General features: G+C 49.2%; 2 protein-coding genes across 2 annotated transcripts in view; both read right to left on the bottom strand.

Moving 5' to 3' along the window:
- LOC125445316 (hydroperoxide isomerase ALOXE3-like) overlaps window positions 1-16,597 on the bottom strand; it is a 19,367-nt gene extending 2,770 nt beyond the window's left edge. Inside the window, exons 1-13 of the mRNA XM_048518328.1 lie at window positions 16,332-16,597; window positions 14,436-14,640; window positions 13,969-14,053; window positions 12,746-12,868; window positions 12,076-12,179; window positions 10,018-10,190; window positions 9,138-9,281; window positions 8,787-8,990; window positions 8,268-8,354; window positions 6,038-6,207; window positions 4,182-4,303; window positions 2,419-2,519; window positions 383-553 (exon numbers count right to left, since the gene is read on the bottom strand). Of these exons, the coding sequence (XP_048374285.1) occupies window positions 383-553; window positions 2,419-2,519; window positions 4,182-4,303; window positions 6,038-6,207; window positions 8,268-8,354; window positions 8,787-8,990; window positions 9,138-9,281; window positions 10,018-10,190; window positions 12,076-12,179; window positions 12,746-12,868; window positions 13,969-14,053; window positions 14,436-14,640; window positions 16,332-16,478 (1,836 nt within the window). The 5' untranslated portion in view covers window positions 16,479-16,597. The remainder of the gene's footprint in view (window positions 1-382; window positions 554-2,418; window positions 2,520-4,181; window positions 4,304-6,037; window positions 6,208-8,267; window positions 8,355-8,786; window positions 8,991-9,137; window positions 9,282-10,017; window positions 10,191-12,075; window positions 12,180-12,745; window positions 12,869-13,968; window positions 14,054-14,435; window positions 14,641-16,331) is intronic.
- A 3,721-nt stretch (window positions 16,598-20,318) lies between these two features.
- On the bottom strand, window positions 20,319-42,154 carry LOC125444768 (polyunsaturated fatty acid lipoxygenase ALOX15B-like). Its single transcript, XM_048517418.1, has 13 exons — window positions 42,008-42,154; window positions 40,965-41,169; window positions 40,228-40,312; window positions 38,163-38,285; window positions 37,446-37,549; window positions 30,604-30,776; window positions 29,688-29,831; window positions 26,594-26,797; window positions 25,454-25,540; window positions 24,566-24,735; window positions 22,998-23,220; window positions 22,725-22,895; window positions 20,319-21,918 (listed from the first exon to the last, which is right to left on the bottom strand). The coding sequence occupies exons 1-13, from the start codon at window positions 42,152-42,154 to the stop codon at window positions 21,739-21,741; spliced, it is 2,016 nt and encodes a 671-aa protein (XP_048373375.1). The 3' UTR covers window positions 20,319-21,738.
- Window positions 42,155-54,920: the final 12,766 nt, after the last annotated feature.

Raw genomic sequence — 54,920 nt, 5'->3', positions numbered from 1 at the left:
GCACGCACAAAAGACCGCAGCGATGCTTGGCACTCTCAGTGCAGATGGATAATATCTCCACGGAAAGAAATAATCTTTGCAACTCCTTCCTAAAACCGGCTTGACCAAATAACAACAAACAAACTAGGCTTTGAGGTTAGTACAGAGAGCAGTTTCCACAAAGCCGGTATTGGAAGGAGTCATGCCCATAATTTCCACGGATAAAGATCTGTAGGAAACGGCTGCTCTCCTTTGGACACTCCACTCCACGGTCCAGACGCAATCACCCTCCCTCGCAACAGGTGGCTGCTTTTTCGCTATCAACTTGATCAATAGCTTTCCATTGTGAAGGCAATTGATCCCGGGGTTTAATCTGGACTGTGTTCCATTTTTCATGACTCACCAGGTCTCCTGGCTCGTAGCTCACGACTGAAAGCAGCGAGAGAAGCGCGCAGGTGGAGTTCACTTCCGGCAAGGTGTCTAAGACGCTCTTCAAGGTGGCCAGCCCCTTGCTTTTGGGGGGAGGCTGCCTCAAGGTGGCGGGTGTGTTGGGCATCCAGGCGGCGAAATCAAACTGTCCCACACAAAAAAGGCCAAAGGAGGAAGGGGTTAGAGCTAAGCGGAGTCTAACTCAGACGGCTTGGAAAGCCCAGGGGAAAGATGATAGACTCCAATAATATACGTCTTGTAGAAGAGGCCCTGGATTGTTCACTTAATTTCATAAAATCTCTGCAGTTTAGGTTTGTCAGCTGTGGGCTGGGGAGTTCCTGGGCATCTGGGGTGCAGAAGCGTAGCTACAAGGGGACCAGGGGGTGCGGGTCGCACAGGGCTCCCGCTTGGGGGGGGGGGAGCAAAAATTTCAGGTTTGTTTTTTGTATTTTTAAAGTATTTTTCAGTTTTTGGCCTGCAGGGGGCGCAGTTTTTAGGCTAGCAGCACCAAAATTTCTGGGAGTTTTCAGGGGACTCTCCTGATGATACCACCCAAGTTAGGTGAGGTTTGGTTCAGGGAGTCCAAAGTTATGGACTCCCAAAGGGGGTGCCCCCATCCCCCATTGTTTCCAATGGGAGCTAATAGGAGATGGGGGCTACACTTTTGAGAGTCCATAACATTGTACCCCCTGAACCAAGCCTCATAAAACCTGGCTGGTATCATCAGGAGAGTGTCCTAAAGATACCCTGAAATTTTAATGCTGCTAGCCTAAAAACTGTGCATTCTGCAGGCTGAAAACTGAAAAAACACTAAAAAATACAAAAAACACAAACCAACATGGCGGGGGGGGGGGGGAGCAAAACTCAGATTTTGCACCGGGCTCCATTTTCCCTAGCTACGCCTCTGCTGGGGTGAAACCTAGGGAAGGTGGGGTTTGGAAAGAGGTGGGAGAGGAGAATTAATTTGGCAGTCGACCATTCTAGATCCAGAATCACCAAGCCAGACCAGGTAGTTTTGGGTTTTTGGAAATATCTTTCTTTCCCCCCACCTCTATGAGGAAGGCACAGCAACAGATAAAGGCTATCTGGTGACCTCTGACTGACTCGTAGCCTTTGACAGTTCTCTCTAGGTGCAAAACACAGCGGAGTTGGAGTACTTTTATTTTCATTCCCGGAGGATTCCAGGAAAATGTAATATTTTGGTTATAAATATGTATCTGGAACCAAAGCTAGAAGTGTCTAGTAGTCATGTGAAGCAGCTAAAGGGCTGAAATCAGATTCCTGAGTCAAAATAGTGATTTCAGCTGAGGGGGAGAAGAACCAACTACCAACTACCAACATCAAGGGTGGTTTCAGGGGCATGTGCTAGGACTGCGGTGGCGAACCTATGGCACGGGTGCCAGAGGTGGCACTTAGAGCCCTCTCTGTGGGCACATGTGCACAGAGTTCATCATGTGGGGCGGGGGGTGGAAAATCACCCCTACCACATAATAATACACATCTGGGCTAGCCTAAGCACGCATCCTCTTTACCAGAGTAAGTTTGGTTGCTGGTAAATAACGGTTTCTGAGCAAACCCCTCCTAGGGTCGCGGATTCACCCATCCGAAGCTGCTGCAACGGTTGTTTCATCTCGCTTTACTCCCGAAGTAACGTATTTCCAACCGTCTTTTCTAAACAAAAACCTCAGCATTCAGGTTAAATGGCCGTGTTGGCACTTTGCAATAAATAAGTGGGTTTTGGGTGGCAATTTGGGCACTCGGTCTCGAAAAGGTTCGCCATCACTGTGCTAGGAGATAGAGGGGGCATGTGCTAGGACAGGGGTCTTCAAACTATGGCCCTCCAGATGTTCATAGACTACAATTCCCATGAGCCCTACCACTTGGCCATGCTGGCAGGGGCTGATGGGAACTGTAGTCCATGAACATCTGGAGGGCCATAGTTTGAAGACCCCTGCGCTAGGAGATAGATGGGAGGTAGAGGTCTTGCCCCCTTCCGGTGAAGATCCATACCTGCCCACTGTTGACTGCAGCATGTCTTGCAGAGCAACAGAAGATGATCATGGTGAGGAATTTGATAAGCTGATCCTTGGTTTCCAGTGTAGAAGGAACACCTGTTGGGAGTGGACAGGACGTTTAGCAACTATAACCTGAGAAATGTCGCGTGGAGGGGGTGGGGGGTGTGGGGGTGGGTGCTTGTAATTCACACCTTTGGCCACTGGAGGGCAGCAGCAGCAGCATCCCCAGCGGCTCCCCTGGCCAAAGAGGCTCGGACACGCCACAACTTCGACGTGGGGGCCTCGTGCGAAGGTGGCGCCCTAGGGCGGCTCTCGGTTCCATCGTCCAAAGGGGCTGCCAAGCTCAAAGAGGCTTGGGGAGATAGCGGAATCTCCCCCATAACCTCCACGTGCGGTCTCGTGCGAAGGCGGCGGTCAGCGTGGCGTGGTCCAGGGGAGGGACGGGGGGGGGGGGGCTCTCCCGGGCACTGGGGGGCAGATTTTCCTCAGCTGCGGCACCCGATCAGGAGGGGGGGCGGGGGGTCCCGGGGGAGCCAGGCCAAGTGGGGGGGGGCGTTTGAAGCCAATGACGGGAGCCCCTCCCTCCCCATTGCTTCTGGGGTGCCGAGTCCCGAGAGAGCGCCCCGATTGGGCCGCCGCCCTTCCTCCTCCTCCTCCTGCTGCTGCTGCTTGATTGGCCGGCGGGGTGCCGATATGTCATTTTGGTGCAGATGTGTCTAAAAATGCACCCCCTGCGTGCACCAATGACCTGGTGCAAAACAATTTTTGGGTCCTGGTGGGGTGGCCGCCCATGGGGGGCGGGGGGGGGGGCGGAGAGAATCCAACTCAGGTTTTGCCCAGGGCTCCAGTTTGCCTCCTTACGCCCCTGCCCTCATTAAAGTTGTAAACTGTGTTTGTGTTTACATGAACGGAAACTGAATGTCACAAGACCGCATCCTTGGACCTGACAGATAGGTCTTAATTACCCCGCCCTCTTCCTGGACTAGATGCCATAAAAAAAAACCCTGACCAGAGACTTCAGATTGCTTCTAAGATTCATCCACTCTTAAGATTCAACTCATGGCTTCAACTGTATTGTTTTCGTATACTTGGAACTGTTTCCAGCTGAGAGAAGCCTCTCTGTAATTTTTCCTTAATTTATTTTCTTTCCTTTTAATAAACTTTTAAAAACTCAGCTGTTTGAGAGTACCTGGATCAAGGACCCTGTCTCTTGGTATGTTACTGGAAAGAGGGCCCCAGCTGATGGCAACCCCTCCTTTCTTTCACAGTACATATGCAATTGCAACAGATTTATGAGGTCATCAGCAAAGGGCTTTCAGAGAAAGTGAAAGCAGAGGAAATTTCCCGTTGCCTTTGTCTGCAGGGACTTCCTTGATGATGATGATGAAGAAGAAGAGTTTGGATTTATATCCCCCTTTCTCTCCTGCAGGAGTCTCAAAGGGGCTGACAATCTCCTTGCCCTTCCCCCCTCACAACAAACACCCTGTGAGGTGGGTGGGGCTGAGAGAGCTACGAAGAGCTGTGACTAGCCCAAGGTCACCCAGCCGGCGTGTGTGGGAGTGCCCAGGCAAATCTGAATTCCCCAGAGAAGCCTCCACAGCTCAGGCGGCAGAGCGGGGAATCAAACCCGGTTCCTCCAGATTAGGTACCTGAGCTCTTAACCTCCTACGCCACTGCTGCTCCTTGATGACCCCCCATCCAAGGATTTGATGAGATGCCGGCTCCCCGCTCCCTTGCTGACCCTTGGCGAAGCCTTACCAGACGACTTCAGGCCCAGGAACGCTTCTGTGAAAATTTCGCGCACCCAGGCTTGCAATTCGGGGTCCTCCTTGACGGCTTCGTCAGATTTGTAGTAGAGACCGACGATGCCTGAGACCAGCCTGGAAGCAGAGCAGAGGAAGGGAGGCGGAGTCAATCCTGGACGAAACTCCAGAAGAGACTCCGGGACTTTGGAAGGCCGTTGCTTGACCCACCAAAGGTAGAGGCAGCATTTAAATGCATCTCTGGGTCAAGCAGCTGATTGCCTTTTTCATGCGCCGGTTGATGGCAGAGACGGCATGTTGGGGAGGGAAACCATGACTCTTACAAGAAGATTCACCAGAGGGGTACCAGGGGTAAATGGCGCCTGGAGACAAATTGTCTCCAGGATGCCCCCAGACTCTGCCCCCCACCACCACCCCAACTCCATCCCCTGATGCTCCCAGGCTCCACCCCCCACTGCCCTCGACCACGTCCAGGGTGGGGTTGAGGGCGCTTGGAGGCAGCAGGAAGTTCTATGTTGCTGCGGCGCGTATCCGGGATGGGGTCGCAGGCATAAACAATAGACAGCAGGACTTCTCCCGGTCACGCCAGTTGATTTTGTGCCCCCCATGTAACCAGAAGAGTGGCACCCGGGGACAAGGGGTAGCCCTTGTCCCTAGGCAGATACGCCACTGAGATTCACAGCTTTAGGGTGTTGTGGCTTCCGGGCAGCGGTCGTATGTTCCAGTAGTACGTACCTCTGACGTGCTTCACCCTGCATTCCGTGGCTGGCATCTTTAGATCCTCTGAAGCATGCCAGCCACATGATGCAGGCATAAAACGCCAGGAGAACATGCCATCGGAACACGGCCATACAATCTGAAAACTCAAGTAACACCCTTAGTGCATTCCAGTTTAAAAGCCTTTGACAAATACATCTACAGCTTTCTCGGTGAAGTCCTTAAGTTGCCTGGATCCTGATAATGTTATTCAGCCATATCCCCCCCCCAAAAAAAACTGGAACTGGGTTGAGGGATTGTTTGCAATTCTTTTTTTTTTAATAATCTCCCTGTTCTTATTCTAGCCATAAAAAAACCTGGATTTAATTTCCAGTTCTGGCTCAAGGGAGTTGCTCAATCCGAGCTTGTAGGAACACATCTGGAAGGGGGAGTAGTTCCAAGCAAGGGTTGTGTCTTGACAGTTAACTCTTGCCTGCCCGAGCACTCTGAATAATCTCTGGGCTGTATCCTTCCCTAGTTCAGTGCTATTCAGACTACAACGAACCCAGCAGGCCGCTTTGAGGGGTCTGAATCAAATCCAAATGTTGTCTCGCATTAACTCCTGGATCCAGCTAGAAAACTTCTTCATACCCCTCAGGCCTGTTCCAGTTCGGGTTACCAACTTCCAGGTGAGGCCTGGAGTTTCCCTGAATTTACAACTGATGTCCAGACTACTGAATTCAGTCCCCCTGGGGAAAAAAATGGTTGCCTCCCTGCCGAATTCCCTTTATAAGTTCCACCCCCAAATCTAGGAAGGTTTCTTTATAGGTTCCAGCGCTCAATTCTTAAGGTCTGATTGATCCATTTTATGCAACGAACTCAAGGCCGTGGAGCAAAACGACTGGCCAGATGCACCCGGCTTCAGTGGTGGGATTCAAATAATTTAACAACTGGTTGTTTACAAGCGCCATTTTATAACAACCACCGCTCTAATGAAGTGGTGCTAACTCGCTGAATCCCACCGCTGCACAGAAGCTCTGTGCGTAAAGGCAAGGTGAATTGGTCTTCCCAATGCTTTGGATTTCTGTGCTGCTCCTGCGGTGTGTTTGCTCTTAATACTGGCTCCCCCAGAATCCCCCAGTCCCCAAAGCTCACTTCTGTATGGCGTTCCAGATCTTCATTCCGTCATCCCGGAAGTAATAATTGGGCAAAGAGTCCACGCCTCTTTTTTTGAGGTCATCCGGGAGGCAAAGGGCCGTATAAGTGGAGGCCTGGACGCCTTTGGCCAGGAGTTTCAACATGCCGTCGCGGCCTGTCGCGGTCGCCTGTGGAGCAGGGAACATAAATTCCAGCTGTGTTCTGCGGTCTCTAAAGCTCACCCTTTGGTCTGCTGGAATCAGTGGGGGGCAGATCACTTTGCTATAGTCTTTAGCAGTGGTGGGATCCAAAAATGTTAGTAACAGGTTCTCGCCGCGGGTGGTGAGATTCTGTTCCTCGTGGTACAGCGGCCAATGGGGCTGGGCGGGGCATTTATTTAGCCGCATTCCGGGGGCAGCGGCTAAAAGTAAGCAAGGACGTTTGTGCCGCTGCGCCGGTCCTTAAGGAAACGAATGCGCGCATAGCCGCTGCCATTGCACGCCGGTGCACCTCCTGCTAGACTGCTCCAAGTTCTGCGCGCTACTGCTGAGAGGAGGGGCGTAACTAAGGCAAAAATCAGGTGGCAAAATCGCCAATTAGTAACCCCCTCTCGGCACACACGATCATCGATTAGTAAACTCCATTTTCGCGACACCGGTGAGAACCCGCTGGATCCCACCTCTGGTCTTTACCCCTCTTATGTTTCGGTGTCCCCACTGTTTATGCGCCCCTGGGTCTCACCAACCTCAGCAAGCAAGCAGACTTCCAGCACATCTGGCCACAGATCTCCTGCCTCCCTTTTAATTGTATTAATTAATGGAGACAACTGTGGGCGGCAGCTGAGCAAGCGGAACCGGGGGAGTCGTTTACGAACCTTTCCTTCCCACTCTGTTCCCCGATATAAATTACTCCTCCCCGAGGCCGTAAGAAGTTCCCTTCAGGGAAGGGAATGGCCGGAAGATGGGAACAAGCAACCTCCTGTCAGCAGCTGGTATATGCTGTGAAAGATTATGGGATGTCCTGAGGAAAATATGCACGTTTGGGCTCTTCCCAGTCATCCACTGGTCACCAGTTTGGTGGTGGCTGGAAGGGCGTCAAGTCACCGCTGACTTTTGGTGACCCCATTGACATAGGTGTCAAACTCGCGGCCCTCCGGATCAGGGGTCTTCAAACTAGGGCCCTCCAGATGTTCATGGACTACAATTCCCATCAGCCCCTGCCAGCATGGCCAAGTGGTAGGGCTCATGGGAATTGCAGTCTCTGAATATCTGGAGGGCCCTAGTTTGAAGACCCCTGCTCCAGATGTTATGGACTACAATTCCTATCATCCCCTGCCAGCATCTGGAGGGCCGTGAGTATGACACCTATGCCATAGAGTTTTCAAGGCAAGGGATGAACCGAGGTGGTTTGCCGCCGTTGCCTGCCTCTGCACAACAACCCGTGGCGGTCTCCCATCCAAGTACTGACCAGAGATGACCTTGCTTAGCTTCCGAGACCTCATGACACCGGACTCGCCTGGGCCGTCCAATTAAGGGTGGCCATTAGCTTAGTTCAGTGGTGGCAAACCTATGGCACGGGTGCCAGAAGTGGCACTCAGAGCCCTCTCTGTGGGCACACGCAAACACCGTGCCCCCCCCCCCTACACACATCTAGGCTGGCCTGGGCATTAAACCTAAGACCTAGTTTTGGGGAAGCAGTGTAGGTAACCCTGTTAAGTGCTGTTCCACCCCACTGATTTTCATGCAAAGAACTAAAGCACAATCCTTTACCTGGGAGTAAGCTTGATTTTGCTGGCAGTGGGGCTTGCTTCTGAGTAAACCCTCCTAGGGTCATTGATTCACCCATTGGAAGAGTTGCCTGCGGTTGCTTCAAAGCAAAGCCACCGACTACCACCAAGCTTACTCCACAGGTATGCACGCCTTGGAGCCAACTGTTTTTCCTAAACTGAAACCTCAGTATTATTGGGTTAAATTGCCGTGTTGAGGCACAAATAAATAAGTGGGTTTTGGGTTGCAATTTGGGCACTCGGTCTCGAAAAGGTTCGCCATCACTGGCTTAGTTGGCTGTTAAGGACAATTAGACAGGGGCCGGCAGGAGAGAGGAGAGATCACAAGGCCGGACTAGATGGGCCATTGGTCCCAACCAGCGGGGCGGCCATTCTCTGTGGAGTTTTCCTTGCTGCCATAATGCCCCGACGTGTAAAAGATCCGAAATGCCTTCCCCTTTGCGGTTGTTCTGGCCTTCTTACCTTATCGAATACCCCTCCTGGCTGTATAAGACTAGTGCGGGCTAAAGTGTTGATGTGGAGAGTATACCGGGTGTGAGGTAGCAGAAGCTGAAAGGAGAAGAAGAAGAAGAAGAAGAAGAAGAAGAAGAAGAGTTTGGATTGATACCTCACCTTTCTCTCCTGTAAGGAGACTCGAGGTGGCTGACAAGCTCCTTTCCCTTCCTCTCCCCACAACAGACACCTTGTGAGGCAGGTGGGGCTGAGAGAGTCCTGAGAGAACTGTGACTAGCCCAAGCAGGAATGCAGGAGTGCGGAAACACATCTGGTTCACCAGATAAGCCTCTGCCACTCAGGTGGAGGAGTGGGGAATCAAACCCGGTTCTCCAGATTAGAATCCGCCAGCCCTTAATCACTACACCACGCTGAAAGGTGAGAACTTCCAACTGGGAATCCCCCTGGAAACAAAACTGAACCATTAATCCCCCCTTCCCCGCCCCCAAAGAGGCTACATTTGAAGACACGCTTATCTCTGGGTCTTACCTTGTAGACCGGGTGGCACATGGGCAGTTGGCGGAGGGTGGCCATGGTGTAGACCTCGCAGTGGAAGTGTGCTTCCAGAAGGTGGGTGTTCACCTCGTGGACGTGAAAGTTGGCCATCCTGACCCAGATCTTAGCGAGCGTCCAGTCCCATTCGGAGTCGCTGGGCAGGAAAATGGGAGCTTCCGGACCGGGGGTCTGACTGAGCTGAGGAGGAAAAAGACAGAGATTCGAACTCTGTGCTTTTCCATGGAAATGTCTTGTGGTTTTGGTTTCGTGCTGCAGTGGGCGAACAGCTGCCAAGATGGTTTGGCCACAGAGACTCTGGGACAGGAAGCAACCGACGTTTCTTACCTGGATAGCCAGCGGTTTCATCTTCCCTTCGGGGTTGAGATGCAGCATGCAGAGGGGAGCAGCCAGGAATTGCGGTTTATCATTGAGAAGGCACGTCGGGATGTCCTCCAGGATCTTGTAGTCTGTGATGAAGATGTTCCCTTTCTGCAGGGGGGGAGATGGGAAGAGACACGAGTTGGCCACGAAACGTGCAATGCCCCAGGGGGTCACACTGCAGCCGTATCTGATATATTAACATCATTTGCCCAAGGCTTTGGTTTTATGAAGGTTTTCGGCTGGTTTCTCTTGCTTCTGCCTTGCAGATGGGCGGACTGAAGCGAAAAGGCGGAGACGTGCTAAAGACCCTCAGATGAACTCGTGGCAGAATTAAGACTTGAACGCAGGTCACCCACATAGAAGAAGAGAAGAGGAAGAAGAGGAAGAAGAGGAAGAAGAGGAAGAGGAGGAAGAAGAAGAAGAAGAAGAAGAAGAAGAAGAAGAAGAAAAGGAAGAAGAGGAAGAAGAAAGAAGAAGAGGAAGAAGAGGAAGAAGAGGAAGAAGAAGAAGAAAAAAGAAGAAGAGGAAGAAGAAGAAGAAAGAAGAAAAAGAAGAGGAAGAAGAAGAAGAAGAAGAAGAAGAAGAAGAAGAAGAAAAGGAAGAAGAGGAAGAAGAGGAGGAGGAAGAAGAAAGAAGAAGAAGAAAGAAGAAGAAGAGGAAGAAAGAAGAAGAAGAAGAGGAAGAAGAAGAAAGAAGAAGAAGAAGAAGAAGAAGAAGAAGAAGAAGCAGCAGCAGCAGCAGCAGCAGCGTGGGATTTATATCCCCCTTTTCTCTCCTGCAAGGAGACTCAACAGGGCTGACAGTCTCTTTTCCCTTCTGACAATCACATGTGGGTGAGAGTTACCTTCAGCTCTTCCTGAAGGGTGGTGGAATTCCCCAGAAGCTCAGCCACCATCTTTTCGGTGACTGGGAAGTTAGCTGGGATCTCGGTGCATTTCTCGATCACCACGGGGTTGACCCCGTTCAGGTACTGATAGCCGAAGAAATCATCGTCCTTCCAGTGATCTGCGACATACTCTGGAAAGGCAGAGGAATGGGTTTTTTTTTCGGTCACTCCATTGGGAGACGAATGAATTGGAAACAGAGAGGTCAGAGTCACGGAATTTGGAAGTCACGGAATTTGGAAGCAATGCCCATCAGCAGGGGCTGATGGGGATTGTAGTCCATGAACACCTGGAGGGGCAGAGTTGGACACCCCAGCCTTATGTCCTGTCCGCCCTCCCCCTCCATTTCAGGAAACTTTCCTCTTGGGGAGAAATGTTTCCACAGTTAACGTTAGAAGAAGAAGAGTTTGGATTTATATCCCCCCTTTCTCTCCTGTAGGAGACTCAAAGGGGCTGACAATCTCCTTCCCCTCCCCCCCCACAACAAACACCCTGTGAGGTAGGTGGGGCTGAGAGAGCTCCGAGAAGCTGTGACTAGCCCAAGGTCACCCAGCTGGTGTGTGGGGGAGTGTCCAGGCTAATCTGAATTCCCCAGATAAGCCTCCACAGCTCAGGCGGCAGAGCGGAGAATCAAACCCGGTTCCTCCAGATTAGATACACGAGCTCTTAACCTCCTACGCCACTGCTGCTCCTTAAAACAAAACTGATGTCCCAAGCCAGCCTTTTGATTGTGAGCACTGATTACTCTTGATGCTCGCACTAAGAAATGTCCTCAGAATTTATTTCCCTGCAAGCCAGCAGAATTTCCCTCCTCCATGGCTGCATCCCCAAACGGGGGCGTCTTTATGATAAGAAGCCATCACACGAAGAAACGTGATAGGGACTGATTCTTCGTCTTGCCCTGAAATTGCCCGGTTTTTTTTAAGCGTTTGCAAATTCTTCCTGTGAGAGGGGATGGGGAAATTGCACAAAGTGTGTTCCTTATCGGGGAGGGGCTGGGGATCAGGGGTGGGACATCTGTTTTGCACGCTGGTTCAATCCCGGGCATCTCCGTTTACAGGACCAGGCCGTAAATAATCTGAACACCCTTTCTTTGCCAGAGACCCTAGTGATTTGCTGCCAGTCTGAGCAGACTAATGGACCAAGACTTCGATTCGGTCGAAGGGAGCTCCCTGTGTACACCTGACGATAGGGAAGCTCCGGCCTTCAGAAGTGCACAACTTGTTTTGAAAACAAAAAGGAAACAGACTCCTTAGTCAGCACCGCCATTATTAAAATATTATAGATTTTAGCCTGGTTTTAAACTATCAACTCAGAAGGTTCTTTATGATAGTCTGTCTCCACAAAATTGCGACAGAAAACTAAAAGAATTAAAAGAAAAGGCTAAATACTAAGAGATAAAACTACAAAGGGTAGGAGAAATTAAAAACAAGACGGAGCTGTTCCAACGGGCTTTTGGGGAGTCCGGCCGCTGATGCCCCCCCTCCTCCTTTTCATAACATCTGTGGACCCTGCTGTTCCCTCTCTCCCCTTCCCCTCCCCCCTTTTTGTTAGGGGATTTCTAGTAGGACGCCATCAGTATATTTGATTAGGATGCTGCATTTTAATGGGGTTGATTTTAACATATAGAGCCATATTTAATGATTATTTACTGATTTTATCTGTGCTCTATTTGTTTTGTTGACCACCCTGAGCCCTTTGGGGGAGGGCGGTTTATAAATACAATTAATAATAATAATAATAATAATAATAATAATAGTAATAGTAATAGTAATAGTAGTAGTAGTAATAATAATAATAATAATAATAATAATAATAATAATAATAAAAGGTGGAGGAGCTCAACGAAGAGCGACCGCTCGGCACCAACTCCAGGTGGGGGCGGCGTTTAGGGGAGAACGCCTGTGTAGTGCACCTTCGCCGCAAGGAGCTCAGACTCTTCCTGTGGACATATTCTTTTTTGGATGTTTTAAAAATCTATCCACCTCAAGGCACCTTCGTAGCCGAGGGACTCTCACCTGTGACGGGCGTTTTTTTGAACCAGAAGACCTTCCCGATGTCATCAAAAGTTTCCCAAGAGCCCTCCTGGGCGGAAAAGCCTTTCAGTCTCAGCTCAAGTTCTCTGAAGGTAAAAACCACAGCAGGTGAAGAGATGGGGGAGGGGGGGACAGCAGGGAAGAGTAGCCTTGCCAATCTCCAGGTGGGGCCTGGAGACCTCCCTAGCCCTGCCGTGCCTTCTCTGGAACGCTGGACTACCCCCACTTAAAAGTAATGGGTGGACCCAATTCTTCTTAACGTCAGGTAGACCAGCCCCCTAGAGAGGTGGCGACCCTTGGTTGAAAGTAATGGGTAGACTTGGCCTCGCCGAAGGCCAGGTCTACCAATACGTCTTAATGACAGGTAGACCGGCCCTCTAGACAGTTGGTTACCCATGATTGAAAGTAATGGTAGACCTGGCCACTGGAGAGCTGGTTCCATGATGGGGACAGCCTGTTGGATTTTGGGGAGGGGACACAATTTCAGTGCCATTAGGTGCCATTTTATACAGAAATACCCCTACTCAGTGCGGTGACTTGGGAGGATGCCAATTTCAGCCCCTCCGTGCCAGCTCTTTCTGCTTAGCTGTCCTTGTTCTGGGAGAGTCCAGTATTTCATTTACAGCTGAGCCCCAGAGGCAAAGGAACTTACGACTTGGCAGCGCGCAGGCCGAAAACTGTCGTCTTGGTGAGGGGGAACTTAGAACTGGAATCCAAATCGTCCGTACTTTCTGCATCGACACATCTCGGCCAGCCTGGGGCATATTCCTTCCAGCTGCAGTGGCCAAAACAAAGGAAACTCACCCAAAACGAACCCCGGTTAACCTAGCACAGATATAAGCCATACGATGTTGTCTTGGCCGCTAGCATGATTAGTTTTTTTTTAAATCTATGTAGAAGAAGAAAAGTTTGAATTTGGATCCTGTAAGGAGAACTCAAAGGGACTTACAATCTCCTTCCCTGCCCCCAACAACAAACACTCTGTGAGGTGGGTGGGGCTGAGAGAGCTCCGAAGAACTGTGACTAGCCCAAGGTCACCCAGCTGGCCTGTGTTGGAGTGCACAAGCTAATCTGGCTCACCAGATAAGCCTCCACAGCTCAAGAGGCAGAGTGGAGAAAACTTCCCCACGTATAATTTTCCTGGTTCTCTCTCCTATCCCCTGAAACTTGTATTCACTATATGGGGTGGAATCCCAGAAAGGTATCTGATTGCTGCTTGCGTGCCAGGAAACAGTATATAACTTGAACAGGGAAAACAGCAGAGGGTGGAAATAGAAAGAGTTTGGATTTATATCCTCCCTTTCTCTCCTGTAAGGAGACTCAAAGGGGCTTACAATCTCCTTTCCCTTCCCCCCCCCCCCACAACAAACACCCGGTGAGGTGGGTGGGGCTGAGAGAGCTCCAAAGAACTGTGACTAGCCCAAGGTCACCCAGCTGGCAAGTGTTGGAGCACACAAGCTAATCTGGCTCACCAGATAAGCCTCCACAGCTCAAGAGGCAGAGTGGAGAATCCAACCCGGTTCCTCCAGATTAGAGTGCACCTGCTCTTAACCACTACACCATGCTGTCTCTATGTACATCGATGCCCTGACCTGGGAGGTCCAGGCTATACCCACCTCATCATATTGCAAAAGCTAATCAGGATAGGTGCTGGTTAGTACTTGGATGGGAGACCGCCCAGGAACTCCTACGCAAAGTCTGGTAGAGACAACCCACCCCTGTTCCTCTCTGGCTTTCAAAATCCCACCGGGTTGCTATAACCAGCTGTGAAACTGACAGTACTTTGCAACACCTTGTAAACTGATTGAAGACTGTTCTATGGATGCCGCCCTGTTATGATACTGGGAAACTCTACCTTGAGGATGCGAGACTCACCGGTAGCATTCTTGGCGACTTTTCAGCTCTTCCTTACGATGTTCCAAAAGGAGGGAGTTGCTGGAATCATCAGCAACCGTTTTGGCTGGAGAAGAAAGGGTAGAGTAAATGCGCTTGAAGGTAGGACTGTGTCACTACAACGGAGGAGCGCCAGGTCAGACTGCCCCAGAATCTTTAAAATGATATTCCCGCCAGCTGTTTGACAGCTGGCTACCTGAGTTGGACCAGAGGAACCCACACAACGCTCCGGCAAGTGAGAAACGGAGGCTGTTTGCCATCGCCTTCTTCTACAAGGTCTTTCTTGGTGGGGCACACAAATATAGGGAGGTAGACTTCCTCTACAAGGTCTTTCTTGGTGGACTCCCATCCACGTACTGACCCAGTTTAGCTTCAGAGATCTGACAAGATGTCCCCCCCCCCCCCCCCGAACTCTTTGGTGGGATACACAAATATAGAAAGACTTTTACCTGCTCCCTCCCGCAGCTTCAGGGTGCCATAGCCCTCCAGCCACTGGTAGGAGGGGAACTGGTAGGTCGTCCCTTGCTGGGTTGTCACCTTGACGTAGTCACAGAGCCAGCTGTCCTTGGGGAAGAACAGGTAGGCCTCTTTGTGGAGTTCGACCTGCAGGAGCTGTCCCAGGTCCTTCGCACAGAGCATCTCATAGTCATCCACCTGGGGGCACAGAGGAGACTCAGTCTTGGGGAGGGACTCAAAATGGCAGCCCCCCAAGCCAGGCCTGCTTGCAAATGTCCCCACCACCACTGGTCGTCCTTCTCACAGTGGTCCTCTTTCTGTCTGGGCAAAGGTCATGCCGTTATTCGTCAGGGCCTCGCCTGGTCACCTCGGGCGAGTCAGTGCTGCCTGCAGGTGACTAGCCATGGCGGTTTGCTTTTCCAGACCACAGATCATCAGCGAATATGGATGGCCTTCCTTCTATCAGGCACGTAGTCATCCACTATATATTGTCGAAGGCTTTCACGGCCGGAATCACTTGGGTGCTGTGTGGTTTCCGGGCTGTATGGCCGTGTTCTAGCAGCATTCTCTCCTGACGTTTCGCCTGCATCTGTGGCTGGCATCTTCAGAGGATCTCGGGAAAAGCAAACCGCCATGGCTAGATCCTCTGAAGATGCCAGCCACAGATGCAGGCGAAACGTCAGGAGAGAATGCTGCTGGAACACGGCCATACAGCCCGGAAACCACACAGCACCCATCCACTATATATTTGCTTGAAGCTGGTAAGGAGAATGTGTTTTGCTCCAGATTAAAAGGACTCTTAGGATAGAGTTAGGTGGAGGGGTATAAAGTTTCAAGAAGAAGAGGAGGAGGAGGAGTTTGGATTTAAATCTCCCCTTTCTCTCCTGTGAGGAGACTCAAAGAGGCCTACAACCTCCTTCCCCGGAACACAGCAAGGGAGAAAGCGGCAGGGGTGGGAGCAGCCAAGCAAATGGGAAAGGATATTTTGGCAAAAGCCCAGATAAAAAAAAAAAACAAGAGCTCCCATCACCTGACAGATCAACAAGATTTTGGGGGTAGAAGCTTTTGAGAATCAAAGCTGACACCTCCAAGAATATGTTGGTTTCCAAGATGCTGCTGGATAAGAAGAAGAAGAAGAAGAAGAAGAAGAAGAAGAAGAAGAAGAAGAAGAAGAAGAAGAAGAAGAAGAAGAAGAAGAAGAAGAAGAAGAAGAAGAAGAAGAAGAAGAAGAAGAAGAAGAAGAAGAAGAGGAAGAGGAAGAGGAAGAGGAAGAGGAAGAGGAAGAGGAAGAAGAAGAAGAAGAAGAAGAAGAAGAAGGAGAAGGAGAAGGAGAAGGAGAAGGAGAAGGAGGAGAAGGAGAAGGAGAAGGAGAAGGAGAAGGAGGAGGAGGAGGAGGAGGAGAAGAAGAAGAAGAAGAAGAAGAAGAAGACGAGGAAGAGGAGGAGGAGGAGGAGGAGTTTGGAAAGATATCTCCCCTTTCTTTCCTGCAAGGAGACTCAAAGGGGTTTACAAGCTCTTTTCCCTTCCCCTGTCGCACAACAAACACCCTGTGAGGTGGGTGGGGCTGAGAGAGCTCCGAAGAACTGTGACTCGCCCAAGGTCACCCCAGCTGGCGTGTGTTGGAGTGCACAAGCTAATCTAGTTCCCCACATAAGCCTCCACAGCTCAAGTGGCAGAGCTGGGAATCAAACCCGGTTCTCCAGATCAGAGTGCACCTACTCTTAACCACTTGAGTCCTGTTCTTTTGTGCAGACCAGCCTGGCTAACCACGGAGACAGCCGGTCAGGCAAGAAACGTGCCGAGTCCACCGAGAAGACTTCCAGCCTGTCTTCTTCACACCCTCCCAAAGCCCAGCCCCTGTGTCTTTTTCACGCTGGATTCGTACTCACAGCCCCAGGAACGAAGTCCCGGCCTCGGTTGTTCAGCTGCTGCTTGTGGCTCTTCCCCCGGGTCCCGATCAGAGTGATGGAGACGGTGCTGTAGGTGCCGGCCAACATGATGTTGCCGGTGGCTACTTGGATCTTGTAGGTGGCCATTCTGGAAGCGGGAGCGGATCACCGGGACGGACGGAGGGCCTGCGCGATGCTGATTCCCAGACGAGTTTGAGCAGCAGCCTTCCTGCGGGTGTCGGTGTGCAGCCGCCTCCCCAGAGCTGATCTGCCCTTTTCAGACATTCCTCCTGGGCCCGCAGGGACTGGTGCGCTCGGCAGCTGAGCGTGGGAGGGGCTCTGCTTGGCTCGGCCTCAGTTATGCAAGTTCAGCGTTTGCAACAGCTTCTGGCCTGCAGCTTCCTCTACTCAAAGGACTCCTCTCCTTGTAAGCTGCTTTGTAAGAAACTCGCTGAGTGTTTGGGGGCTTTGGGGGCCTCCATACACCTGTGTCAGGTCTTGGCTCAACTATCAATCAGCGGACTCTGGATACGGGATCAGAAGTCTTTGTTGGGTTGGCAGCAAGGACTCAACTTCAGAAAAAAGAAGAGCTTGGATTTATACCCCACCTTTCCCTCCTGTAAGGAGACTCAAGGTGGCTGACAAGCTCCTTTCCCTTCCTCTCCCCACAACAGACACCTGGTGAGGCAGGTGGGGCTGAGAGAGTCCAGAGAGAACTGTGACTAGCCCAAGTCACCCAGCAAGAGTGCAGAAACACATCTGGTTCACCAGATAAGCCTCTGCCACTCAGGTGGAGGAGTGGGGGAATCAAACCCAGTTCTCCAGATTAGAGTGCACCTGCTCTTAACCACGACGCCACCCTGGTGTTCCTGACTTGTATAGTCTTCGGTCGATCCTGGCTTTTTTGGTCATATTTACTCCCCTTTGGCTGTCCTAGATTCCCCCCTCCCCCCTTCCCACAGAATGAGAGGAAACGAGGTGTGAAAGACTTTTGTATTCGAAGACAAGCATTTCAAGGCCAGAACGGCGATAGTCTACTGTCTGTGCCCGCGGCCCCCACGGCCTCCAGCAGAGGCGTAGTGGCTAAGAGCAGTGGCTAAGAGCAGGTGCACTCTGATCTGGAGGAACCGGGTTTGATTCCCAGCTCTGCCGCCTGAGCTGTGGAGGCTTATCCGGGGAATTCAGATTAGCCTGTACACTCCCACACACGCCAGCTGGGTGACCTTGGGTTAGTCACAGCTTCTCGGAGCTCTCTCAGCCCCACCCACCTCACAGGGTGTTTGTTGTGAGGGGGGAAGGGCAAGGAGATTGTAAGCCCCTTTGAGTCTCTAAAGGAGAGAAAGGGGGGATATAAATCCAAACTCCTCCTCCTCCTCCTCCTCCTCCTCCTCCTCCTCCTCCTCCTTCTTCTTCTTCTTCCCTGCTCCCATCCAGAGTACCCTGCAGGGCCAGCCGAGTTCCCCACATTGCTAAGCACATAGAAACAGAACAAAGGGCCATTAACCTATGACAGGTGTGGATACATAAGAGGTCAGCGTTCGCACCCCAACGTCAACAGAGCTGATTTTTTTAGCCCAGATGTGCACCTTGGCGCCTCTCTGTCTGTGGGCAGGAGGGGGCAGGTGCCATTCCTGACATTATGGCTCTCATCAGGAGGCTTCCGGAAATAACAACGCAGCTTGGAACACAGTCTTCTTTTCTGCCTCGCCCGCCCTCCTGCCTCACCCAATTTTTCCCTTACTGTCTCCACGCTGACCACTTGGACAGTCTTCGTACTTGTCGCCTCCTGGTGGAGAGTCAAGGCCTCACAGCTGCCTCCATGCAGGAGGAGAGACGTCGGGGGGGGGGGGCACATCTGTGACCCTGGTCGAGTATCTATGACCCTGGTCGGGGGGGGGCACATCTGTGACCCTGGTCGGTTTTATGTGATTGCTGTTTGAATAACAGCCATGTTGTGAGCCGCCCCGAGCCCTTCGGGGATGGGGCGGCCTATAAATCGAATAATAAATAAATAAAATAAATAAATCCCGGAGCAAATTTGACAAATTTGCCATTGTTTTTCACAGGATGTTTGCCTTGTGTTGCGGTGGTGTGAACAGGGGTGGGCACATAGGTTTGCCAACCTCCAGGTGGTACCCAAAGCTCTCCTGGAACTACACCTGGTCTTCAGACTTATAGAAATCAGTTTCCCTGGACGAAATGACAACTTCAGTGAGTGGACCATAAAGTTCTGGACAAACAGAAGTCCTAGAGTGACATCACACAATCTCTCTTTGTTCATGGCCCTCTCTAAACTCCACTTTCCCAGGTACCCCCTCCAAATCCCCAGATGATTCCCCACGTCAGAGAAGACAACCATAGGGGCACAGATAGAATCCATTTGGATTTATTTCTCCATACCCTGTGGTGGTCGCACCCCCGCTTCTCTGTGGTGATGTCTGCCTTTAAGAGTTTGAGTTAGTGGGATGAAACCCGGGAAAAGCAGTCAGAACTGAGACCTGGTAGAGTTCAGATTGAGAGCCTCTGCTAGCTGTTAGCTGTTCTAATAGTTCATTTTGTTAACTGTAAATACACCTGTTTGAAGAAGAAGAAGAAGAAGAAGAACAAGAAGAAGAAGAAGAAGAAGAAGAAGAAGAAGAAGAGGAGGAGGAGGAGGAGGAGTTTGGATTTATATCCCCCCTTTCTCTCCTGTAGGAAACTCAAAGGGGCTTACAAACTCCTTGCCCTTCCCCCCTCACAACAAGTACCCTGTGAGGTGGGTGGGGCTGAGAGAGCTCCGAAGAACTGTGACTAGCCCAAGGTCACCCAGCTGGCGTGTGTGGGAGTGCCCAGGCTAATTTGAATTCCCCAGATAAGCCTCCACAACTCAAGCGGCAGAGCTGGGAATCAAACCCGGTTCCTCCAGATCAGAATGCACCTGCTCTTAGCCACTGCTCTTAGCCACTACGCCACTGCTGCTCCATCAAACGATGGGAAGTTTCTGCAAACTGTTCCAGCCAAGTTGACGGAGGTTGCCAGTCCACATTCCTCCCTGTTTATGTGCAATGTCAGGGGAAGCTTTTTCGTTTCACCTATTTTTCCTGCTGCCGTTCTGGACGCGTTTCATTTCTTGCATGCCCTTTAGACACCATTTCTGAACAGCCGATGGCCAAAAAGTCCATTCAGTCATTGCACGAATTTAATAGGGAAAATTTCCCGGGTCAGGAAACAAAAGGCACAGAAATACAGATCTGTACATTCAATTCATGCAGGGAGAAACCTAATTGAAATGAGACGTGCTGTGTTGGTGGGATGGCCAAATTCCATAGCCCCCGCCCCTCCCCAGCTCGACAGCCAGTCATAGCCCAAACAATGCACTCGGAAGCATTAAAGGGGCAACATCATACATGCATGCATTCATTTTATATTCTGTCTTCTCACTGAGGCCCCTTCCGCACACGCAAAATAATGCGTTTTCAAACCACTTTCACAACTGCTTGCAAGCGGATTTTGCTATTCCGCACAGCTTCAAAGAGCACTGAAAGCAGTTTGAAAGTGCATTATTCTGCATGTGCGGAATGAGCCTGAGACTCAAGACAGATTACGAACATAAGAACATAAGAACGAGCCTGCTGGATCAGACCAGAGTCCATCTAGTCCAGCACTCTGCTACTCGCAGTGGCCCACCAGATGCCTTTGGGAGCTCATGTGCAGGAGGTGAAAGCAAGGGCCTTCTGCTGCTGCTGCTCCCGAGCACCTGGTCTGCTAAGGCATTTGCAATCTGAGATCAAGGAGGATCAAGATTGGTAGCCATAGATCGACTTCTCTTCCATTACATAGGCTCATTCCGCACACGCAGAATAATGCACTTTCAAGCTGCTTTCACAACTGTTTTTGCCATTCCGCACAGCTTCAAAGAGCCCTGAAAGCAGCTTGAAAGTGCATTATTCTGCGTGTGCGGAATGAGCCATAGAGTGTGAGTCAATGCAATCAGTAGGTAGAGATATTTAATAGGCAACATAGGCCTAGGATTACAAAAGTTGGAAAACATTAGACCTGACACATTAAGCCATACTAAAAAAATGGTATTATGTAAGTAGAAAACAATTCATCAAATACAGAATGATACAAACAGGCAAACAATACCTACTACGCACAATTCACAATCCCATTCCTTTTCTAACCACCTCCCAAAACCATTTTGTTATACTACAACTCCATTTCTTTCATAAACATTTCTTCCTGAACAATTCTGAAAAATAAACAGCTTGTCTCTGTGAAAACCCACTAAAGAAAGAGTAAAAAAACTCGAGGCGGGCATGGTGTACTCGTTCAGGTTTGGATTCCCAGCAAACTGGAGAAAAAAGGTTGCTGTTTGCCCGGATCGGGAAGATCCGTGCTTTCGCCCATCAAAAACGCAGCAGAGCTGGAGTTTATGAAAACCACACCTGGGTAATAATGTAGCGAATATATTGCGCAACTGAAAATCTGCTCTGATGAGAAGGTAGGTTTGCTGCGTGGAGAAGCCCTGCCTAAGATGAGATTTGGAGATTTGGAGAAAAATTAAATTTGGCCAAAGGACTATAATGAAAGGGACTTGAGGAAGATTAAAAGAAAATTACTTGTATTAAATTTAGATGGGAATTAGGACTCTCAGTATTAAAATGTAGGTCCTGCAAACTTCAAAGAGAATCCCTTGGAAAAACCCAGGAGGAAAGCAATGGCACCACCTAGAGGCCACTCGGAGTAATGCAACGGACGTGCTATGTTTGTTTCTCAGTGAATGAACTTTGCAGGAAAATTGCATGCACCTACTCAAAAGGAGACCTTTGGTCCATCAAAGCCATTATTGTTGACTCCAGGAGTATCCAACAAGTTGCCCATGGGCTCCGTAGCACCCACTGACACCTCTGCTGGAAAAGTTGCTGCCCTTTCTGAATCTTTAGAGCAGCTTTAGAGATTTCTAAATCTAGGGTTGCGATATTACTTTATTTCCTAAGCCCGCCCTTCGTAGCTGTTCTCCTTTCTTGCTATTTGGTTTCCTAATGCCCACATTCTACCGAGGACAGAAAAACTTGAAAATGTTGGTGCTCTAAGTCGCTGCGGCCTCAAAAACTACCATGCTGTGTAGGACTTCAGTGAGAACGTAGTGAGTTGATGTTGTTATTTCCCACGTACCTGTTGTTGCCTGTAATCGTTTGATTTGAAACATCTTTCTGATTTTCTCAGATGCTCTGCCTCGCTTTTTAAGTCTTGTGAGTTTATTGGCCAAACTCAGTTACGTTGGTTACGTTACTGATTTTATTGAGTTTATTGGCCAAACTCAGTTACGCTTGGTTACGTTACTGATAGCGATTGGCTGGGCTGTTGCAGGGGGGCTGTTCTGTCAGCAAGTTTAAGTTTCCACAGTCAAGATTTCACACCCAATCTAGATGGAGATGCTGTTCTCGACCTCAGGAGGGTTCAAGTAGTTGTATGGGAGGGGCAGAGATTTGTTCCTTTCGTTGATCTCCTCGGAAATCTCAGCCAGGCGGTCCTGAAACTCCTTGATGAACCATTTGGGCTCTTCCTCACAGAAATGCTGGTCTGGATAGTATCCCAGAGGTCTCTGAAAGGATTCGGGGTTAGGGTTACCAGCAGTGTAATGTCACCGATGAAGCGCTGGCGTCACTTCCTATGCACCGAGAAGGGTCATCAGCCCATAATCAGCTGCTGCTGGGGACGCTCTGGCATTTGGGCAAAACTCTATGGTTTAATCAGTTACCAGAGCGTCCTTGGCTTCTCTAGGCAACACGACATCCGCTCCAGGTGCACAGGAAGTGATGTCAGCGTTTCAGGATGCCACTGACATCCCTCTGGTTTCCCACTATTCCCCCCTCCCACCCACTGTAGTGTCAGATAAGATAAGAGGGTCTTGGTCTAAGTCAGGGGTGTGCAACCTGTGGCTCTCCAGATGTTCATGGACTACAATTCCCATCAGCCCCTGCCAGCATGGCTAATTGTAGTCCATGAACATCTGGAGAGCCACAGGTTGCAGACCCATGGTCTAAGTCCGTGGTGGCAAACCTTTGGCACTCCAGATGTAATGGACTACAATTCCCATCATCCCCTGCCAGTATGGCCAATTGGCCATGCTGGCAGGGGCTGATGGGAATTGTAGTCCATTACATCTGGAGTGCCAAAGGTTCACCACCACTGGTCTAAGTCCTACACTCCCACCAGCTTCCAAAAAACCCTCAGTGAAATTCCTTTATACAAGACAAAATGAAGATCTCTCAAATGTTGCACGGGCCACATTTGAAAGTTAAGCCCCATTATTTTAATAGCAAATGCAATTCCGGCCCCTTCTGAATTCGTATTTTTGCCGCCAAACCGAAGCCCACCTCGCTCCGCAAGCGTTCCCCAAACACTCACCCGGTCTCCCGCCTCAGTGCTGAGCAGCCACAGCGAACTCAAGGCGATGCAAGTGACGTCGATTGGGGGAATGGTCTCCAGGATGTGCTCCCAGGTCACGGTGCCCTTGACCGTCGGTGGGGGTCTCCTCATGGAAGGCGGGATGTTGGGGATCCAAGCGCCGAAGTCATACTGCACCAAAGCAAGCGTGAGGGTCACCATCCCTTAGGAACGCCTTCTATCTCAATCGTGAGCAGGTGCGGGGAGGAGGGGGTTGTCTTCTTCTGCTCCTACCTGACCACTGTTGACAGCAGCGTGTTGTGCCGAGCAGGTGAAAATCACCATCGTCAGGAACTTAACGAGCTCCTCCGGGGTCTTCAGCGAGGAGGGGGCACCCGAGGACTTCCTGCTCTTGAAGCCTTCTTTATAGATCTCCTGGACCCAGGCCTGCAGCTCTAGGTCACTTTGGACGTGGTCACCGTGCTTGTAATAGAACTGGACGACCTTTGAGACAAAGCTGCAGCGGACAAGACATCATGCGCTGGATCTCATAAGATAAGGAGCACCGTGCAGGACATATGTGTGTTTTTATGGTTTTATAGATTTGTAAATTGTTTTATAGATTTGTAAATTGTTTTAAATTAACTTAGTTATTATTGTGCAAAATGTTGTTTTTGGCCTGCTGTGTTTAATGTTATTATGTTATTGTTGTTGCCGGCCTGCTGTACACCGCCCAGAGCCCTTCGGGGATGGGCGGTTTTAAATCTAATAAACAAACAAACAAACAAACAATTTATCCAATTAATTAATTAATTTTTAATTATTTATTTAATTTGTATTAATCGATCGATCGATCGATTAATAAAAATTAAATCAATCAATCAATCAATAATATATGAGGCCGCCTTATGGGGAGATCGTTGACGAAGGGCGGTTTGGCTTTCAAAAGCTCATACCCTAAAAATCTCGGTCTCTAAAGTTCTCCTGGACTCAAAACTAGCTCTTCCACTGCACACCAACATAGCTACCTTCTTGAAACTATGACCGAGTGTGGGGTGGGGAAGAATTATATCAAGGCGGCAGTGCTGGAGATGACAGAGAAGACTTCCCCACGTATAATTTTCTTCTCCTATCCACTGAAACTTGTATTCACTATATGGGGCGGAATCCCAGACAGGTATCTGATTACTGCTTACGTGCCAGGAAATAGTATATAATTTGAACAGGGAAAACAGCAGAGGGTGGAAATAGAAAGAGTTTGGATTTATATCCTCCCTTTCTCTCCTGCAAGGAGACTCAAAGGGGCTTACAATCTCCTTTCCCTTCCCCCCCCCCAACAAACACCCGGTGAGGTGGGTGGGGCTGAAAGAGCTTCAAAGAACTGTGACTAGCCCAAGGTCACCCAGCTGGCGTGTGCTGGAGTGCACAAGCTAATCTGGTTCACCGGATAAGCCTCCACAGCTCAAGTGGCAGAGCAGGGAATCAAACCCGGTTCTCCAGATTAGAGTGCCCCTGCTGTTAACCACTACACACCACTGCTGCTCTCAATAATTCTTCTTCTTCCTGATGCCATGGCCCTGTTCTGACTAGCAACCACATTTAAATCTGCTCAGCCAATCAAATCTCCAATTCTCAATCAGTAGCCCCACCCACGGAAGGGGCCACGGGTGCCATGGACACCTGCTTGGGAGCATCATGACCCCCTGATGGGAACATTCAACCACCTTCTTCATGTTGGCTCCGCCCCTTCTTCGTGTTGGCTCCGCCCCTTGTTCATGTTGGCTCCGCCCCTTCATGTTGGCTCCCACCTTCTACAACCTGATGCCCACCCCTTCCCACCTCCCTCCCAGAGTTGTTCTGACCTCTCGATGGCAGCCCAGATCTTCAGACCATCGTCCCGGTAGTAGTAATTAGAGACGGAGGTGACCCCCCGGGCCTCGATGTCATCCGGGAGGCAGAGGGAGGCATAGGTCATCTCCTGGGTGCCTTTCCCTACGATGGGCACGATTCCTTTGTAGCCTGCAGAGGTGGCCTGGGAGAAGGGGGAACGGGCAGCTTAGAAGCCGTCTGTGTTGTTATGATTGTGAGCATGTTGGGGGAACGATCCCTGCTCTCAAGACCCTGCCTTGTGAGGAACACCGCAGACCATCAGAAGAATGCACAAGAAAGGAGGAATCTGCGGTTGAACCAGCAAAGATGTCCGAGGGGGCCTCTTGCTCATGCATGCCTGAAATTGAGAGATGATTTACACGAGGAGGAGGAGGAGGAGGAGGAGGAGAAGAAGAAGAAGAAGAAGAAGAAGAAGAAGAAGGGGGAGGGGGAGGGGGAGGAGGAGGAGGAGAAGAAGGAGAAGGAGGAGAAGGAGAAGGAGAAGGAGAAGGAGAAGGAGAAGGAGGAGGAGGAGGAGAAGGAGAAGATGGAGAAGGAGAAGAAGAAGGAGAAGAAGAAGGAGAAGGAGAAGGAGAAGAAGGAGAAGGAGGAGAAGGAGGAGAAGAAGGAGGAGGAGAAGAAGAAGAAGGAGAAGGAGGAGGAGAAGAAGGAGAAGGAGAAGGAGGAGGAGGAGAGGAGAAGAGGAGAAGAAGGAGGAGGAGGGGAGAAGAAGAAGAAGAAGAAGAAGAAGAGGAGGAGGAGGAGGAGGAGGAGGAGTTTGGATCTATAACCCCCCTTTCTCTCCTGTAAGGAGACTCAAAGGGGCTGACAATCTCCTTTCCCAGGAGACAAGCCGAAAGAGGGAAAGGTGTCTCTCTTACCTGATCCATCATGCCTCCTTTTGCGATCAGCCGGACCCTGGCGAACGCGTTGATCTGGAGGGTGTATCGTAAGTGGGGGAGGAGGAGCTGCAGGGGAGAAGGGGAAGTCATCAGACCTTTGGGTCGGGCAAGGGACCCATGGGTCGAGCAGCCTCATCGGCTAGGCGGGTGATCGTTTTCCGGCCTCCTGAACTCAGCCCCCACCAGCCTGGGCAGCCGCATCCCGTCACCGGCTGGGAGCTCCACAAACACGTCACCTGTGGGCAGTCCCAGTCAGGACGCAAAATCTCCAACTCTGGGGCATCATCAACAGGCCCCGGCTGAGGTGGCCAACTTTTACCAACTGATTTGCAAAAGCAAGCTCAATCCAGGTATACACCACCATTTAAAAAAGTGAGTTCCCTTTCTGGTTCTATTGAAGGAGAAGAAGAGTTTGGATTTATATCCCCTCTTTCTCTCCTGCAAGGAGACTCAAAGGGGCTGACAATCTCCTTTTCCTCCCCCCCAAAACAACCACCCTGTGAGGTGGGTGGGGCTGAGAGCAGTGGTGGGATCCAAACATTTTAGTAACAGGTTCCCATGGTGGTGGGATTCAAACTGTGGCGTATGTGAAATGGGGCTAGGCGAGGGGGGGGCACGAGGGGGGGGGGGCCAGGCATTCCAGGGGGGGGGCATTCCTGGGCGGGGCTGTGGCAAGGACGCAGCTGCTGCACTGGTCCTTGGGTGGGAAACGAATGCACGCAGGCGCAGGCTGCCACGCACGCCGGTGCACCTCCTGCTAGACTGCTTCAAGTTATGCACGCTACTGCTGAGAGGAGGGGCGTAACTAAGGCAAAAATCACGTGGCAAAATCACCAATTAGTAAACCCCTCTCGGCACACACAGATAATTAGTAACCTACTCTCGGGAACCTGTGAGAATCTGCTGGATCCCACCTCTGGCTAAAAGAGCTCAGAAGAACTGTGACTAGCCCAGCAGATGTGTGTTGGAGTGCACAGGCTAATCTAGTTCCCCAGACAAGCCTCCACAGCTCAAGCGGCAGAGCGGGGGAATCAAACCCGGTTCTCCAGATTAGAGTGCACCTGCTCTTAACCACGACACCCACGCTGGCTCTCTCTTTCAGCTTCCCTGTTATCTTACCTTGAAGAGCGGGTGGCACATTGGCAGCTGCCTCAGCATGGACAGAGCAAAGACCTCGGCTATCAGGTGAGTCCGCAGGAGGTGAGAGATATTCTGGTGGACGTGGAAGTCGGCATTTCGCACCCACATCTTGGCCAAGGTCCAGTCCAGATCCGGGTCACTGGGAAGGAAAATGGGGCTGTTGGGACCTGGGGTTTGGCTGAGCTGTGGAGAGGAACGAGGGAGGTAAAGTTGCGAAGCTGTCCTTTGGATATTCCTGTTGATTGGGAGAGAGTAGGGTTTGGGGTATAATTCCATAGAGTTCTTTCCCCACAAGAGCCATTTTCCCCCCCAGGGGGAACAGATCTCTGAAGTCTGGAGATCATTTGTAATCCCAGGAGATCTCTAAGCTCCCCCTGAGGTTGGAGAAAGGCCTGTAACCAAGGGAATAACCGCCCCCTCCCCATGGAGTGGGAGAAGAAAAGGATTTTGGATTTATACCCCCCTTTCTCTCCTCTAAGGAGACTCAAGGCAGCCTACAAACTCCTTTCCCCTTTCCCTCCCCACAACAGGCACCCCATGAGTCGTGTGGGGCTGAGAGAGTTCGGAGAGAACTGTGAACGGCCCAAGGTCACCCAGCAGGCTTCATGTGGAGGAACAAATCGATTTCAACAGTCCACCCACTCATGCAGCACCCAGCCTTTATTGGCATATAAGACGATACAGGTAAAATACAGAGGAAAAAAATCAGATTTAAAACAATCCCCAAAGAGAATGATAACAAAGAATCTCTTAATAACAGCGTGACACAACAAAGTTTAAAAAAAAACACAGAGCTATCTTTTCGGGCATAGGAGTCAAACTCGTGCCCCTCCAGATGTTATGGACTACAGTTCCCATCACCCCCTGCCAGCAACATGCCGGCAGGGGATGATGGGAACTGTAGTCCACAACATCTGGAGGGCCGCGAGTTTGACACCTGTGCTTTAGGGTGTATAATTTCTAATAAAAACTTGGCCGCCAATTCATAAACTATAAGATCAGGGTTATTCAGCAAGTATAAGATCTTCTGAGTATCTGAAATCCTGTCGCAGTTCAAGGGAAGAAGAGAATTTGCATATTTTCCCCTAATTCCCTCAGTGGCGTAGGAGGTTAAGAGCTCGTGTATCTAATCTGGAGGAACCGGGTTTGATTCCCCGCTCTGCCGCTAGAGCTGTGGAGGCTTATCTGGGGAATTCAGATTAGCCTGTGCACTCCCACACATGCCAGCTGGGTGACCTTGGGCTAGTCACAGCTTCTTCGAGCTCTCTCAGCCCCACCTACCTCACAGGGTGTTTGTTGTGAGAGGGAAAGGGCAAGGAGATTGTCAACCCCTTTGAGTCTCCTGCTGGAGAGAAAGGGGGGATATAAATCCAAACTCCCCCTCCTCCCCCTTCTTCTTCTTCTTCTTCTTCTTCTTCTTCTTCTTCTTCTTCTTCTTCTTCTTCTTCTTCTTCTTCTTCTTCTTCTTCTTCTTCTTCTTCTTCTTCTTCTTCTTCTTCTTCTTCTTCTTCTTCTTCTTCTTCTTCTTCTTCTTCTTCTTCTTCTTCTTCTTCTTCTTCTTCTTCTTCTTCTTCTTCTTCTTCTTCTTCTTCTTCTTCTTCTTCTTCTTCTTCTTCTTCTTCTTCTTCTTCTTCTTCTTCTTCTTCTTCTTCTTCTTCTTCTTCTTCTTCTTCTTCTTCTTCTTCTTCTTCTTCTTCTTCTTCTTCTAATTCCCTCATATATAGTGCAGTAGAAGAGGGAATGGGTTAAAGTTTCCAGTTGATTATCTATCTATCTGTCCGTCCGTCCGTCCGTCCGTCCGTCCGTCCGTCCGTCCGTCCGTCCTTCCTTCCTTCCTTCCTTCCTTCCTTCCTTCCTTCCTTCCTTCCTTCCTTCCTTCCTTCCTTCCTTCCTTCCTTCCTTCCTTCCTTCCTTCCTTCCTTTCCCTATCTATTCGATTTGATAATCGAATACATCGTAAAACAAATCGAATAATCCCAGTTAAAAATAATACAAAACCCTAAAACTATAGCAGCAGTAGAGTTACAGGAGCAGAATCTCTTCCCGCCCTCTGTTTTTTAAAAATCTACCCTACAGCAGCGCTGTGGAGGAGTGAGGAACCAAACCAAGTTCTTGGATTAGAGTCCCCTGCTCTTAACCACTACAAGACGCTGGCTCTAATTAATTAGCTGAATTGGAACGCTTCTTCTTGTATGAACATTAGAACATAAGAACATAAGAACAAGCCAGCTGGATCAGACCAGAGTCCATCTAGTCCAGCTCTCTGCTACTCGCAGTGGCCCACCAGGTGCCTTTGGGAGCTCACAGGCAGGATGTGAACGCAATGGCCTTCTGCGGCTGTTGCACCCGATCACCTGGTCTGCTAAGGCATTTGCAATCTCAGATCAAAGAGGATCGAGATTGGTAGCCATAGATCGACTTCTCCTCCATAAATCTGTCCAAGCCCTTTTTAAAGCTATCCAGGTTAGTGGCCATCACCTCCTGTGGCAGCATATTCCAAACACCAATCACATGTTGCGTGAAGAAGTGTTTCCTTTTATTATTCCTAATTCTTCCCCCCAGCATTTTCAATGGATGCCCCCTGGTTCTAGTATTGTGAGAAAGAGAGAAAAATTTCTCTCTGTCCACATTTTCTACCCCGTGCATAATTTTATAGACTTCAATCATATCCCCCCTCAAACGTCTCCTCTCCAAACTAAAGAGTTCCAAACGCTGCAGCCTCTCCTCATAAGGAAGGTGCTCCAGTCCCTCAATCATCCTTGTTGCCCTTCTCTGCACTTTTTCTATCTCTTCAATATCCTTTTTGAGATGTGGCGACCAGAACTGGACACAGTCCCTGCAAGTCGCAGCGCACCACGTGACTTTTATATAAAGGGCATGACAACCCTTGCAGTTTTATTATCAACTCCTTTCCTAATGATCCCCAGCATAGAGTTTGCCTTTTTCACAGCTGCCATGCATTGAGTTGACATTCCCATGGAACTATCAACTAAGACGCCCAAATCCCTTTCCTGGTCTGTGACTGACAGCACTGACCCCTGTAGCGTGTATGTGAAGTGTGGCTCCTGGTTACCTGGATTGCGACGGGCATGAGGTCCCCGGAAGGCGTCTGGTACAACAGGCAGAGCGGAACGGCCATATACTGCGGCTGGCCTTGGATGGTGTTGGTAGGGATGCCCCGGAGGATCTTGTAATCCACGAGGAAGAGATTCCCCTTCTGGAGGAGCCAAAGAGAACGTTCAGTGGACACGTGAATCAGACCCACGTCTACTGAGACTGGCAGCAACCAACGTTCAGTGGAATTGGTGGTCACGGTGCTGGGACACCAGGTGGTGAAAAGGCACTGAGATAAGATACTATACTGAGATGCAAGCTCTCCCTTGGACAGGAAAACCTCCTCTGGCTACACATAGAATCATAGAGCTGGAAGAGACCCCCCAAGGGCCATCCAGTCCAACCCCCTGCCATGCAGGAACACACAATTAAAGCACTCCTGACAGATGGCAGTCCAGCCTCTGTTTAAAAAACCTCCAAAGAAGGAGACTCCACCACCCCCCAAGGTAGGGCATTCCACTGTCAAACAGCCCTTAATGTCAGGAGGTTTTTCCTGATGTTTAGGTGGAATCTCTTTTCCTTCCCCTTGAACCCATGACTCCTGGTCCTAGTCTCTGGAGCCGCAAAAAAACAAGCTTGCTCCCTCACCAACATAACATCCCTTCAACTATCTAAACAGGGCTATCATGTCACCTCTTCACCTTCTCTTCACCTAACTAAACATCTCCAGCTCCCTAAGTCTCTCCTCGTAAGGCATGGATTCCAGATCTTTTAACATTTTGGTTGCCCTCCTCTGGACCCGTTCCAGCCTGTTGATATCCTCCTCGAATTGCGGTGCCCAGAACTGTACACAATATTACAGACAGGCAGTGACCCCTCCCCTCTGTTCTGCTGCAATTCTGTCCTGCATTGGAGAGATGCAGAATAAAGCTCACCTGTGCCTCCTGCTGAAGGGATGTACCTGCCGCCAGGGACCTGGCTACCATCTCTTGAGTGACAGGAAAGTTGGCTGGGATCTCAGTGCATTTCCGGATCACCACCGGGTTCACCCCGTTCAGGTACTGGTAGCCAAAGAATGCATCGTCCATCCAGTGATCAGCAACGTATTCTGGAGTCAGAAATGCCACAACTTTTAAAAGACCCCTTAAGCCAAGAGGGAAAGTCCCTCCTTACTGCCCCACCAATGAAAGAATCTTGTCTGGTGGGTATCCGAGAGAGGGCCTTTTTAGATTACGGAACGGGCTTCCCAGAGAGGTGCGCCAAGCCCCCTCACTTTTGATCTTCAGTTGTATTTAGGGTTGCATTAGACTAATTTCGGGTTTGTTTTTTTTAATTTGCAGGCAGTCCTAACTGGAGGTTTTACATTATGGTCTTTTAACATGCGTGTTTATCATTAAGAACATAAGAACAAGCCAGCTGGATCAGACCAAAGTCCATCTAGTCCAGCTCTCTGCTACTCGCAGTGGCCCACCAGGTGCCTTTGGGAGCTCACATGTAGGATGTGAACGCAATGGCCTTCTGCGGCTGTTGCTCCCGATCACCTGGTCTGTTAAGGCATTTGCAATCTCAGATCAAAGAGGATCAAGATTGGTAGCCATAAATCAACTTCTCCTCCATAAATCTGTCCAAGCCCCTTTTAAAGCTATTCAGGGAGTTAGTGGCCATCACCACCTCCTGCTTGGCAGCATATTCCAAAACCACCAAATCACACGTTGCGTGAAGAAGTGTTTCCTTTTATTGAGTCCTAATTTCTTCCCCCCAGCATTTTTTCAATGAATGTCCCTGGTTCTGAGTATTGTGAGAAAGAGATATAAAATGTCTCTCTGTCAACATTTTCTACCCCATGCATAATTTTGTAGACTTCAATCGCCTTATCCCCCCCCTCAGCCGCCTCCTCTCCAAACTAAAGGAGGTCCCAAATGCTGCAGCCTCTCCTCATAGGGAAGGTGCTCCAGTCCCTCAATCAACCTTGTTGCCCTTCTCTGCATCTCTTTTTCTATCTCCTGGCAATATCCCTTTTGAGATGTGGCGTGACCAAGAACTGGACACAGTACTCCAAGTGCTGGGCTCGCTACCACTGCTTTATAAGTAAGGGCATGACAATCTTTGCAGTTTTATTCTCAATTCCTTTTCTAATGATCCCCAGCATAGAGTTTTGCCTTTTTCACAGCTGCCATGCAATTGAGTTGACATTCCCATGGAATCTATCAACTAAGGCGCCTAAATCCCTTTCCTCCTGGTCTGTGACCCTGATAGCACTGACCCCTGTAAGCGATTGTATGTCTTGAAGTTTGGATTTTTTGCCCCTATGTGCAATTTCACTTTACATTTTGCTACATTGAACTGCATTTGCCATTTCTCCTGAGCCCACTCACCTAATTTATCAAGGGGTCCGCTTGGAGCTCTTACATGATCCTTTGTGGTTCTCACCCACCCTACATAATTTGGTATCATATCTGCAAACTTGGCCTGCACGCTACCCAATTCCCTACTTCCAGGTCATTTAAGTGAATAGGTTAAAGAGCACTGGTCCCAAAACGGATCCCTTGGGGGACACCACTCCCGACATCTCTCCATTGTGAGAACTTCCCATTTACACCCACTCTTTGTTTCCTGTTTCTCAACCAGTTTTTTTAATCCATAGGAGGGACTTCCCCTCTTATTCCTTCATTGCTGAGTTTTTCTTCAACAGTCTCTGGTGAGGAACTTTTGTCAAAAGCCTTTTGGAAATCCGGGGCAGTGATTTACAATGTCCACCGGTTCACCCCTGTCCACATGCACTGTTTACACCCTCAAAGAACTCTAGTAAAGTTTTGTAAGACTAAGAGTTTGCCTCTGCAAAAAGCCATGCTGACTCTTTCCTCAGCCAGGTCTTGCTTTTCTACATGTCTTATAATTTTATCTTTTAATGATAAGATCTTCAACTAATTTACCAGGAAACAAGATGTCAAACTGACTGGCCTGTAATTTCCCGGGTCCCCCCTAGATCCCTTTCTTTAAAGATTGGTGCATGACATTGGCCATCTTCCAGTCTTCAGGGATGGGAGCCTTGATTTCAGGGATAAGTTGCATATTAAAGTGTAGGAAGATCAGCAATTTCACAAGCTTGAGCTCTTTAAGAACTCTTAGGTGAATGCAATCTGGGCCAGGGGATTTGGTAACATTTAGTTTATCAATGGCTGCCAGAACTTCTTCCTTGTCTACCACTATCTTCGCTAGTTCCTCGGATTCAGCCTCCTAAGAAGCTTGGTTCAGGTGCAGGAATGTTCCTCCCACCTCCTCTTGGGTGAAGACAGATGCAAAGAATTCATTCAGCTTCTCCTGCAATCTCCTCTGCCATCTTGCTTTTTTAGCACACCCTTTGTTCCCTTTTGTCATCTAATGGGCCTACCGCCCTTGCTGCTGGCTTCCCTGCTTTTTTGATGTAGCTTGAGAGAACTGTTTGTTAGCTGGTCTTGATAGTTCATAGCCATGCGTTCCTCATAATCCTTTTTTGCCTCCCTTACAGCTAACTTGCTTCTCTCTTTGCCACCATTTTCGTGTTCCCTCTCATATTCTTCTCATCAGCCAAACTGGACTTCCATTTTCTAAAAGACATTTTTCTTTTTTTTCTGATAATTTCCCTCAACCTCTCTTGTTAACCATGGTGGCTTTCTTTTGGACTGGGTGCTGCCTTTTTCTAACCTGTGGAGACACATTTCCAGCTGTGAGCTTTTGATTACTGTGTTTTTTAAATAACCTCCAAGCATCCTGGACAGTTTTTGACTCTCTTTGATTTTTCCCTTTCAGCTTCCTGCGCACTATCCCCCTCATCTTTGAGAAATTTCCACTTTCTGAAGGCTTAGATGTAACTACATTAGTAGTTGCCACTTGTTCACATGCTGAGATAATGCTGAATCTGACAGCATTGTGGTCACTGTTCCTCTATCGGCTCAACAACACTGACTTCCGAAGTACCAGGTCCTGGGTCCCACATAGAATTAGATCTAGGATCACTCCTCTCCCCTGGTTGGTTCCACGAACCATCTGCTCCTAAGCCACAGTCATTTAGCATATCCAGGGAATGCTCTCTCCTTACCTATGACCTGAACATACATTTTTCCAGTTTATATGGGGATAGTTAAAATCACCCATTACCACTACATTTTTTTGTTTTTGTTGGCCTCTCTAATTTCTTTTCCAATCTCTCAGAAGTCCTCTTGTGCACTTTGGTCAGGGGGACTGATAATATATTCCTAATATTAAACTGTCCTTCACACACCTGGTATTGATATCCACAGTGATTCTGTAGGGGAACCAACTCCCCTTTGCATTGTCCTATTTTTATGTGATACTATGCTCTCTTTGATGTAAAAGGGCAACTCCACCCCCAATGCGCCCTGTCCTATTCCTTCCTATAGAGCCTGTAGCCTGGTATAACAGCATCCCACTGGTTCTCCTCTATTCCACCATGTCTCTGTAATTGCCCACTATATCAAAGTCCTCCTTCCAAAGAGCTCTGGCCACTCCTAAGTCTTCCCCCATTTTTTGGTCGAATGCTTCTACTATTAGCATAGAGACACCTGTATCTACCCTGGGTCTCTGTCCCCTTAACCTGGGATTTGTAATGTGCTTTTACCCTCAAGTCTTTTGTAGACTACTTATCCCCTTGTCACATGCACATTGCTATGTTCCACTCGCTTGTATGTGTGGTTGATTTAGAAAAACCTCCCTCTCTGTCTGCATCCCCATAGATACTCGTATTCCGAACCGAAGTCACTCTCAGCTCCTGGGTCGGCTTTCCCCAGTGATCCCAGTTTAAAAGCTGTTCTGCCACCTTTTTTAATGTTGAGGCGCCAGCAGCCTGGTTCCTCTTTGGTTAAGATGAAGTCCGTCCCGTTTGTACAGGCCTGCCTTGTCCCAAAAGGTTCCCCCAATTCCCTGACAAATCTGAAACCACTCTGTCCTTACACCACCTTCTCATCCACGCATTTGGGGAGACCCTGTATCTCCGGCTTGCCTAGCTTCGCCCTGCTTGGCGTGGAGCGGGTAGCATTTCTGAGAATGCCACCTTGGAGGTCCTGGACTTCAACCTGTTTCCTAGCAGCCTAAATTTAGCTTCCAGAACCTCCCGGCTACATTTCCCAATCGTGCGTTGGTGCCAATGTGGACCACAACTGCTGGCTGACTCCACCCTAGCACTGTCCTAAAAGCCTATGTGAGCCGGCGTGACATCAGCAACCTTTGCACCAGGCAGGCAAGTCACCAATGCGGTCATTACGCCTCTCACAAACCCAACTCTCTACATTTCCTAATGATCGAGATCACCCACCACAAGGAGCTCCCCCCACCTCCCCGAGGGGTATCACTCAGTCTTTTGAGAGGATAGCTGATCACCAGTTAAGGAAGGAGGATCCCATCTAAGGGGAGCATCTTCCCCCACCTCAGAGACTGGCACCCCTCCATCCCCAAGGCCTTCATTCTCACATGACATCTGAAGAGATGTCACCTTGTAGGAGATGGGACCCGGCTGTTAGGGTCCCCTGAAAGCCTCGTCTGTCACCCTCTCTCCCTCTTTCAGCTTCTCCAGGTTTGCCACCTTGGCTTCAAGAGAACCTGCACATCGTTCCTTTGAGTGCCAGGAGCTCATTACAGCGAGGGAGCACACCCGCGACTTCTTGTCCTAGTGGCAGATAATCATACATGTGACACTCAGAGCAAAACACTGGAAAGCCCCCATCCCCCTGCTGGCTTTCTGCCTTCATATCTGATTTGTTTAGATATTTAGATATTAAGCTTTTAGTCACTGCCCCCCTGGAGCTATCTGCATGTACTATCTGTCAAATATGTCCTTATTAATTTAGAAAAAAAAAGTTAAATTAAAATTGCGCGCGCCTGGTGGCGCGCGCCGCTGGTTCCAGAGACTGAACTAAAGCCCCACCTCTCAGGACAAAAGCCCCACCTCTTAGGACAAAGAGGAACAAGAGATGAACTCTGTTAACCCCTGTTAAGCCCCACCTTCCAGATTCAGCAGCCTTACAAGGAGAAAAAGAGATAACCCCTGTTAAAATAACACTGTTTTAAAAGCTGTGGCTTTGAGAAAAGCCCTCCAAAATGAACACCAGCAGGTCACTCTGCTCTTCCTGGCCAAGTCTCTTCTGCTGCTACTCCTCTCTGCTGGTTCCAGAGACTGAACTAAAGCCCCACTTTAATTGTTGTATTATTGTTGTATTATTTACATTGTAAACCTCCTTGAGTTCTGCAAGGTAGAAAGGCGGCTGGCAAATGTTTGAAATAAATACATAAAATAAACTATGCAGGCCACCAGAGGCGTATCAAGGGAAAATGTAGCCTGGGGCAAAATCTGAGTTTTCTGGGGGGGGGCGCACCCCCCCCCCAGTATGGGCGGCTGCCCTCCCCCACCACGATCAAACAAATTTTTTTGGACCAGGTCTTGAAGACAGCGTATTCATTCATTCATTCATTCATTCATTCATTCATTCATTCATTCATTCATTCATTCATTCATTCATTCATTCATTCATTCATTCATTCATTCATTCATTCATTCATTCATTCATGGCTCAGGGAGGTTCACAACACAGATATACAACACAGTTAAATAGATAAATAAACTCCGTACATTCAGAACTGGTCCTTATTAAAATACAGCGCTCAAATTACAACATTTCATTACAAAAGGCAACAGATGGTGTCAAACAGCTTAAAATTCCCCTAGAAGGGGGGGGGGACAGCAGGGCCCTCGCTGTTAAAGGGGGGGGGGGGCACATCAGCGGCCGGCCTCCCCAAAAGCCCGGTGGAAGAGCTCAGTCTTACAGGCCCTGTGGAACTCGTTAAGGTCCCGCAGGGCCCAGACAGCTGGAGGGAGAGTGTTCCACCAGGTATGGACCTGGCGGGAAGAAGAAGGAGTGTGGGGGCCGTTTTTCCGCCTCCCCCCCCCCCACGTGACTAAATGGCTGCAGCCCGAGGACATTTGACCCCATATGTCCCCCTAAGCAGTGGTGGGAGCCAAAAATTTTAGTAACAGGTTCCCATGGTGGTGGGATTCAAGCAGTGGCGTAGCCCAAATGGGGCTGGGCGGGGCACGAAGGGGGCGTGGCCGGCCATTCCGGGGGCGGGGCATTAATAATTTCTCTGTTACTGTAAAAAACCCTTACTGTAAGAAAAAAGTTCCTAATTTCCAGCTGGTATCTTTCTGTCCATAATTTAAACTCATTATAGCAAGTCCTATCGTCTCCTGCCAACAGAAACAACTACTTCTCCTCTAATTGACTGCCTGTCAAATACTTAATACTTTCAAATACTTAATTTTGTTTCTAGAAATCAAAAGAAGGATACTTTCCTTAAACAAGGAACTTGACCCTATTTCTAAAACATGTTTTTAAAGCAGCCCAACAGGGAGAATTATCCCGTTTTCCACCTTCGCTAACCAGCCACATAGGAAACAACAGGACTTTTTGATTTTTGGACCTAATGGGATTTCTAACGGAAAAGCAGACCCAATTAGTAGCCCCCTCTCGGCACACACAAATAATTAGTAACCAACTCTCGGGAACTGGTGAGAACCTGCAGGATCCCACCTCTGCCCCTAAGTGGCATACCCCCGGAGGCCACAATCTTCATGTCCAGTTGGACAGATTAAAGAAATGTGTCTCTGCAGCATTTTTGCCTACGGTCCCGTTCTGAACGGCTGAAGATGACGGTCCGGGGGACAAGTCTTTCTGGGGCAAATCTTCCAAAAGCAGCTCTTTCGATGCCACAGCAAAGACATACGCACCTGAGACAGGTGTTTTATTGAACCAGAAAACCCGGCGGATGTCCTCCAGCTTTTGCCAAGACTCCTGGCAGCCCAAGAGGCCCTTCAGTTTCATCTCTACTTTCCTGAAAAGAGAACAAAAATTGGTGAGCGGACTGCATGGTGGGTACTTTGGTTCACAACGGAAGGGCATCTGCAGAGTAGCTAGCAGTCAAGGGACTGAATACCACAACAATTTACTAGCTCAGCAATGTGAACAGCGTCTGCAACGGGACCATGCTACATATCATGCCCCTCCGACATTCACGTGAAAACATCAACAACACATCATCATTTACGTCACATACACAAAACTGTCTAAACTAATGTGAGGACCCATAGAGGCTAGATCAGGTCTTAGTCCAGCTTCATAGAATCTTCAATGGCTCGTGGGATTGTGGTATTTTCCATATGCGTCAAAACGGCGCCCTCATAAGACTTTCCTACAGCTCAAACTGGACCACGTTTATCTCTGCACGGCTAACTCTGGCTACAAAATGTGGAATGTCATGTATATAACACAAATGATGTGCTGTTGATGTTTTCACATGAATGTTGGAAGAAGAAGAAGAAGAAGAAAAGAAGAAGAAGAAGAGGAGGAGGAGGAGGAGGAGGAGTTTGGATTTATATCCCCTTTTCTCATCTGTAAGGAGACTCAAAGAGTGGCCAGATTTCCCCAGAGAAGTCTCCTGAACTCACGTGAGCTTTGAGCGCAGGAGAAAGGTGCTCAGCTTGGTGAAGGAGAACTTCATGTTGGTGTCCATCTCTTCGATGCTCTCCACGGCCAGGCACTGCGGCATCCCTGGAGCAAATTCCGCCCAGCTGGGGGAGGAAACAGACTTTCACTTTTACAAAAACAAACACGTTCCCTTTAAATCTTGGGAGGGAGGGAAGGGAACTCGGTAGGGTATAATGCTATGGAATCCACCCTTCAAAGAAGCCCCTTTACTGGAGAGGAACTGATATCTGACAACTGGAGATTGGGAGTAATTCCAGGAGATCTCTAGGCCCCACCTGGATATGCCTTAGGAGGCAAAAACAGAAGAAGAAGAAGAAGAAGAAGAAGAAGAAGAAGAAGAAGAAGAAGAAGAAGAAGAAGGAGGAGGAGGAGGAGGAGGAGGAGGAGGAGGAGGAGGAGGAGGAGGAGGAGGAGGAGGAGGAGTTTGGATTTATATCCCCCCCTTTCTCTCCTGTCAGGAGACTCAAAGGGGCTTACAATCTCCTTGCCCTTCCCCCCTCACAACAAACACCCTGTGAGGTGGGTGGGGCTGAGAGAGCTCCGAGAAGCTGTGACTAGCCCAAGGTCACCCAGCTGGCGTGTGTGGAAGTGTACAGGCTAATCTGAATTCCCCAAATAAGCCTCCACAGCTCAGGGCAGAGCGGGGAATCAAACCCAGTTCCTCCAGATTAGATACATGAGCTCTTAGCCTCCCATGCCACTGCTGCTCCTGGAGAAGAAGAAGAAGAAGTAGTAGAAGAAGGAGAAGAAGGAGGAGGAGGGGGGGAGGAGGGGGAGGAGGAAGAAGAGAAGAAGAGTTTGGATTTATATCCCCCCTTTCTCTCCTGTCAGGAGACTCAAAGGGGCTTACAATCTCCTTGCCCTTCCCCGCTCACAACAAACACCCTGTGAGGTGGGTGGGGCTGAGAGAGCTCCGAGAAGCTGTGACTAGCCCAAGGTCACCCAGCTGGCGTGTGTGGAAGTGTACAGGCTAATCTGAATTCCCCAAATAAGCCTCCACAGCTCAGGGCAGAGCGGGGAATCAAACCCAGTTCCTCCAGATTAGATACATGAGCTCTTAACCTCCTACGCCACTGCTGAAGAAGAGTTTGGATTTATATCCCCCCTTTCTCTCCTGTCAGGAGACTCAAGGGCAAGCTTACAATCTCTCCTCGCCTCTTCCCGCTCACAAAACACCCTGTGAGGTGGGTGGGGCACAGAGAACTCCAGCTGGGAATCAAACCAGTTCCTCCAAGATTAGATACATGACTCTTAACCTCCTACACTGCTGAAGAAAAGTTTGGTTATATCCCCCTTTCTCTCCTGCAGGAACTCAAAGAGACTTACAATCTCGCCCTTCCCACAACTCATAAACACCCTGTGAGGTGGGTGGGGCTGAGAGAGCTCCGAGAAGCTGTGACTAGCCCAAGGTCACCCAGCTGGCGTGTGTGGAAGTGTACAGGCTAATCTGAATTCCCCAAATAAGCCTCCACAGCTCAGGGCAGAGCGGGGAATCCAAACCCAGTTCCTCCAGATTAGATACATGAGCTCTTAACCTCCCCATTACCCCACTGCTCCTGGAGAAAAGAAGAAAGAAGAAGTAGTAGAAGAAGGAGAAGAAGGAGGAGGAGAGAGGGAGGGAGGGAGGGAGGAAGAAGAGAAAGAAAGAGTTTGGATTTATATCCCCCTTTCTCTCCCTGTCCAGGAGACTCAAAGGGAGCTGAAGCAATCTCCTAAGCCCTTCCCGCTCCACAACAAACACCCCTGTGAAAGTGGAGTGGGAGGCTGAGAGAGCTCCGAGAAGCTGTGACTAGCCCAAGGAGGAGGAGGAGGAAGTGGCCAAGGTCACCCAGCTGTCGTGTATGAGAGTGCACAGGCTAATCTAGTTATCCAGATAAGCCTCCACAGCTCACATGGCAGAGCGGGGAATCAAACCCAGTCCCCCAGATTAGAGTGCACCTGCTCTTAACCACGACGCCACTGCTGAAAGGGAGCAGAGGCAGGGAAACTTTGCCAGCTATAAACGAGTCAAGTGGCAGGCCTCACCTATAACAATCTTGCCGCACCTGCAGCCCCTCTGCCCGGCGGCGCAGAAGCAACGGGTTTCCTGCATCATCGCAAGCCAGTTTGCCTGGAAAGGAAGAAGCAGGAGGAGCGGAATGTATTTCCTGACTTTTTTGGTTGTTGTTTCAATTTGAACAGCTGATCATAGTTCCAACCTGTTCCAAGTCTGTTACACACTGTGCGTGTTACACATTGTGTCCTGTGTGTAACAGACTTCTCTCTGTGATGCACCCTTGAAGGTGCCAGCCACAGATGCAGGCGAAACGTTAGGAACGAGATCCACCAGGCCACGGCCACGCAGCCCGGAAAACCCACCACGACCAGTTGAATCTGGCTGCGAAAGCCTTCGACAATAATTGTCTTTGTTTTACTCTGGGGGCCCGTGTGTGTGTGTGTGTGTGTGTGTGTGTGTGTGTTGTGTTTGTGTGTGTGTGTGTGTGTGTGTGTGTGTGTGTGTGGTGTGTGTTTCCCCCAAGCTTTCTGCTTGCAAATATAAAGTTTGACTTCACCAGACCAATCATTTGTCTGCAGATTTTTATTTCCAACATGTCTACAACACATATGGAAGGAGATACTCCTTCAAACAGGTGGGTCCCAGGTTGTCCCAGAATGGAAATAAACCATCTACGGCCTCTTTGAAGCAGGGGAAAGGTCCACAAAGCAGTTGCCCTAAAGGAGAGCACCCAATGGGGAAACAGGACGGACTGTTAGTGACTCACCTGTGCCTTCCCTCAGCTCCAGGGTCCGGTGCCCTTCGATCCACTGGTAGCAGGGGAAGTGGTAGGTCTCTCCTTGCGGGTTTATCAGCTTGACGAAGCTGCAGTACCAGCTGTCCTTTGCAAAGAACATGGAGGGCTCTTTGTGGAGACGGATGAGCAGAAGCGGGCCCAGGTCTTGGTCGCTGGACACCTCGTACTCGTCCACCTGCAGAGAGGATAGACCTTCTTGTTGCACCTCCATGCCCGTGGGATACATCACTCAGTACGTATTTCTCTGGACATGGGGCAGGGCATGGTGCCCCAACTGAGTAGAAATTTTTCCATGCTTCAAATCAATACCCGTTGGAACAGTTCATAAATTGTATTGGAAGGGGCCCCGAGGGCCATCCAGTCCAACCCCCTGCAATGCAGGAACACACAATCAAAGCACTCCTGACATATGTTCATCCAGCCTCTGTTTAAAAACCTCCAAAGAAGGAGACTCCACAAAATCTCCGAGGCAGTGAATTCCACGGTCAAACAGCTCTGATGGTCTGTTAGGGCCAACAAGATTTTTTTGGGTTCAAAATGACTAACAAATGACTAACAAAATGACTAACAAGAAGAAGAGAAGAAGAGTTTGTTTTTATATCCCCCCTTTCTCTCCTGCAGGAGACTCAAAGGAGCTGACAATCTCCTTGCCCTTCCCCCCTCACAACAAACACCCTGTGAGGTAGGTGGGGCTGAGAGAGCTCCGAGAAGCTGTGACTAGCCCAAGGTCACCCAGCTGGCATGTGTGGGCGTGTACAGGCTAATCTGAATTCCCCAGAAAAGCCTCCACAGCTCAGGCGGCAGAGCTGGGAATCAAACCCTGTTCCTCCAGATTAGATACACGAGCTCTTAACCTTCTACGCCACTGCTGACTAACAAGATTTTTTGGGTTCAAGCTTTTAAGACTCAAAGCGGCGTTCATCAGATACTTTGAGAGTTTTGACTCTCGAAAACGTATGTCAGGTTTTAAGACCGTCTCCCCACTTTTAACCCCCAACTGCACGACTCCTTACCGCTCCTGGGATGAAATCCTTCCCCAAATTATTCAGTGGTAGCTTCTGACCCTCGCCTTTGGAGCCCACCAGAGTGATGGAGACAGAACTGAAGGTTCCCGAACCCAAGAAGTCCCCAGTGGCCACCTGGACTTTGTAAGAAGCCATGGGCGTTCCTTCGCTTTTGGATTTGGCCGGCTGAGTTTTCCAAGATCTCACCTCCTGATGCTTGAAAAGTTACAGAGAAAAACAGAAGCTCGATGGAGACACGAAGGAGAGTTTTTTCTCCCCACAACAGAATATGCTGAATTGGATGAGGTGTAAGAACTGCCCAAGACTCAACCTTGCGACTTAATCTCAGAGTAAACGCTAATGGTCAAAAAGCAGCACGGAAGCATAACTAAGTTATGATTCGAAGTTACCACATGGCTAGAAAGCCAGAGATGTTTTGCAGCCTGAGGCCCCCAGATAAACATCTCTCTTCCTTCTGCACAAAGGTCGGCTGCAGAGAAACAAACACCAGATAAAGTTGCCAACCTCCAGGTGGGTTCAAAAACCACCTTGCAAGGGCCCTTCCGCACATGCAGAATAATGCACTTTCAATCCATTTTCAGTGCACTTTGCAACTGTGCGGAATAGCCAAATCCACTTGCAAACCAAGTGAATTGAAAGTGGATTGAAAGTGCATTCTTCTGCATGTGCAGAAGGGGCCGAAGCAGGGGTGGCGTTCAAGTAATTTAACAATCGGTTCCGTTGGTGGGATTCAAATAATTTAACAACTGGTTGTTTACAAGCACCATTTTAGCAACCGGTTCTGCCGAAGTGGTGCGAACCGGCCGAATCCCACCACTGGGCATAAGAAATGATGTACTTTTCCAAATAAACAATAGTCTCAAATAAATCAAACTTTTTCTCGTAATATGATTTTTAAAAAAATCTCAACTATCATGTGTTTATAGAGATCCTTCTAAACATCAACTTTTGGGAGATTTCCTGGAGGTGGGTGTGACGAATGCCCTTATAAGGCATTCAGTTTCCAGGGTGAGAGTCTGCCCTAAAGGGGTTAAGCCTCTAGCCAATCAGGGCTGGCCAGGGCTTAATCCCTTTAGGGCAGACTCTCACCCTGGAAACTGAATGCCTTATAAGGGCATTTGTCACAGTGGGCAACCATAAAATTGGTGGGGAGGGATGGTCTGGCAGCAGCCTAGGTCTGAGTTTTTGCTGCAAACACCACTCTGGAATTGTAAGAAAGTTAGTTACCTTTAGATCTTCCTGGCGGTGGCCAGATTTCCCCAGAGAACTCTCCTGAGCCCCTGAGAAATGGGTCTTGCTCTTGAAGCATTGCCGGATTGTGGCCAGGTGGCCTCCCTCTTTTCCCCGAAGCTCGGCATGCTTTCCTGTGGAAACAGGATCATAACTTTGCAAACTTCCTGAAGTTTCCCGAACTCACGAGATGATTCCAACCTGAGTTTTAGAGTCCTCCCCCCCCCCACGCCCAGCTAAAATGCGTGAAGAAAAACCAACAAACTTTCGACAGGGGCTTCAAACCTACATTTGAATCCCTGCTTTCAACCCTACCCACACGTTTGTGTCATTCTCATGACAGAGCTGCGGTGTTCATTTCAACATCTTGACAGATTGATATCGACAAGCTGGAACGGGTCCAGAGGAGGGCAGACAAAATGGTGAAAGGTCTGGAATCCACGCCCTACGGGGAGAGACTTAGGGAGCTGGGGATGTTTAGTCTGGAGAAGCGAAGGTTAAGGGGTGACATGATAGCCATGTTTAAAAATATTTGAAGGGATGTCGTGTTGGGGAGGGAGCAAGCTTGTTTTCTGCTGCTCTAGAGACTAGGACCAGGAGTCATGGGTTCAAGGGGAAGGAAAAGGGATTCCACCTAAACATCAGGAAGAACTTCCTGACAGTGAGGGCTGTTCGATTGAATTTTCAAAAGCTGGTACAGGTGTTTTTAGCGATATATTTTCTTTTAAAAACTGTCTTAATTCACGGCTGTTTTCATTTCATTTTTCTCCTGATAATTGCTGCAGGTCAAATTGATAATCTGGATAGCTTTTAAAGGGGCTTGGATAGATTTATGGAGGAGAAGTTGATCTTGATCCTCTTTGATCTGAGATTGCAAATGCCTTAACAGACCAGGTGCTCGGGAGCAACAGCCGCAGAAGGCCATTGCTTTCACATCCTGCATGTGAGCTCCCAATGGCACCTGGTGGGCCACTGCGAGTAACAGAGAGCTGGACTAGATGGACTCTGGTCTGATCCAGCTGGCTTGTTCTTATGTTCTTATGTTCTTATATTGAAGGGACAGCTAGAGGGAGCGATTTAAAAGCTGGTAGGCAGAAATCCAAGAAATAATACCCCTGGAGGAAAGAAGGCAGAAAATGACATTTGGCATCTAAAGGTTCCTCCTTTTGGAGGTGATATTGTTGGAAAATTCCAACAGTCTCCCAGTCACACAGAGACACGTAGATTGGTTCAAAGGAGCAGATAAGCTTTCATTGCAGTAGTAGCGGGACGACGTGCCGTAGTTAGCCAAAAAACAATGCCCAAAGGACACATTTGAAAGACACTTTTAAATGCAGGCTTTCAAGCAGGCAACTGAACTTTGCAAATACCTGATTGGTTGCCTTTTTGCCACCACACAGTTGTCTGAAGGTGATTGGTCCGGTGTCAGAATTGACCACCGCCTGGCCTAGCTGCTGGGTGGAACCCCCTATTTCTTATTGAGCCAAGGGTCTGTCTGCGGCTAGTTAAAGTGCAGAGGCGCACCATGGGTAAATGGCGCCCGGAGACAAATTGTCTCCAGGATGCCCCCCCAGGCTCTGCCCCACCGCCCCCCGGCTCCACCCCCCACTGACCTTTACCCCGCTCATGCCACCATGGACATGGGCAAGGTCTAGGGTGCCCACCTCCCCTCCCCCTGCCGGCTGGGCTCCTACCCGGCAGCCTGCAGTCTCTTCTGACTGGGGAGGGAGAGTCTTGGAGGCAGCAGGAAGACCTGCAGCCTCATCGTTTTGCATGCCCCTCGGCCCCAGCCTGGCGGATAGGTTGAGAGGCAGCGATGAGGCAGCAGGACTTCCTGAGTCACATGGGGGGCCAATTTTGCGCCCATGTGACGGAAGAACAGCCGAGGGACAAAGGGGTACCCCTTGTCCCTGGAGGTAAACTCATACTGTTAAAGTGTCAGATGATGACACAGTACCAGGTATGATACATACCTGGTATGACCCAGCAGAACTCGTAGCAGGCAGAAGAGCAGAGTCATGGTAAAGAGCATGCCACATATTCCTTGTTTTCCTCGATAGTACACTTGTTCATTCAAGACACAATTATATCAACAATATGTACGTGACAGCTCTCACTTCAGACTTGTGTTTGTTTCCTCTAGACCAGGGGTCTGCAACCTGCGGCTCTGGAGCCCTGTCATCTTTCAACCTTGCACTTTCGGCTCCCGTGGCCTGGAAGGTGGAGGGTAGCGTCCTCCAGCCCTCAGAGCAGCTGGAAGGAAAAGGTGAGTCGAGGGCGAACCAGAGAGGCTGACTCCGTGCATGAGAGCCGATTTTCACGTCCCCTCACTCCACCTCTCCTTCCAGCGCTGCTCTGGAGGCGGAAGGACTGTCTCGCCCGACCCCGGAGGAAGGTAGCATGGGCGTGTTCCTCCAGAGCAGCTGCCATCCCCCCTCTGCTCCATCAGGCGAAGGAGATTCCCCTGCCTGAAGCCTCTGCGCTGCAGGTAAGCGGCACCAAGGCAGGCCATGGCGCTCATCCCCTCTGTCCCATGGAGCAGAAGCGGGCAGGAGGGTTTCCTCTGCAGCTGCCTCCCAGCGCTGGAAGGAAAGGTGAGTGGAAGGGCTGAACTGGAGGCGGCTCTGTTGATCTTCGGGGCTGTGGAAAACGGGTCCAAATGGCTCTTTGAGTGGTAAAGGTTGCTGACCCCTGCTCTAGACCATAGGTGTCAAACTCAGGCCCTCCGGGTGTTCATGGACTACGATTCCCATCAGCCCATGCCAGTGTAACCCCCATGCTCAGAATGGGTTGACCCAGTAAGGGGTGGAGACTCAGAGCAGCAGGAGGCAGCAGACCTCATGTAGTTGGAGGAGACAAGGCTACCAGACTCGGACCTTGGTTTGTATAAGCCCTTAACACCTTGTTAAGGTAACTGCAATATTGTTGGGAACTACTGGGAAGGTAGTTGTTTGTTTTTGCTATGTTGTAAATGTCGGAGTTTATTGTTTCAGGGTTTCTTTTTGTGGTTGTCATGGGTGAGAGTTCTCCTGGAAACCTTCATCATGTTGCATCCTGTTCATCAAGCCCTTGGAGTCTTCAGGAGCCAACCCACTTGCAAAGAAGAATTGGACTTGGCAGTATCAGTAGACTGTAAAGATAAGGACTTGAAAATGCAACCTGAACAGGACCTTGAAATGTGATGTAAAATGTTGATGTTATATGTTATGTGTAAAGAAAGTAAACCATTTTGTTTGTAAAAATTGTTGTTGCAAACTCATTCCAGGTTCTGCCCCACAGAACCCACAGTTAGATGTTACACCAGCAGGGCCAACTGGCCATGCTAGCAGGGGCTGCTGGGAATGGTAGTCCATGAACAACCGGAGGGCCTGAGTTTGACACCTATGCTCTAGTCCAGTGATAGCAAACCTTTTTGAGTCCGAGTGCCCAAATTGCAACCCCAAACCCACTTATTTATCGCAAAGTGCCAACACAGCAATTTAACCTGAATACTGAGGTTTTAGTTTAGAAAAAACGGTTGGCTCCGAGGCATGCATTACTTGGGAGTAAGCTTGGGTGGTAGTCAGTGGATTTGCTTTGAAGCAACCATGCAACGCTTCCAACGGGTGAATCACGACCCTAGGAGGGTTTACTCAGAAGCAAGCACCATTGTCAGTAACCGAGCTTACTCTCAGGTAAAGGATCGCGCTTTAGTACTTTGCATGAAAATCAGTGGGGTTGAACAGCGCTTAACAGGGTTACCTACACTGCTTCCCCAAAACGAGGGCCCCTTCCGCACACGCAAAATAATGTGTTTTCAAACCACTTTCACAACTGTTTGCAAGCGGATTTTGCCATTCCGCACAGCTTCAAAGAGCTCTGAAAGCAGTTTGAAAGTGCATTATTCTGCATGTGCGGAATGAGCCTAGGTCTTAGGTTTAATGCTAATAATCGAGCCCAGCGGCCCAGGCCAGCCTAGATGTGTGTGGGAGGGTGGGGGCGACTCTGTTTGCGTGTGCCCACGGAGAGGGCTCTGAGTGCCACAGCTGGCACCCGTGCCATAGGTTCGCCACCACTGCTCTAGTCTAGACACTTAGACGCTGGCCATTTCGCCTCACAGTCTAATATTTCCTACATCATGATGAGGGAAATTACCTGCCAGCGAGGCCTTCGTGAGGCAAAACATCCTGCCAATGTCCTCCAGATTCTTCCAGCTCTCTTTCCAGCTCCAGAACGCCTTCAACCGCATGTTTGGGATCCTTTTTTTAGAAGCAGAAGAGTGGGACAGGAAGGATGAACAAAAAAATGAGACAATGGGGAAGGCTTGAATAGGAAACAACCCCCCTCCCCCCATTTAATTGACTCTCAGCAACTCCATGCTTGCATCTCTTGGGACATGCCAATTCCCATCAGTCAATACACACCCCGATTTCCTCTTGGTTGATTTCATGGCTCCCTGCAGCACTTGGGAAGGCCCCAAATGGGAAAGAGTGTTTACCGTCTTCTCTGCCAGCGACCTGGGTTGGCTAGACTGGCATGAATAATGAGGAGTAATAAATTGCTGAGGATGATGCCACCCCAACCCTGGACTTTTGTAGACAAGTAATTTTCCACCTTCAGCTGCCAGGCAACCAGAACGCTCCTGAAATAACGTATTCCTTATTTTATTTACTTTCGTCAACCCCCTCCCCCCCTCCCCCCCCCAGTTGATCACCTTTGGTGAGTTCTTTGAATGCCTTTGTCACATCCTAATGTCATCTATACATGTGTGATTCTAATTTATTTAGAGTAATTAGATTAATATTATTTTTTTAAAAAAAAGATAACACTAAGGCCCCTTCCGCACATGCAGAATAATGCATTTTCAATCCACTTTCACAATTGTCTGCAAGTGGATTTGGCTATTCCACACAGCTGCAAAGTGCATTGGAAGTGGATTGAATGTGCATTATTCTGCATGTGCGGAAGGGGCTGGAGTGATTCTTGTCTGGGAAAGTAAGGTTTTTTACCCTACACCTGGAATGAAACAACTTCTGATCTCCTCAGTCAGGGGACTGGGACCTGTTAATGAGAGATTACGAGAGGAAACAGCTGTTCTCCACACAACGTTGTGGATGAATGGCTAGAGAGTTGCCTTAATAGCTAAAGAGAGGTTTTGGCCCATTGTGCACGGAGCACTTTCCGTGCTACTCCTTGCCCCGCGGTGCCTTTGCAGTGGGATCTCCTTGCGTTTCCTTGTTTACACACGAGGAGGTGTCCCACTGCCTTTGCGTGGCTTCCCTGCACCCACTCCTGGATTGCTCTGTTGCCACTCAACGATGTGCAGTACAGTGACATCACTTCCGTTGGTGTACCTGGAAGTGATGTCATGGCGTTGTGCGGTGCTGTAGGAATTTGCTGAATCTCCTTGGTTTTTACCATAGAGATCTGAGGAAATCCTAGAGCTGTTTCCCACAGTCTCTGCTCTCCCCGGCGCTCCTGGGGTTGGCAGCCCTCGGGTGGTCCGATGAGGAGGGCCACGGCGATGCCAGAAGCTGGCATTGTTGTGGGGTGAGGGTACTAGAGGGATATGCTTCCCCCTCCCAGTTGCTCCCAGGTCACTCACCCCTGTCCAGGTGCCACAGGTCGGATGCAGCTCACAGGCCCCAGAAGCACGGCCGGCCGGGGCCACACAGGGGGCTGCGGGGTTCCACTATCGTTGCAATATTGTTCCAATGTGTCTCAGCATTGAACAAGATAACGCAGCTCAGCCTTCCTCCTGTGTGGCAGCCTTGCTTCCTCTTCAGGCTGGGGCCTGGGAGGAGCCGTTCCCATTCAGGGAGTGGCCCTTTGTGCACCTTTCCTTTCTTGCTTAAAAGCAACAGAAAGCAAGTCACCTTCTTGAGGGAGCCACTGTGCCCAGGAACGGGACTTCTTTTGGCCCAAGGATTTCCCAGAGGAGGCTCGACTCCCAGGCTGCAGACCTGCAGAAGAAGAGTTTGGGTTTATATCCCCCACTTTCTTGCCAGCCTCCAGGTGGTACCAGCAGATCTCTTGACAGCACAGCTGAGATCTCCAGAGCACAATAATACCACAGAGAGCGAACTGTGTGGAATTATACCTACCTGAAACTGGCGAAGTCTGCATCCCCTAACGGTTGTGCCTCAGGCGTGCCATGAGGGGGTCTGCATAGCGTGAGGAGGAATTTGTGGGAACTAGACTCCCAACCCATCTGACCCTGCATGTCCCAATCTTCTGGTGGTCCCCGGCCCTTCAATGATGCGGCTGGCCTCCACTAGGGCCAGGGCCTTTGCAGCGCTGGCCCCTGCCTGGTGGAACGTTCTTCCTCCAACTGTCCGGGCCCTGCGGGACCTTGGAGAGTTCCGCAGGGCCTGTAAGACCGAGCTGTTCCACGGGGCCTTTGGAGAAGCCAGCCGCTGGTGGCGCCCCCTCTTTATCATCTGTGGCCTTTTACATCTTGGGCCTTTCCGTTCCCTCCTCAGAGGGACTTTTAGATTGCCGGACGCGATGTTTTGTGTGCTTTTTTGATTGGTTTTAATGTGAGATGTAGAGCCCTAATTTTATTATGTTGTATGTATTTATTGAATGTGCTCTTGTTATTTTAGATCATATTAGTTGTTCTACACCGCCCAGAGCCTGCCGGGGGTAGGCGGTATAAAAGTCGAATGAACAAATAAATAAATGAATGAATGAATGAATGAATGAATGAATGAATGATAGATAGATAGATAGATAGATAGATAGATAGATAGATAGATAGATAGATAGATAGATAGATAGATAGATAGATAGATAGATAGATAGATAGATAGATAGATAGATAGATAGATAGATAGATAGATAGATAGATAGATAGATAGATAGATAGATAGATGATAGGCTCATTCCGCACATGCAAAATAATGCACTTTCAAACTGCTTTCAGTGCTCTTTGAAGCTGTGCAGAATAGCAAAATTCACTTGCAAACAGTTGTGAAAGTGGTTTGAAAACGCATTATTTTGCGTGTGCGGAAGGGGCCACAGATAAATAACCCCCACCCCTTAGGAAAGCTTACAGAGCCTTAATTTTTCAATTATGAACTTTCCATGCCGCTTTACCACAAGAACAAGCCGTGCTTTCAAAACACCCGACCACACCAGCCGCAGTATCTGCATTTCACTCACCCAGTCTGAGAACTGCAATCACTTCCACAAGATGAGGCGGCGGGGAACGCGCGCTTCCCTCCGTCGTGGAACAAAATAAAAATGCAGGTCCCCAAAACAGCGGAATTAAAATAGATCGTGGCGGGGTTATTTATTTATTTATTTGGGCTCACTTTTCTAAGCAAGCGGCATCAGTTTGGCAACACTTGGAGGCCCCGAGCTGCTCCGAATGAAGGCTGCATTTCACAACTCCGCTTACTGACGTGTACGAGGCCTCTCTTGAGCAAGCCCTTTTACTTTGGAAGGGTTTGGCATCAGGGAACCTGCAAGAGGCCTTGAAGCCCGTTAACCAGCTACCGGCTGTGATGACTCCCTGTTCAGTGGCAGTCAGACTCTGAATCCCAGCACCAAAAGGCAATATGGAGGAAGGCTTCCCTGCCCTTGGTTGGACCTCCGGAGGAACTGGTTGGCCACTCTGTGGGATGGGAGGTTGGACTAGATGGAGTCAATCTGATAGGCACAGGGCAAGGCCCTGTCCACGGAGCAAAAGCTCTGACCGGTTACAAAAATAACCATCCAAAAGCTTCTTCGGTGTTCAGAGATTTATTGTTTTCATTCAATTCTGCGCAGAAGAGGGAACTCTCCTCTGTTAGCAACAGGGAGGAGGTTCAAGGGGGCTGTTGTTTGTGTAACATAATTTATACCCTCTTACAAACATTCCCTCCTTGTCTTCTGACCATTGGTTTGAGTCAAGAAGACGTACAGACCTGGTCATCTCATCCCACCTTTTGCTACACCTTGCCCATTCCCATATTTGGTGAAACTTAAGTCAAAAACACCTTACGTAAAAGGTTTATATAACAACTACTGGTTTCTGTTTTACCTTAATCTGTATTTGTGAGCTTCTGCTAATTCCTTATCTCCTTGGTGGGGCCCTGTTTTCCCAAATCAAAGCTCAGTGTCAGGCTGCTCTATGAGTTTCATTTCTTCCAACGAAAGCAAGTTTTTGAAGTGCTTGGTACCCAGTGAATTACTCTAATATAACTTGTATGATTAAATACAATGGCTTAAAACATCATAAACTATATGTCCATATCAAATCCAGCAGGGGTCTTCTGATGTTGTTACATGTAGATATGCATTAGAACAGCGGTTCTCAACCTGTGGGTCGCCACCCTTTTGGGAGGTTGAGTGACCCTTTCACAGGGGCCGCCTAAGACCATCGGAAAACACATATTTCCGATGGTCTTAAGAACCAAGACACAAATAATTTTATGGTTGGGGGTCACCACAACATGAGGAACTGTATCAAAGGGTCGCAGCATTAGGAAGGTTGAGAACCACTGCATTAGAACATTAAGAAGAAGAAGAAGAGTTTGGATTTATATCCCCCCCCTTTCTCTCCTGCAGGTGACTCAAAGGGGCTGACAATCTCCTTGCCCTTCCCCCCTCACAACAGACACCCTGTGAGGTAGGTGGGGCTGAGAGAGCTCCGAGAAGCTGTGACTAGCCCAAGGTCACCCAGCTGGCGTATGTGGGAGTGTACAGGCTAATCTAAATTCCCCAGATAAGCCTCCACAGCTCAGGCGGCAGAGCTGGGAATCAAACCCGGTTCCTCCAGATTAGATACACAAGCTCTTAACCTCCTACGCCACTGCTGCTAACGGGAAAACATGTCTTGAAAGCCATCTGTAAATAACATCCTTTAAAAAACCAAATTTGCAAAAGCTTAGGCTCATTCCGCACATACAGAATAATGCACTTTGAAACTGCTTTCAGTGCTCTTTGAAGCTGTGCGGAATAGCAAAATCCACTTGCAAACAGTTGTGAAAGTGGTTTGAAAACGCATTATTTTGCGTGTGCGGAAGGGGCCCTGCATTGTGTTAAACCCATGTGTGTTATTTCCCTTACATCAGGGGTCCCCAAACTTTTTAAACAGGGGGCCAGTTCACTGTCCCTCAGACTGTTGGAGGGCCGGACTAAAAAAAACTATGAACAAATTCCTATGCACAAATGACTGTAAAATGTTTGATTTCACCTTTATGCCTTTCTGTCATGGTCTATTTTTAGAACAGTGACCAAAGTATGTCAAGTACAGGGTGGGCTCCAAATATTGTTGGGGAGGCTGTGGAATACCTTCCCCTGTAAAAAAAAAAAAAAAAAAAGCAGAACTTTCCCAATGAAGCATTCCACCTATCCCAGGATTAGGTATCTTCCTGGGTTCTTCCTCCCTAGCAGCCAGCGAGCGATTCGCCAGCCTGGCTGATGCCAATGGGAGTGAGGCGGAGCAGAAAGCCTGAGAGCAACACATGGAGTAGCCGAGAGGGAAGGGCGGAGCAGGCGTTGCCACGTGTAAGGTTTCCAACTCTGGGTCAGAAAATTCATGGAGATTTGGGGGTGCCATCATGTAATTGCAATCAACAACCGTTGGGGCCGGTTCCTCCTCTCCCTCGAGCCCCCACTGCACATGAATGGAGCCATCGCCGCCATGCCTGGCGGGCTGGATAAATGCCTTCAGGGGGCCACATTTGGCCCCCGGGCCGTAGTTTGGGGACCCCTGCCTTACATGATGCTATTGTGTTTCTATTGTGTTTGTGTTTCTGTGGTGTTTCTATTGTACTTAATGCCGCTGTGTGCATCTTGAGGCATCTTTCTCTCCACCTCCCGTCTCTCTCCTGGTCTTGACGGGGGCCGTTTCTAAAGCCTTTTTGTTCAGTTGCGTCTCTCAGGGCATTCTCTATTTCGTTTCACAGAGGAGACGAGGGCATGAACCTTTTGGGTTGACATCTTGGGCTGAGAACCCCCTCCCCCCGAGCATTGTGCCCCACAATTGCACAAGGTCTTTCTCTGACTGCTGTGCTCTGTATGAATTCGAGGACAGATTTGCACCATGTTTCAAAGCAAGGTGTGGTAGCTAGAGATGTTGCAAACTTTGCACAAATGGGTTTGGTAGGCAATCATGTCCCGTCCAACAGCCACGATCACTTGTTAGCTCAACCTCAGCTGGGTTTGCCTGGCAGCCCCTGAGAACGTTTAGGAGGTGGAACGTCACAGGTGCCATGATGTTACATCTGCTGCCATGAGGTTACATCTGCCATCACATCTGACATCTCACCCGGATGTGATGTCACAGTGTTTATTCTGTCATCTCTCCCGTTTCCTCCCGCAGCGGCGTAGGAGGTTAAGAGCTTGTGTATCTAATCTGGAGGAACCGGGTTTGATTCCCAGCTCTGCCTCTTGAGCTGTGGAGGCTTATCTGGGGAATTCAGATTAGCTTGTGCACTCCCACACATGCCAGCTGGGTGACCTTGGGCTAGTCACAGCTTCTCAGAGCTCTCCCAGCCCCACCTACCTCACAGGGTGTTTGTTGTGAGGGGGGAAGGGCAAGGAGATTGTAAGCCCCTTTGAGTCTCCTACAGGAGAGAAAGGGGGATATAAATCCAAACTCTTCTTCTCTGTCAGTCTAATGCTGGGAATCGAGCAGGCAAACTGATAAGCCAAACCTCAAGTCCCTTCAGTTTGTTGACATTCACATCAAAAAACGATTGACCAGACAGACAGACAGACAGACAGACAGACAGACAGACAGACAGACAGACAGACAGACAGACAGACAGACAGACAGACAGACAGACAGACAGACAGACAGACAGACAGACAGATGGTTTTGTGGCAGGTAAAAGGAATTACATGAGCAACTTTACCTCCCATAAGGCTGTGCAAAATGATGATATGGCAAATAATCTCAGTAGCGCATGCATTCCAAAAGGCAACACTTTTTAAAAAACAGATAACTCATTTATAATCACCTGTGGATCGATTTGCAGTGTACAATGACGACAGATTTGTGTGTGCAAGAGAACTAGAATTCTTGTTGGGTTGGGTGACAATATACACATTATATTATTATGTCTGTTGTTTTTTTGTCAATAATAATAATTTTATATTTCACCTTCTACCTTGTGGGCTCAGAGCAGCTCACAGCAATTTTAAGATACAGTAAAGCAATTAAAAGTTGAAAACATAATCTAAACCAGACGGCGACTAAATCATACCAACTAAAATACAAGAGGGAAGTTGCAGTGGTGGAATTCAAATAATTTAACAACCGGTTCTGGTGGTGGGATTCAAATAATTTAACAACTGGTTGTTTACAAGCACCATTTTAACAACCGGTTCTGCCGAAGTGGTGCGAACCGGCTGAATTCCACCGACTGGGAAGATGGGTGGGAAGGAGGAAAAGATTTCCAAGTGCACTGCACTGTTTAAAAATGCCACAAGTAACTCAGCAAACAGGTACGAACTGCTTGTGAACTGCCAAGCGATAGAAACCAGCTCTCCTTATGCAACAGGCAAATAGGAACTGAGGCAGACCGGTTGGAACCCAGCAAGTCTAGCGGTAGCCAGACAACCACCGTAGTTTCCTTTCCTAAAAGAGAAGAGTGTAGCACCGATAGACCAACCAGATTTTCAGATACCAACGAATAGTGTGTTGCTGTGAACTCCGTTACCCGCAGTCTGCTTCTCCCCCAGTAAAACTGAAGCAGAA

Source organism: Sphaerodactylus townsendi, linkage group LG15, assembly GCF_021028975.2.
Source record: "Sphaerodactylus townsendi isolate TG3544 linkage group LG15, MPM_Stown_v2.3, whole genome shotgun sequence".
Taxonomy (NCBI): Eukaryota; Metazoa; Chordata; class Lepidosauria; order Squamata; family Sphaerodactylidae; genus Sphaerodactylus; species Sphaerodactylus townsendi.
The sequence above is the reverse complement of the archived record's forward strand: the minus strand, read 5'-3'. Positions and strand labels throughout refer to the sequence as shown.

Coding starts and splice junctions, on each gene's coding strand:
- LOC125444768 (XM_048517418.1), bottom strand. CDS start 42,154: ATGGCTTCTTACAAAGTCCAGGTGGCCACTGGGGACTTCTTGGGTTCG. Junction 40,313..40,964: donor GGAGCTGAGGGAAGGCACAG/GTGAGTCACTAA, acceptor CTTCCTTTCCAG/GCAAACTGGCTTGCGATGAT. Junction 38,286..40,227: donor GTGCGGCAAGATTGTTATAG/GTGAGGCCTGCC, acceptor TTCCTCCCCCAG/CTGGGCGGAATTTGCTCCAG.